Genomic DNA, 60268 nt, shown 5'->3' on the forward strand with positions numbered 1-60268 from the left:
TACCTTGTTCCCACAGCTGTCTACGCTGTTCTCTCAATGATGATCTTTGGGAAAATCCCTGAGGATTTGGCAGGCAGAAAGATGAAGCGTTCTCTATGGTTTTCATAATTGTAGGTGAGAAACACGGAGTGGACTGCAGCTGCCGTGAGGTGGACCACCAGGATTAAAAGTGTAAACAAAACTTAGTGAAGCAGCTGGTCGAGTTGAGTCACCTGGAAATAGTCAATGAGGGAGCAATTTGGCACTGGCTAATGGAAAAATACCAGAGAGATACTGAATTAAACCCCCAGAAGGAATAATGGGTAAACATCAAGCTGCGTTGGTTAACAATGCCTGCACATTGTACAGATCTGAATATTCTCAGTTGAATCAGCCTCATTCAAGTCTAGCCATACAGCCAATGTCAGGCTAAAATCCTAAACCATTCCCCTTTCCCTAAGTCCTTTTTTTAGTTCCATGGGCCCACCTGAAATCCCGAAAGCGTTACGTGCACCAACCACAAAATATCCTCAAAGTCTCTTAATAGCACAAAGCAAAATATCAGATCTGTTTAATAAAAAAAAGCTTGTTCTAAATCAACAAACTATGACCCCCCCTTCATTAAGCTTGAAATTTATCATTGGTCCTCAAACATTTGTTACATGAGAATAATTTAATAAATACTATCTTAATAGTATTATGAATATTAATAATGATAGTGCTATGAATAAAAATAATGATAAACCCCACTTGAATGTAGCATGAATTGATTACAAGGAGGCATTTGAATCCCTGCCACATGATAGGAGGGGATTAAGTGCCTAGAAATAACAGGAGTCAGTAGAAACATCAGAGGTTTTGTGCAAAGACGGATGGCACAATGGAAGACATGGTTAATAGTCAATGGTGATTGGGAGAGATTAATATCAAGAGAGGAATCTTCCAAGGAGATTCAATTTATAATAATAACAATAACAGAGTTGGAAGGGACCTTGGAGGTCATCTAGTCCAACCCCCAGCTCACGCAGGAGACCTATACTAGGGATTCGAACCGCCGAACTGCCGACCTTCACTGAATCCTTTTGTCAATGATACTAAATAACTCAGGCCATTGTTATAAAAAAAAAATAATTTAAAAAAATCTGCCAGACTATCTCACCTCCTTTATATGGATGATCTAAAACATGGGTGCTCAAACTACGCCCCCTGGGCTGGATACGGCCCACTGAAGCAATTTATCTGGCCCCTGCGCAGTGGTAGGATTCAGCCCTGCCCCTTGCCCCTCTCCTCCCAGCCACTCCTCACATGGCTGGCTTTTGCTTAGGTTTGTCTGGCTGACGGAGGCCTGGAGAGGAGGCGCCTCATCAACCACAAGGCTGCGCCACCCGCATTGCCCCTCCTCCAGCAGTCAGCCTTACCTTCCAGCCCGCGGAGCTTGCAAAGCTCTGTTCACTGCGGCTGCCCACAAAGGTAAGGCCGATGACGGGGGAGGGAGACATGCTCCAGGCCCACTGCGCTTGGCAGGTGGGCAGATGGGTGGGGGAAGACCACTTGGCAGAGGGGCGAGGCGAGGCCCAGCAGCTGTGGAGAATCCAGGTGGGAGGACAAAATGCCGGCACCTGCCACTCCCTTTGGATGCAAAAGGAGCGGCATCTGCCAAGGCAGCTGGAGCAGTGGGTGAGAAGATGCAGGGATACCGCCAGCAACGAGGATGCTCAGACTTACATCCATCCTGGCGAGCTTCGCTTGTGTCAGCCTTGGATCCATCTTTGGATGGATTTCACAGGGCTGCCACAATGGGGGATGGGCACACTGTGGGAACGGGAGAATAGAGAAGGGAGTATAGTCACAATAACATTCTTTCACATGAGCTCAAGTTCGAGCTGCTGGTGCCTGGAGGGGAGTGATTTTAGTTTGGCGGGAGAGAGGAAAGTGTGATTGGGCCATGTGATGTGAATGTTGCTAACTGGGGCAGGGTGTGAGTTTTAGTGTGGGAGGGGGAAAATGGGAAGTTTCAAATTCATGTTTTCCCCAAATGTGCCAACATGACTTCTCTAATAAATTCTTACTTTGATGGACTTTGTTTTCGAGTTCTGAATTGTACTGGGGATTTAATTGGAATGCTGACATTAACCTGAATCTCATAGAAAAGAAAACCCAGTGGCTTTTTGTGAAGCAGTACTGCTGTCTGGGGTCCTGACTTGGCCGCAACCCAGTCTACCAGGAAGCGCAAGACTCAGGGAAGATGGAGCAGAAAACAGCAACCACTGAGGAAGCCTTGGGATCTGTTTTGGAGGGGATTTGCGGGACCATCCCTCAACTGCAGTGGTTGCTGAAGCTGAAGTGGCACAGGCAGAGACCCGAAGGGGCGCCCGGCCTAAGGAGCCAGCGCTGTGGCAGCCTCAGCCAACTGGCCCAGCCCTGATGAGTGAGGGACCTGAACTGGTAGTGCAATTGGGACTGGAGGATGCAGCGATAGCCCCCCTACTGATGGGAATGCCAGAGCAGCCTGAGCATGGAGCAGCATTCGAATAGAAGATGACAAATCCCCTGGAGCTTAGCGAGTCCAGGGAATGGGAGTTCCCACCATCATTGCGAAGCCAATCGCTGGCTGGGCTGCCCGAGAGATTCGACCAGCTGAGCATGGAACCGACAGCCCCATACTCAAGCTAGCCAGGTTGGAGCCTGGCCCAGCCCACATTCAACTTTCCAGGCCAGGGGAGCATGGCAGTCCAAAGTGGGACCTTGGTTTTGTTCCACTCAGCCCTGAGCAGATCAAGACTTAGCTTCCCTCCTTGAATCCAATCCGTTAGGGTGATGGCCCAGCAGAGTGCAGCAGCTGAACAACCACTCGGACCCATGGGTCACTCAAGCCCAGATATCCATGGGAGGATGACAGATTGCCTAGACTTGCTCATCCTCTCCCCCCCAGCGAACCTTGGATTACAGCCGGACAAGCTGACCCCTCCCAGATGGGCTTTTTACCTGGGCCAGGGGTGGGTTCAGTACCAATGGATGCTGGCTCCAGTTTCTCAACCGGCCCCACAGGTTGCTGCAGTGCCACTCGCAGCTGCCCCCCCCCATGATTCTTAGCAACCTTTGACGGAACCCCAGGAAAGCTGGCGTATTTCCTAAACTGCTTCTGGGCCCATATTGATTGCTATGGGGCTCAGTATCAGTCACATCAGGAGATGATTTCGGTCATTGCAGACAATATGAGAGAGGGTGAAGCAGCAGAATGGATCGCTCAGCTCCACGACGAAGGAGCCCCCGAGCTGGAAGATGAAGATGAGTTTGTGCAGTCCCTAAGGGCCCAATTCAAGGGCACAGCTAACCGAGAGGAACCTGAAGCAGAGATAAAAGGCTTGAAGCAGTGTGGCTGACCCCCCAAAGAATATGTGTGGGAGTTCAGGAGAGTAGCAGGCAAGCTGTGAGACCAGTGGTGGGATTCAAGTAATTTAACAACCGGTTCTCTGCCCTAATGTTTTCTTCCAACAACCAGTTTGCCAGACTGCTCAGAAAGTTAACAACTGGTTCTCCCGAAGTGGTGCGAACTGGCTGAATCCCACCACTGTGTGAGACTGGCTGGAGCGTCTGTTCATTCACTATTTCAAAGAAGGCTTGAATTCGGACCTTAGGCAAGTGTGTGCCTTCTGGGATGTCCCAAACGACATACAAGAATGGTACTAGATGGTGGTGGCTATGAACTTAGAGTTTTACCCACCCCCAAGGTAATGCACCAGAGAGAGCCCCTAAACAGCTGTTGGGAACTCAAGTGTCAGGGAGGCAGTATCAGGTACTGGGGAGCTTCCACACCCTCCCCTTCCTTCTCCTCACAAGCGCCTGAGGCAGTTTGGCTGCAGCACTTCCTCCAAAGCCCCCCAGCCCCTGTATTGATCACGCCATAGCTTCTGGCTGCCAGCATTGGCAGTCAGCCGATTGGCTGGCGGCGAACTGTCCCATGTGCCCAAAAGCCCGGGACGAACTGTATTTCGCCAAATGGGCCGTGCCGAAGGGCGTGGGACGAAGAGGCCAAGGCTCATTGGCCAGGGTGAAAAAATGCATGCGGGCAGCGAAGGAGAAAATCTGGAGGTTAATGTGTAGAGGCGAAACCCTGGAGGAGAAGCAGGCGTGGCCAACGGTAGGAGCCTAAAAGTCCTAGACCCCCTGAGCTAGTAGGCCTTTTATAAGCCATTGGTAAAAGAAAGGACACCTTATTGTTGCATAACTAAAAATATTCTCTGGATCTTGATTATTAAATGGATCAATGAAAAAGTTGGTGGTTGTAAGAATTGCATCAGCAACTTCTCCTGCTGTGTCTTTTCCCTGTGATCAACCAAAGTTTTAGATATTGCAGAGGTGATGTTGCCTATTATAATTAATCACCTCTTGGATGTCTTCTTCCTGATTCTCCAGACCTTTTCCCCAATGACTGCCTTCAGTGTAAACAGCAGGTTTAGGAACAATATAACATGTTCCAGAAAGCCTGGTGATTTAATGCCTTCTTAGCCATATACTACTCAGTAGGTTGAGAATTGATTTTCATATTTAAATATAAATACAAAACAAAATTTGATTGATTATTCTTAGACATATTTGATAAGAACAAGTGACTCTACCCAACATACCAACTATGGTCTTGCAAATTATTTTTCTGCTCTTGCCGCACCTAATTTACGGGGTGCTGAACCTGAAATGTCCTTTGAATTTGAAACCAGATAAAATACAGCCACTGAATTTCTACAGACCAGGAGACATTCTCATCAGCGGGATTTCTTCTTCCCAGAATATTTATGACGGTTTGTTCCCGTTTGACTCGGCTCCCATTGCTAATGTTTTTTTGTACGTTCCTATGTCTTACAGAGGTACAGCCTCTCTATTTCTTGTGTGTGAGAGATTGTGCAGCAAGGTTGTCATGGAAGGAAGATCAGACACAAACAACCAAGTTATATGAGGGGAGTCCATTGGTAGCTCATCTCGTAAAGGTTAACTTAGCACACGTGGCAAAAAACCTGGGAAGAAACTACACAAAATGTTCCATGTGTCTCCACCTTAATTAATTCATGGTTATTAAAGGATGGTTGGAAATCCTTTTTGTACTTCCCAAGGTTCTGTATTCACCCTTCATGCAAGTATTAAAAACCTTTTACTGAATGTTTTCACAATGCAGTTATTGTGTTGCTTCCTTGATGTTGGGGAAGAATATCACATTCCTAAAATTAAAATGCTACCTATCTCCCTTAACTGGGGACTCAGTCCTCTTATCAGATTCCCTTTGTCTCTCCAGAAGTCCAGGCCAGAAAAGTAGATTTCAGCTAAATGAAAGGATTTACTGTACTTCCTCCCAGTCAAAAGAAAACTAGGCACCTTATCCTGAGTGCCTTCCACAGATTTATCATATTGCGTATGTAGATTCTGTACTGAAGGTGGGACTGCCCTAAATGATTGATTTATCATCATTTAGATAGAAGGGAGGAGGGACAGATAACTGCCTTCCATTCTTGTTGCCTCTAATCTGCTCTTCCACTAAAATGTTTCAGAGATTGGGTTACTCCAAAATGAACTAGAAGCAATTTTAATTTTACTTGTAAAATTCAACATGGTGTGGAATACTCCTAAGTTTGGACAGAAACACAAATACAAGTTAGGAGAGAAATGAAAGCAGGGGTAGATGTAAGTGTCTCTTCTGAGGGGCAAGACTGTTTTAATAGACTTCCTAGGTTTTTAGCAAATTTACTATTGGGCAAGGAAGGGATTATATGAGCCACTTTACTGCTGGGAAAAGGTGAGGAGAAGAATGACTTTGAGGATCCTTCTTCTTGGTGGCCAGACTCCAAAGTTCTTAGGACCAAGTTTCCTGAAACACTGACTGCTCCTAGGTAGGTCTTCCCTTTTGGTGAAAGTATGATGTTGCCTGGAAACAATTGGATATACTTGTAAGGAGAGAAAATGATATTTGTAAAGCAACACCTTGAAAACAAGACCCAGACATTTTTGATAAGTATTTATTATTATTCTTACAATCAAAGGAGCATCTTTTAAATATGTTGTTCTGCAGAATGAAACTGTGATGTAACTATATTTCCAGAATAGACAACCCAGAGCATTGGAAAGCCCTGTCCTTCCTTTTTGCCGTTGAGGAGATTAACCAGAACACCCAAATCTTACCCAATGTCACTCTGGGTTACACTATTCATGAAAGCTGTTCCAACAGAAAAGGGACTGCAAGGGCTTTGCTGGACCTGCTTTCAAAGGGAGAGGCAGATGTTCCAAATTACAACTGTGGAAAGAGGAGAAACATACTGGTGGTCCTTGAAGGAGCTGATGCACACACATCCATTGATATCTCAAATTTGTTAAATCTCTACAAGATCCCACAAGTAGGTATATAGGCAATGGACGTTTAACTAAATTTAAGCAAGAATATTTCCTATACGTACCTAATGTGATGCAGCAGGAATCTGTATATCACCATCGACAGTTTGATTTTTCAGGGGGCATAAACATTTACAGAAATGGCAAATTTGCAGATGTGTAAAATGAGAGAATTCAGAAACCCCACAGATTCTCAGTGTTTTGCCTGTTTTATTATTTTTTTTGCTCCTATTATAATTTCATTATTTACTATATCAAAATTGCTAACTCTGCTTTGTTTGTCTTTTATTAACAAGGACAAAACATATACATCCCCTTTTAATGTTCATATCTTGTACACTCACATACACAAATAGATATGCATATACTGTATATCACAAAACAACATGATAAAATTCATTCATTCATTCATTTCTTAATTCTTTTTTTAAAAAATATTTTTATTAAACATTTTTTTAAAAACCCAAGATATTAACACTTTCTTCTTTTCAACAGTTTCACGTTGGTAATCCATATTTATACATTTTCTCTCTCTTATCTTAGTATATCTTTTATACATATATTTCTAATATATCATATATATAACATTATAATGTATTAAATTATTCTGCTTGTTTTATTTACATTTAACATAAACGTGTACCCAATTTCCTTTCCACAATTTTTTATTTGTTCCCATTTGTTCCCATATTTCTCCTCCTAATTCAACCATTATTTAGTCCCCCCTTGTCCTTTTTTCCCTTTTCCTCTAACCATTTATACCATTACAGTAGCAAGTACTTTATCTGAAGACCGAAAGTATTATTGCAAAACAAATACCAATGTATGCTGTTCCTTCAGTTTTTAATTTTATGATGACTTCTTATCAAATGATGAAATGATCATAGTGCTTGTAACATTGACATTTAGAACAGTGATTAGATTGATAAAATATCTATTTTTTTTCTTCTCTCTTATTCCTCTCTTATTCATATTTAATACTGTAGGGTATTTGCATAGAATGTAGTCTTACTGCATAAATAGTATTGTATAGAGAATACAAATTATACTACCACTGAGAAGACAGAGCAATAAATGGGCTAGCTGGCTAGATTTAATCATATGTTAATGGTTGACCTAGTTTTACACCAACATTTATGGATATATTATGAACCCTAATATATTTTATTAGCACCACAATATTGTTAAGTGTATTTTTTCATATACTTTGATGGTTATACTTACACATACACACGTGTATATCCACATATATCCACACACATACTAGAAATATGGTCATAAACTAACAAACAAACAGACAAATAAATACTAAGTAGTTTTATCAAGAATCTTGACAACCAATATTTTGGTTCTTATCTGAGAGAAAATGTTAACATTTCCCTTCATTTCAGGTCCGTTACAATTTCCCTTCCCTGGTTTTGACAGACAGAAAACAATTCCCTTTTTTTTACTCAACGTTTCCCACAGAAACAAACGAGTATCTAGCGATCATCAAAATCCTCCAATATTTCAAGTGGACATTGATTGGACTCATTGCTGCAGATACCGAAAATGGAGAGAAATTTCTAAGGCTCTTCACACTTATACTTGACCAGAATGGTATTTGTGTTGTTTTCACAGAAACTGTTTCAGATAATTTCATGTTCTATCATAAGGATAAAGAAGTTGGTCTTTTCGACAAATGGAATCAAGTCAACATCTTAATTTATCATGCAGAGGTTACAAGTTTTGTGGAAGGATTTTCAGGTGTATTAAATTTCCTGATGAGCAAGGGGGGATATGTTGAAGATAAAGTTTGGATCATAACATCTATCTGGGACCTCACCTTCCGGATGTCACTGATTCCAAAGTTCAAGAACAAAAGCTATAGGATCTTTTCTTTACTTAGTCAGACAAATAAAAAAATAAATTGTGATCATCTTGAACAAGTTGAGTCTTTTACTGAGAGATTTGTAGAGCGAGTATATTCATGTTCCTATTCAAAGCATGCCCTGTCTGTGAAAGGCTGGACGAGGTGCACAGAGAAAGGAAAATGGAGGCCAATGTCTCAAGAGTTGAGGGAAAAAATTCTGTCCCTGAATGGCTACCACATTTACCACACCGTCTGGACTGTTGCACATGCTTTATATGCAGCCTATTCTCTCCGGTCCCAGAGAAGGGCCACAAAGAACGGAAACAGACCAGGAGTTCAAACAGTGCAACCATGGCAGGTACTTTCCTTTTCCATCACCAAGATTTCTGCTCTTATCCTGTCTCTTATGTCTTAATTATGGAGATTTCCCTTAAACAAATTGTTACATTTTTACCAGAGTTCATGAATAGGAGATTTCTATGTTCATAATCATGTTCACCTGGCAGAACTTCTATAGCTAGCAAATAAATAAATGCAAGAATTTGTGTGGTATCTGACTAATGTAAATACAAATATAATGATATAAATATAAATGAAATGAGGTAAAATCATATCCTTTAATGAACCCCATTTGGATAAATCTTCCTTTTTTGTGCCCTACCTTAGAAAAATGCAGCCTAGTGGTTCAAATAATCATTTTATCACCTAACCTGTTGCCAGGTATTTGAATAGATCATTTGGAAATTTTGACAGATTTTGATTTGACTATAGCTGTTTCTTTTAATTTCCCTTTTTAATACCTTGAATTATAATGATCTTTCTGTACATAAAATTAAAGCTACATCACTTTGAGCCGAGAGGGTGGGACTGGTTCAGTCATTTAGGGAGTTTCCATCACTGATAGTGGAACAAGTAGCCAGTCTCCCATTTCTTAGTCCAACAGTTCCTCCACTAGTTCTGAATTTGCAGCTTAGCTACCACAGGAATATGATTTAATAATGTTTTTTTTGGCCTGTTCCCATAATATTCTTTTCATTCAGTCCATGAGTGGGAAAGTTTTAAGCCATGTTCAGCTTATTGATGCTAAAATAGCCTTGCCACCTTCATTCATTTCTGGATCGGGACGCCCTGCGCACGGTCACTCATGCCCTTGTTACTTCCCGGTTGGACTATTGTAATGCTCTCTACATGGGGCTCCCCTTGAAGAGCACTCGGAAGCTCCAGCTGGTCCAGAATGCGGCCGCGCGGGTGGTTATGGGCGCAACCCGTTATGCCCATGTGACACCCCTCCTGCGCGAGCTGCACTGGCTCCCGGTGGTCTTCCGGGTGCGATTCAAGGTGTTGGTTACCACCTTTAAAGCGCTCCATGGCATAGGACCCGGGTACCTCCGAGACCGTCTTCTGCCACCAATAGCCTCCCACCGACCAGTTCGTTCCCACAGAGAGGGTCTCCTCAGGGTGCCGTCAGCCAAGTTATGTCGGCTGGCGACGCCCAGGGGGAGGGCCTTCTCTGTGGGAGCCCCAGCCCTGTGGAATGAACTGCCCCCGGAAATTCGTAAGATATCTGACCTCCGGGTGTTTCGCTGCGCATTGAAGACCCTGTTGTTCCGCCAGGCTGGACTATCAATACAATAGTTTTAAATTGGGGTATTTAAATTTATTGGGGTTTTAAATTTGAGCCATTTATTTAATTATTTTAAATTTTATATCATTGTTTTGTTTGTGTTTTTAAATAGGCTGTACACCGCCCTGAGTCCTTCGGGAGAAGGGCGGTATAGAAATAAAATTATTATTATTATTATTATTATTATTATTCTGAAACCATCTGTTGGCAGCTTCCACTTGTCTCAAATTTATTAGGCTGGGTCATCCATGACTTGCCTGAAGGGAAGTCAAGTTACTGAGAAATGACCGAGAGGAGAGATAAATGCCAAACTAGCATTGTTTTGTTCCAAATCAAGGATGGATAGGAAGATCTTCAGCTCAGCTCTGGAGAATTGTCCCTGTCCTTAGCCCCATGATTGAATTCCTGAATTACAGGAAGGTCATCTGTAGATTTGGGAGAATTTAGAATCTTGTTCCTGTTTTCTCCCATTAACTCATTTCAGTTTGCTGTTTTAGCTTCACCCTTTCTTGAATATCTCTCAATATTACAACAATTCCATAGAGGGAGTCTATTTGGACGAGAAAGGGAACCTGGGAGCTGACTTTGATGTCACGTACTGGGTGAGGTTTCCCAATTGGTCTATTTACAAAATGAACGTCGGGATTCTGGAAAGAGTGGGATGCTCAGAAGACAAATTCAAATTCAGAATGGATCAGGAGGCAATCAAAAGGGCCGTGCAGGTCGATGAGGTGGGGAAGATAATTTCTTTCAGTTCCCCATATTGATTGTCTTGTTTAAAATCTCTGGCACTTTCCCAACCGAACCTCCCAACTGTATGTCACAAGGACACCTTCAGGCATAGAATTCAGGGATCCATTTGGGCTTATATTTGTTGTAGGAAATGGCAGATCCAGAGACATTCACCATGGCTCTTTGCAGGCTCTTGAGACATTCCTACCCCCAAAGAGTTTATCATGTGCCATGGAGTTTCACTACATCCTTTGTCAGATGGCCACAAGACAGTCGCAGAAATTAAAAATGTTTTTGACTCTTTTCTTTTTTTTTAAAAAAAGTTTTTTTTATTAATAATACAATTAAAAACATTGGATATAGTTTGACATTTCTGTCACATTTTATCTTACAACTAATACAATTCCTTTATGTTATACAAATATATACCTTGTTTCACAATTCAAACACGAAAATTCTTAATGTCTATAGAACTTACATTCATAACAATTTCATTCCTATCTCTTTCAAGAAATTAACATATATATAGATTTCTAAACTTTCAACTCATCAGTAATCCTTTATTCCGGCAATCTTCCTCCTCTCCAACCAATAGCATAATTTATTCCAAATTTCTGTTTCACTCTTACCTTTGAGTTCCAATGTCAACCTGTCCATTTCAGCATAAGTTAGTATCTTAGGTACTACTACTTCTGAGGGGGTTTCTTTATTTTTCCAGTTTTGTGCATAGGCCAGTCTTGCTGCCATTAGAATATGTAACATTAAGTATATTGTTTCCTTATTGTATTTATCTATTGTAATACCTAGTAAGAAAACTTCTGGCTTTAATTCTATATTTTGCATTAGCATTTCCTCCGGCCATTGCTTTATCTGGTGCCAAAAGTCTCTGGCTTTCGGGCATTCCCACCAGATATGATAAAAGGTTCCTCGCACCGCCTCACATTTCCAACGATGAATAATTTTTGCTCCTTTTGGCTAGTCTTGTAGGTGGGAGATGCCACCTATAGAACATCTTGTATAGATTTTCTTTATACGTAGTAGCTAAAGTAGGTTTTCTGTTCCTTTCCCATAGCTCCTGCCAATTATTTAAGTCAATGCTATAGCCAAAATTATTGCTCCATTTTAACATGGTTTCCTTCACTTGTTCTTCAAACATAGCCTGCTCCAGTAGATATTGATATATTTTTCTAATTACCTTTTCCTCTGAACCTAATAAAATTCGGTCAAGTGCCGTTGATTCTATGTTTATGCCCCGTTCTTTTTTGTCTTTTTCTTGTGTCTCATTCAGTTCCGCAGGTTTAGATTCAGCAAATTTTATTTATTTATTTATTTATTTATTTATTTATTTATTTATTTATTTATTTATTAAATTTTTATACCGCCCCCTCTCCCGAAGGACTCGGGGCGGTGAACAGCCAAAATTAAAAACACACAATACAAATATTAAAATACATTAAAACAAAATTAAATTATCTTAGGCTTCTCCAATTTAAAACCCCGTTACCCATAAAATTCACCAATTAAAAATTTTTTTAACCCAGCCCGGCTTGCTGAAATAAAAAAGTCTTCAGGGCCCGGCGGAAGGTCCGGAGGTCCGGGATTAGTCGTATCCCTGGGGGCAGCTCATTCCAGAGGGCGGGTGCCCCCACAGAGAAGGCTCTTCCCCGGGGGGTCGCCAGCCGACATTGCCTGACAGACGGCACCCTGAGGAGACCCTCTCTGTGGGAGCGTGTTGGCCGGTGGGAGGTTATCGGAGGCAGAAGGTGGTCTCGTAAATAACTGGGTCCTAAGCCATGGAGCGCTTTGAAGATGAGAACCAACACCTTGAAGCGCACTCGGAAGACCACTGGAAGCCAATGCAGCTCGCGCAGGAGAGGTGTCACGTGGGAGCGCCATGCCGCCTCCATAAGTACCCGCGCGGCCGCATTCTGCACCAGTTGGAGCCTCCGAGTGCTCCTCAAGGGGAGCCCCATGTAGAGAGCATTACAGTAGTCAAGGCGGGAAGTAACGAGGGCATGAGTGACCGTGCATAGGGAGTCCCGATCCAGAAAGGGGCGCAAATTAGACTTGGGCCAGCAGTTTGCTTGCTTTTAGGACTCCTTTTCTAGGGACATCAGCTCCACCTATTTCACTGAATGCTCCTTTTCTTTATCTTCAGCCCCTGCCAAGTTCTCGGTGTGTGGATAGTTGCCAGCCTGGATTTGTCAGACTGCTGGACCCCTTGAAGCCAGTTTGTTGTTACAGTTGTGTTCCTTGTGCAGAAGGGACCATCTCCACTGAAGAAGGTAGGTGACTCCAGAGACAAATGTCCATGTCTTCTTATTTTTTAAATATCCATAATTATTTCTACCAGTTTAATTAGTTCTTAGATTATCTCACATTTTTATTTTTCCACAATTAGAAAGCAAGGGAGTACAATCCAAATTCATGTAAAAATAATCCATTTAATCGTGTTTTAAAAACTTTTACAGCCCCTTCTCTTTGCAATATTGCTTTAATTAATCTCCTTTGGAAAGTAGTAACCTTGTTTTTCAATATTAGTGTCAGCCCCTGGGTCACCAGCCGCGCCGGGGCTGTCATTTGGACGGGGAACAGGAGCCGCCAGCTGGGACGCGTGTCAACACCTGCCAAAACCCTCGCTGGAAGCCACGCCGACCAAAATGCTGCCAACAGCCTGCAAGCTGCACTGCTGTGCCGTGAAGTGGGCATACACGCTGCCAAGCCCCTGCCAAACTGTGGTGAGGGCAGGCACTAGCCCTGATGAGTTTGCCGCAGCTACGGAGCCTGCAGAAAGCCAGCTGGGCTGTGGGCTTTGTAAAGAGCTGTGGCTCAGATAGGCAGCAGAGCGCACGCAGGTGCAGGGAGCCTGACATGCCAGAAGCAAGCATGGCGTGTCAGATGAAACACCCTGCAGCTGCAAGGACGCTGACAAAATGGTGGCACGTGAGGGATGGGGATTATAGGGGGCGGGCCCCAGGGGGTGGAACCATGAGGGTGGGATAAAGGCTATTTAAGGGGTGGAGGGTTAAACCACAATAGCACTTACTTTGTTTTCCTTACTGTTTGGCTGTCAGGTTTCGGTGCTATCTTGAATAAACTTCATTCTCAAACGCAAACTCTAATGAATCACTTTTATTTTAAGAATAGCCGAGTCCGACATTCCTGATTTCATTTTGCAGCCAAACTGGCCCCTCCTTCCAACCCCCTCCTCTTCCGCTCTCCAACCCCAATGTCCCATTGGCCATCATGCAGATCCATCTCTACCTCCCGGCACGTTCTTTTCACAGGAATGTAGCCCCCATCCTCATCTCCCAGGAAACACTATCTGTACATACAAAACTAGGTAAAAGTTCATCTTGTTATGTCAGCGCTGGAAGAGAGCCTAATTTGGAACGCTGACATCCGGCCCCTCTCCCTTCACTTCTGCGACATCACCTATCCCATAGGGAAAACACAACAAGATTAGTCTCATCAGCCCCTCCCTGGCTGTGCACCCCCCCTCCCGGCTTTCCCGGGTGGTCTGCATGGAATTTTGCTATAAGGCGATCAGCTTGGATGTTTGCGCTCTTCACCCAGGAAGCCTCTGACAATGGGTAACCCTTGCATTTAATTAAGTACTGAAGGCGCCCCCTGTGCCATCTTGAATCAAGAATCCGCTGCACTTCATAGTGCGTTTGGCCCCCAACAACCAGGGGCCCAGGGGGTTCACATGGCGTTGGCCTTAAAGTAGACCCCACTACAGGTTTTAGAAGGCTACTGTGAAAAACAGGGTGAATTTTCCCCAAAAGCCGTGGCAACTGCAATTGCACTGTAACGGGGTTGATTATTTTTATTATAGGAAATGGTCCTATAAATTTTGGGCCCAATTTCCTGCTCGGGAGTCTAAGTCTCAAGTACTTGGTGGAGAGGTAAACTTTCTCTCCCAGCTGAAATGGTCTTTGGGGAGTTCGGTGCTTGTCTGCTTGGTCCTTATAAGATTGAGCCGCCTTTGCCAGCGCCCTCTTAACATTTTCCCAAGTTTGTCTCAACATTGCCATCCAGTCGGTCAAACTGACTGAGGAAGGGGGCTCCCTCGGGTATTCTGGCATGGGAACAAAATCCATGCCACTCACTATTTTGAACGGGGTTAGCCCCGTGCTGCTGTGGACAGCATTATTATATGCAACCTCCGCAAAAGATAGGAGGTCTGCCCAATTGGACTGCTGGTAGTCGACGTAGCATCTTAAATACTGTTCTATCATAGCGTTCAGTCTTTCTGCCCCCCCATTGGTGCTCGGGTGAAATGCTGAGCTGAGCCCTTGGGATGAACCTATGGATCGTAGAAACTCCCTCCAGAACTTTGCTGTGAACTGGACCCCTCTGTCGGAAATGATTCTCCTGGGGACTCCATGTAGGCGGTAAATGTGTTTCAGGAACAGTTTGGATAACTGACGGGCTGAAGGCAGTCCACTACAAGGAATGAAGTGTGCCTGTTTGGAGAATAAGTCTATTACAGTCCAGATCACTGTATTTCCACTGCTCCTCGGTAGGTCTACTATAAAGTCCATTGCAATCTCCTCCCATGGTCTTGTTGGCTCAGCTACTGGTTGCAACAATCCAGGCGGGCACCCTGGCCTTGTCTTCATCGTGGCACAAATGGTGCAGCTTTTTACATAACTGTCTACGTCCTTTCTCATATGTGGCCACCAGAACTGCCTTCGTACTAGGTGCAGAGTCTTTAGGAACCCGAAGTGTCCTGCTGGTTTAACATCGTGGCTCCTCTTGAGAATCAGGATGCGTAAACTCTGTGGGACATAGAGCTTTGTCCCCCTCCATGCTAGTTCATCTCTTTTTGTCAAGAGATGTTGATTGTCCCGATACCAGGGGTCTGTCAGCGTTTCATTTTTTAATTTCGCAGTTAAGTCACTTGCAAGTTGGCCTTGCTGGTCACGTCGTTGCGTCTGGTGACCACTTGGGCCGCAGCTTGGGTGGAGGGGATGATGGCGTTCACTACCTGCTCCCGCTCACTGTTGTATTGGGGCATCCGGGAGAGGGCATCAGCCAGGAAATTTCTCCCACCTGGGATGTGCTTAAGCTCGAAATTGAAACGATTGAAGTATTGTGCCTACCGCACTTGCCTGGGCGACAGTTTTCGTGGGGTTTTTAGGGCCTCTAGGTTTTTATGATCAGTCCAGACTTCAAATGGTTTCTGGCCTCCCTCTAGAAGGTGCCGCCAGGTCAACAAGGCCCACCTTACTGCAAACGCTTCCTTCTCCCACGCCGCCCATCGCCTCTCCGTATCGGTGAGTTTGCGGGAGGTGTAGGCGCAGGGTTGTAGATCACCTTGGTTGTTCTTTTGGAGTAACACGGCTCCTACTGCCACATCACTTGCGTCTGCTTGGATGACAAAAGGCTGTTCTGGATCCGGGTGTTTTAAGACAGGTTCTTTCGCGAACAGTCCTTTTAGCGTCTCAAATGCCTGTTGGCAGGTCAGGTCCCACTGTAGGGGTTGTCCCGGGTGAGGTTTCATCGCTGGGCTTCCTGTCTTTAGGAGGTCTGTCAAAGGTTTGGCAATCTTCGCGAACGAGGGGATGAATTGTCTGTAGAAATTCGCAAAGCCTAGAAAACTTTGCAGTTGTCTGCGGGTGCGAGGGGGCTGCCATTGTAGAACTGATTGGACCTTGGCTGGGTCCATCTCTATCCCCTCATTTGATACTCGGTAGCCCAGGTAGTCTAGCCGTGATTGGTGGAAATCGCATTTTGGCAGTTTGACATATAGGTTTGCCCGTAGCAGTTTTTTCAGTACTTGGCGGACGAGGGGTATATGTTCATCTATGGTCTCCGTGTAGATAAGAATATCGTCCAGGTAGACGAGGACCCCTTTGTAAAGGTGTTCATGTAAGACTTCGTTTATTAACTGCATGAACACTGCCGGGGCTCCTTGCAATCCAAAAGGCATTACTTTAAACTGGAAACTACCCAGGGGGCAGTTGAATGCTGTTTTCCATTCATCTCCTGCCCTTATGCGTACTCGGTAATAAGCTTCTCGAAGGTCTAGTTTGGTGAAAACCTTCCCTTTAGCTAGGTGGGCTAACATGTCTTTCATGAGGGGGAGGGGGTACAAGTTGTGTACGCAAACAGCGTTGATACTTCGAAAGTCGACCACCAGTCTCATGGAGCCGTCCTTTTTCTCTTTAAACATGACCGGCGCCGCTACCCTTGGTTTCACTGGCTCAATAAATCCCCTTTGTAAGTTTTTGTCTATGTAGTCCCGCATTTCCTGCATTTCTTGGGGCGTCATGGCATACATTTTAGGTTTGGGTAGTTTCGCTCCTGGGATAATCTCGATGGCACAATCGGTCTCGCGGTGGGGGGGCAGAATGTCACACTCGGCCTCGCTGAATACCCCTGCAAGGTCTTGGTACTCCCTTGGGATCTGGTTTGCGTTACAAGCGGTGGTGGGTGCGGCTGCCAATTGCTTTGCTGCACCTTCTGGGAGGGACCCTTGTGTTGGTGGTGTTTTCTTCTGTAGTGGAGGGCTGCTTTGGGGTTTCAGCGTGGGAGGGAATTCTTCTGGTCGGGGCGGCAGGGGTTGGGGCCCCTTTGCTATCCTCAGCCTGCGGGTTCCCTCTTGCCACCAAATGATTGGGCCCCATTTGTCGAGCCATGAGAGTCCCAATATGACTGGTTCTGTCATCTTGGGGGCTATTATGAAGCGGATTGTCTCCCAGTGATCTGCGAGTTCTAGTCTCACGGGTTCAGTCAAGTGTGTGGCGTACATTCCTCCCACTAGGGACCCATCAACTTGCTCGAAGCGAATTGGTTGTTTGAGCTGTTTAGCTCGGATTCCCAATTTTAGAACTGTGGGTAGGTTGATTAGGCACCGTGTGCTACCTGAGTCTATTAGGGCTTGGAAAGTCTCTTGGGCCCCTGTTTTGGGGGCTGTTAGGCGTATGGGGAAAAGAAAAGGATGGACGGGTCCACTCACCATCGGGTCATCCTCGCCTTCGTCTTCCGTGTCATAGGGTTCGGGGAACTGATCTCCCTCATCTGGGATTCCTCTGGTTTCGGTCAGATGAGCGAAAAACTCAGGGATTTGGGGAGCTTCCTGCGGTACGTGGGTGACGCGCTTGGGCCCTCGTTCCGGTCGTGCTTTGGGCGGTGGAGCTGGTCCCGGTCTAGGCGTTCCACATCTTGCTGCTATGTGGCCGCTTCCCCCACATCTGTAGCATTTCAGTGGGCTCCGTGGGGCAGTTGGTCTGTAGGAGGGCTGTGATGTTGGGGTTTCTCGTCTGTTGAGTGGCCCCTGGTCTGGTCGGCCTCTCTCCTTTCCCTTTGGTGGTTTTGACGTGTCACTCGCCCGCAGCCCTCTGTCGACTTTTATCGCTACCCGGAACCATTCAGCGAGTCGGTTTGGGATGTCACGATAGGCAGTCACTTGGGAAATTCTTTTATCTAGGCTTGTTCTAAAAAAATAAACCAGCAATCGCTCTGGTAGGGGAGGCAGTGTCCCAATGACTCTCCTGAATTCACGGATATGCTCTCTGATAGGCTTCCCCCTCTGCATTAGGTTTCTGAGCTCGTCTTCCACATAGGGGTCCTCCTCCTCCTCCTCATAACGGGCTCTCAATAGTTGCAAGAACCCATCTGCATTTTGTAGCTGGGGGCCCCTGTATTTGTAGAGTGATGCTGACCACCTCTTTGCTTCTCCCTCCAGCCCTTCCGAGATAGCATTCACTAGGGCTCTGGGGAAAGGGTAGAGGTGTCCGAACCGCTCTATGTATATCTCAGCTGAATCGAGGAATTGGGCGAGGTTGTCTGGGTCACCATCGAACTTCCCTCTGAACTGGGGTGGCTCCTCCCTCTCTGCCCTCTCCTCTCTGTGCTGAGCTCTGGAGGGCCAGCCCTGGTGTTGATAGTCCTCTGCCTCATCTCTCATCCTGGGGTGGGGAGGTGCTGCCTTGTCTGGGCTTCACTGCCATTCCCATCCCCAGCTCGCCCTTCCCAATTCACTTAGGGGTTTTTCTTTATCTTTTACCTTTGCAAAAGGGGATTCCGCCTCTAAGGCTTTTGGCACAGTCCCCGGGTACTTATATGCTTCACGTTTCTTTGCTTGAAGTTCTGCGGGGAGGGAAGGTGGAGAAAGTTGAACCTTTGTATTTTCCAAGTTGGCTGGAATCACGACCGCTTCTACTCCTCCCGTTTCTTGAAGCAGGCTTTCCTCCGATAGCTTGGCTTCAGCCATAGTCCGTCCGACCAGATGTCTGGGAGGGAACGGGATGATTTAAACTCAGCCAGCCTGGATTTGGAGGAGAGTTTGGCTGTCTGTCAGGTTTCGGTGCTATCTTGAATAAACTTCATTCTCAAACGCAAACTCTAATGAATCACTTTTATTTTAAGAATAGCCGAGTCCGACATTCCTGATTTCATTTTGCAGCCAAACTGGCCCCTCCTTCCAACCCCCTCCTCTTCCGCTCTCCAGCCCCAATGTCCCATTGGCCATCATGCAGATCCATCTCTACCTCCCGGCACGTTCTTTTCACAGGAATGTAGCCCCCATCCTCGTCTCCCAGGAAACACTATCTGTACATACAAAACTAGGTAAAAGTTCATCTTGTTATGTCAGCGCTGGAAGAGAGCCTAATTTGGAACGCTGACATTGGCACTCTGTGCCGGGTTTCCAGCTTGCTAGATAAAAAGTGCTCAGTTAACTTTCTTGTCTGAATTTCTTGTCTGCTGAACACCGGAACGTGACGATAAAGTTAATTGAATTATGATCTGAAATTTTTTTTTTGTCTAGAATGCCTCAGAGACATTTGCATATCAAATATTAAACAGGAGATGAATATTTCAATTTAAAGAGCAGAAATCTCAATAGACACAGAAACTAATCAAGGAGAGAAGCAACCTAAAAGCTTGAGCAGGGGGTTGGACTAGAAGTCCTCCAACTCTGTTATTCTGTTACTCTGATGTAGTATTTTGTGAAATCTGAGTCAATGGTAAATAGATTTCATCAGTTTTTACTGGGTGGGGAAAACTGCCTTTTCTCTATGAATGATACAGGTCATAGATCCAAGTATCTGAAATAAAAATAGCTTTCCAATATGTCCAAATAATTCTCTTAACTATTCCCCACAATATAACCTGAGTTTCTCAAAACAGTACAATTCCACATTTTATGAATGTAATTCAAGATAAAATTAACCTCTTTAACACTGAAAGATTTCCATACCAGTGAAGAAGATGGGTGTTGTGCTTGTTCTTTGCAGATGCCAAACACTGTGTCAGATGCCCTGAGGACCAGCACCCCAACAATGATCGTGACCAGTGTGTTCCTAAGATGATAGTCTTCCTATCCTTCACAGAAGATCTGGGGATCATCCTTACTTCTTTCACCCTACTTTTCTCTTTGATCACCTGCTTTGTTTTAAGCATCTTTGTTAAGTATCTGGAAACTCCAGTAGTCAAAGCCAACAACCGGGACCTGTCCTACCTGCTCCTTATTTCCCTCCTGCTTTCCTTCTTGTCTTCCTTCCTCTTCATTGGCCAGCCAAGGAAAGCCACCTGCCTCTTGAGACAATCAGCCTTCGGCATCATTTTCTCAGTGGCTGTCTCTTCTCTCTTGGCCAAAACCATCATGGTTGTGTTGGCTTTCCTAGCCACCAAGCCAGGAAATAGTGTGAGGAAATGGCTGGGGAAGCCTTTGGGCAATTCCATTGTTTTTTCTTGCTCTGTTGTTCAAATTACGATCTGTGCCATCTGGCTGAGCACCTCTCCTCCATTTCCTGATTTGGATATGCATTCCCAGGCAGGAGAGATTGTCCTGCAGTGCAATGAAGGCTTAGTTGCCATGTTTTATACTGTGCTTTGCTATATGGGTTTCCTGGCAGCTGTTTGTCTGGTGGTGGCATTCCTGGCCCGAAGTCTGCCTGGGGCCTTCAATGAAGCCAAGCTGATCACCTTCAGCATGCTGGTCTTCTGTAGCGTTTGGATCTCCTTTGTGCCCGCCTACCTCAGCACCAAGGGCAAGTACATGATAGCTGTGCAGGTCTTCTCCATCTTGGCCTCCAGTGCTGGACTGCTGGGTTGCATCTTTTTCCCCAAATGCTACATTATTCTTTTTCGATCTGATTTGAATAGAAAGGAGCAGCTCATTCTCAAAAGCTAAACAGAAATGTGGTTTTAAGTGTGTACAAATTAGAAGCACCAATGGACCCATTTTAGTTCCCCCAACCATTTGTAGACCGAATATGATAATTTTTTTTTGAGAAGCTCATTGTGTCTGTTTTCCACTTCGATTCTAAAGATCATCCAATTTCTTTAAAAAAAAAACCCTGTTCTTTTCAAGTTATTGTAGAATCAGAACTTTACATTTTTCCAAAAACAAAAAGATGTCAAAAGATGAAGGAAGAAGTAAAGAAATAACAGTAAAGACCACTGTAGAAACCAGTCTCTCAGTGTTTTGTAAGAAATTGACTGTTGTTATCTGACTGTGTGTAGATCTGTGAGATACCTGAATCTTTTTATGCTGTCACATCAGATCTTTAGGGTTCATTCTGCACATGATACCTTGAGCAGTCCCTCTCTTTCTCAGCCCTAGGAAGAAGAAGGCAATGGCAAACCAGTTCTGAAAAATCTTGCTAAGAAAACAGCACAAACTTGTTCAGTCAATCTCTGAGAATCAGCCATAAATGAAACGGTGAACCTCTCCCTCAACAGTTATTCATGGTTACATGGTAGGCTTGAGTTCTAAATCCAAAGTCTCCTTTTCCATGAATTATGTTGCTGAATTTGATGTATTCTTCCTTCAAGAAACCTGCTTGTTTATATGTGGATATAAGTCTTTCTCTCCAGAAAAAAAGTCTGCTAAATTTGGCTTAAATCTTAATGCTAAATTATTCCCCAATTGGGCCCTAGTCTCAAGTACTGAAATAAAGAAGTTTATAACCTTAAAGAGAATCTATAAAATGATGTATAAAGGTAAAGGTAAAGGTTCCCCTTGCAAATATGAACTAGTCCAGTGGTGGATTTCAACCGGTGTTACCACCGTTTCACTTCGCGCATGCGCTTTATTCGCACACATGCCAGCCTTCCATTTCAGAACAGCTGAGGTGCAGCAATCCCGCTCTGCCGCACCTATCAGCTGGGCTAAAAATGAGCAAATATAGGTAGGTATAGCACAGGGCGGGCAGGAGGGCCCAGCTGACAGTTGGAGCAAACTGGTTCGCTCTCACCTCATCATCACTGCTACCGGCTCGCCCGAACCGGGGAGAACTGGTATCAACCCACTACTGTGCTAGTCATTCCCGACTCTAGGGGGTGGTGCTCATCTCCGGTTCAAAGCCAAAGAGCCAGGGCTGTCTGAAGACATCTCCGTGGTCATGTGGCTGGCATGACTAAATGCCAAAGGTGCATGGAACGCTGTTACCTTCCCACCAAAGGTGGTCCCTATTTTTCTACTTGCATTTTTTACGTGCTTTCGAACTTCTAGGTTGGTAGAAGCTGGGAAAAGTAATGGGAGCTCACCCCGTTATGCAGCACTAAGGATTCAAACTGCTGAACTGCCGACTTTTTGATCGACAAGCTAAGTATCTTAGCCCCTAAGCCACCGCATCCCTAAAATGTATAAAGGGATAAATAAATATGCAGAAAATGTAAAAAATCAAAAGGAACATTTTATTATCTTTGATGGACTTGTGAAAAAGCTAAACAATACTAGACAGGAATACATATATTAATTAAAAAAAATTGAGACTACTGAATATAATTTAAATCAGAGACTTTCTTGTTAGGGTTGATGGAGAAAATGTTGGGAAAAATGCATGGTGTACGTTATTTTTAAACATGATAACAGCCAGCAAGTCTGCTATTTGTTCAATGTTGGAAAGACAATGTGGGAAGGACGATACTTAGTATGAAAGAATGATTAGTAAAAGTGATGAAACTTGCCAGGATGGAAAATTGATAGCTCTCATTAGAAAAAAGACACTCACAAAATTTAATATTATACAGAAGTTTTTTGTTTTTCTCTGTTTTTGCACAAAACAGAGAAAAACAAAAACAGAACACATGGATTGGATGATAAGTAGAATTTATTGATAGGTACTGATGGAAGCTCTAGTACAGTGATGGCTAACCTTTTCCAGACCCGAGTTTCCAATGTGCGTGCGTGAATGTGTGTGTCTGAACCCCCAAATGCAATGCGTGCACGGCCTCCGCACATGTGCATGCAGCCCCCCGCATGCCCCACCACCCCTGCACATGTGCGTGCCTCCCATGCGCCTTGCCTCCCGCACATGACCTGCCCCCGCACATGACCTGCCCCCGCGCATGCGCAGCAGAGACCCGAAGACCAGCTGGCTGATGGGAGGCACATGCGCATATGTGGCGGACCTGAACTGGTGTGACGGCTTGCGTGCCATCAGAGAGGGTGCTGTGTGCCACCTCTGGCACATGTGCCATAGTTTCATTATCACGGTTCTAGTGTAATATTAAAGTAAGGGGTGAACTAAAGTGTTAACTATGTCTTATATAGAAGGAGAAGAAGTCGAGAGCCACTTTTTTGTATATTTGTATATTTTTTTATATCTTTTACTATTTTTGCACTTCTGTCACCTATAGCTTTCCCCTCTCTTTTTTATGTATTTCTCTCTCTGATTGATGGCAAATGGAGGGGGGCTTTTAAATAATAGTTTCAGTAACTAGGGATGTGTTTTATTAATGTTTCTAGTTCTTTGAAGTTTCCATGAGAAATGTGGATTCTGATAAGAACCGGTTCAACCTGCTAAAGGCAAGGATTGTACAAAATCTCACCACAACTTCCACCGAGTCCTTACAATAAAATAAAATTACTGTATTTTTCGGAGTATAAAACACACCTTTTTACCCCCAAAAAGTGGGTGAAAATCTGGGTGCCTCTTATATGCTGAATGTAGCCCCACCCACCCGCTGGCCCCCATCCTTTGGACATTTTCAGACAGTTCCAGGCGGCGAGGATCTGGGTCAGAGCACAGCCTGAGGAACAACCCTCTTCGGGACGGTCTGGGGGGGGGAATCTGCCTGGCAGCTTTGGGGAACAAGGCGGGCCCCACAGTTTGTGGCTGGTCACCCCTCTGGCTGCCCAGCAGGCAGTTTAGGGCAGACAATGGTCGCAATGACTTCACTCCCCAGCAATGTGAGGAGCTGTAGCTGCTGCTGCTTAAGCCCTCTCCATGCCCAGGAGCCGAGCGAGCCAAACGGGAGTTCTTAAAGTGAAACGTCCCTCCTCTCCAGCCACCGCTGCCCGGATTCCCCAATGCAATTCTCAGAGCTGCGTTTCAGGCGGCCGGTGGCCAGTTCCCCTGCAATGTACAGCGGGGAAGTGGGAACCATTTTGGATTCGGGGAGGGGATTGCAGTGCTGCCGCCTGAAAGTGCTTTTCTTCCCATTGCACATTGCAGAGCCGCGCACCCTCGTCCTCCTTCTCAGCAGACTCACCTTCTCTTTCCTCCTGGCCAGATCCACCGCCTGAAATGTGATGCACTTTTTTTGCCTCTGCACACCCTCTGTTTGGAATCAGGAAGGGGATGGGGGTCTGCTGCCCGAAAACGCTTTCCTTTGGAATCCTGATGCCAAAGGAAAGTGTTTTCGGGCGGCAGACCCACAATCCCCTTCCCGATTCCAAACATGGGGTGTGCAGAGGCAAAAAAAGTGCATTGCGCTTCAGGCGGCGGATCTGGCCAGGAGGAAAGAGAAGGTGAGTCTGCTGAAAAGGAGGACAAGGGCGCATGGCTCTGCAATATGCAATGGGAAGAAAAGCACTTTCAGGCGGCAGCGCTGCAATCCCCTCCCCAAATCCAAAATGGTTCCCACTTCCCTGCTGCACATTGCAGTGGAACTGGCCACCTGCCGCCTGAAACACGGCTCTGAGAATTGCATTGGGGAATCCGGGCAGCGGTGGCTGGAAAGGAGGGACATTTCACTTTAGGAGCTCTCGCTCGGCTCCTGGATGCTGAGAGGGCTTAGGCAGCAGCGGCGGCGGCTTCTCACATTGCTGGGGAGTGAAGTCATTGCGACCATTGTCTGCCCTGAGCTTCTCGCTGGGCGGCCAGAGGGGTGACCAGCTGCAAATCATGGTGCCCACCTTGTTCCCTGAAGCTGCCAGGCAGATTCCCCCCCCCAAGACTGTCCCAAAGAGGCTTGTTCCTCAGGCTGTGCTCTGTCCCTCCCCCCAGAGCATGCAAGGGGTCTCTTTGAGGGAAAGTGAGTAGTCCCTGCAGATCGCAGGAGCACCCTGATAAGTTTTCTGGAAAAGAACTTATCAGTAATCGACGCCCTCTTTCCCAGCCGAGTCTCTGAGGCTCCTCTTGCTTGCAGGAGGAGGAGGAGGGCGGCGGCATAAAGCAGAGCCACCTTAATGCTGGTAGGCAGAGGTAGAATTCTTGTTTTCTTATTTTCCTCCCCCAAAATTGAGGTGCGTCTTATACTCCGGTGCATCTTATACTCCGAAAAATACGGTACCTTCCCAAGTCTTGTTTCCTCTCTAGTTTATCTGGGATGGCTTGACAATGACATTCTGGGGAAAAAAACACAGCTGTTTATGCTTGCACAGTATGTGAAGTCTTAAAACGTCGTTACAGATTTCTGAGTTCAAAGAACACTTGAGCGCTCAATAGAGAAGGAAACTATAACATGACCTCACAAGTCATTGGAATCCAATTATAATATTTCACAGTGATGCTTGGATGGTGTTTGTGTTTGTTTGATTATTTATTAAATTGCTATGCCATCCCTACAAAGTGACAAGTAATATTTATTGATAGCCTCATTTGATTTTAACGGGCAATCTCTCAAAAGGTGATGTGAGATGTTTTATACAAATCCAGGAAATAAAGGAGAGATCTCCCATGTATTTGAGAAAAGGCAGAGGATGTGGTGGTCTTTGGTGTTTATGGTCAAGTTTATGGTTAATGGGTGGTGGATGAAATGCACCATCTTTAAGTCCTTCCTTTGTCCCTTTGGAAGGCCTCCAGCAACTCACTGGAGAAAGAAAGATCACCCTAGCATTGCATCTCATAAAAAATGATCTGGAGTTTGATTTTTATTATGATATATCACCAAAAATGGCAACAGCCATAAGAATTGCATCAGCAACTTCACCTGTGCCCATGAGATCACCCAGAAGTTTCAGAGATGACGTTTTCCAGTACAATTAGTCATGTCTAGGTTGTCTTCTCATTAATTCTCCAGATATTTCCCCCAATGATTGCCTTCAGGGTAAACAACAGACTGAGAGCAACATGATTTGATAAGTTGTGCCAGAATCTGTGACTGTTTTAGTACCTTCTTTGCCACTTATTGTTGAGGAGGATATATGGGGCGAGAAGTTACTTTTATCCCCTTCAAATATAAAATCTTGGCTGAGCTGCTGAATAAAAGAAGCCACAGAAAATTTAGTCCTTTATTCTGAGGTGTATTTGATAAGTGCAAGTGACTAAACCCAACATACCAACTATGATCCTGCTTATTCTTCCTCTGCTCTTGGTGCAACTGATTTGTGGGTTGCTGAAGATGGAATGCCCCTTGAATTTGAAACGAGAGGAAATATTACAAATGAATTTCTACAGACCAGGAGACCATCTCATCAGCGGAATTGCTTCTTCCACGGTTACTCTATCTGTGGAATACCGGTTTAACATGGCTCCCCCTGCTAAATTTTATCTGTAAGTCCCTGTGTCTGATGCCTTTCTATTTTGTGAGAGAGATTGTGCTGTGAGATTGTGCTGGAAAGAAGGTGAGACATGAAGGTATATGAGGAGCGTCCATTAGTAGCTCGTTTTATAAACAGCTTATGGTGGCAAGGTAGCTCAAATGGCTTAGCTCCGGTGGCAAGGAATCTGAGAAAAAATGATTCAAAATGTTCCATGTGTTCAATGAATTCATAGTTAAACTATGGTTGGATATGCCTCTTGCACAAGTCCAAAATTCAGAGATTACGTAATTGGAGAATCTGTCCCCTTATGAGATTCCCTTTTGTCTGTCCCTCCTGAAGATGAGATTAGAAAAGTAGATTTCAGGTAAATGTAGGTAAATGTGACTTCCTCATAGTCAGGAAAAAACCCAAACAGCTTTTAGCCTAAGTGCCATCCACAGATTTATCATATTATGTGTAGATTCAGCACTAAGGGTGGGAATTGCATTAAATGAATGACTTATTCTGCTAATCCAACCAAATGTTTGTGAGCTGAGACTACCTCAAAATGAACTAGAACCAATTCGACTGTAAAATTGAACACTGAATGAAATATTCCTCGGTCTGGAAAGAAAACACAAGTACAGGACAGGAGAGAAAATATAGGGTGAATATAAGTGTCTGTTCCGAGTAGGAGGGATGTTTTAAGTGACTGTTCCCAGATGTTTAGAAAATTTATTGATGGGAAATGGGGTGGGGTTGGGGTGTTTCTGAGATTTTTTGTTCTTAGTTTACCAGTCTCCAAGATGCTTAGGACCAGATTCCGTGAAACAAACTGTTTCCATGTGGGTCTTCTTCTGTGGAGAAGGTGTCCTGCTGTTGAATATATTTGCAGGGAGAGAAAATGACATTCTGGTGTCTGCAATTCATCTCATTTGGGCCCTAAATCAGCCCAAATAGTAGTTTGGATATTACACTCAGATATTTTAATAAGTATTTATTAGTACTAATATAGTCAAAGGAGCCTTCATTACATACGTATTTTTGACTGAATGCAAGATGAAAATGTGATGTACCTATATTTGCAGCGGAGATCGCACAGTTTACTGGAAAATCCTGTCCTTCCTTTTTGCCCTTGAAGAAATTAACCAAAATCCCCAAATCTTACCCAATGTCACGCTGGGCTACAATATTCATGACAGCTATTCTACTGAAAAGGTGACTTCAGAGGCGTTGCTGGATCTGCTTTCAAAGGGAGAGGCAGATGTTCCAAATTATAGCTGTGGAAAGGAAAGAAACACACTGGTGGTCCTTGAAGAAGCTGATGCAGACATGTCCATCTATATTTTGGGTTTGCTGAACCTCTACAAGATCCCACAGGTAGATCACTCCAGGCATGCTTGCATGGCCATTTGAAAGGGGTTAAGTTCAGGGGTGGGCTTCAAAAATCTCATCAATGGGTTCTCTGCCCAGTTGCTGGGTAGGTGTGGCCATGGTGGGCGTGGCCTAGTCAGCCTCCTGCACCACGGCATGGGGGGCATTTTTCACTCTCCCCAGGCTCCGGAGGCTTTACTGGAGCCTCCAGGAGGGCAAAAATGGCTTTCCCCGGCCCTCCGGAGGCCGAAAACAGCCCATTTCTGGCCTTCTGGAAATATTGGGAGGCCCATTTTTCACCCTCCTAGAGCCTCCGTGCGAGCCCTTACCTGGCATCCAAAATGGGCCGTGTGGAGATCCTGGGAGGGGCAGGGTGGGGTGGGCGGGGCCAGACAGGCATGGGATTTGCGGGTTCGCCGAACTGGGCAGAATCCTAGCTAGAGGTTCACTTAAATCTGTGCGAACCCACAGCAGCTCACCCCTGGTTAAGTTCCCCATGACCACAATGGGAACCAAGAATCTGAATTAGATGTGAATCCAATTGAATTCTTTGGTTAGGGCTCTTATTTATATTGGAGGATCCTATGGACTATTTGTCCATAGTATGGAAGTTTGGTGGAAACTTTAGTGCCTGAATAGGAAAGTCTGCCCACTTTGGATAATCTCTCAAAATGGCTAAAAATACTGAAGTGGGAATAAATGTGAATATTTCATTTCTTTTCAGGTCAGTTATACTTTTCCTTCCAAGGTTTTGAGAGACAGAAAGCGATTCCCTTTTTTTTACTCAACTTTTCCTACAGAAACAAACGAATATCTGGGAATCATCAAAATCCTTCAGTATTTCAAATGGACCTTGGTGGGCCTGATTGGTACAGAGAGTGAAAATGGAGATAAATTTATGAGTCTCTTCACACTTCTACTCAACCAGAATGACATTTGTGTTGTTTTCTCAATATCGGTTTCATCATATGTCATTTTAAAGAAAAAGGATGTTGGTCTTTTTGACAAATGGAATCAAGTCAAAATCTTGCTTTACTATGCTGAGGTTTCAACCTTCTCACACGGATTGTCATCCACACACTTTTTACTGGCCAACTTGGGAACATCTGTTGTAGGGAAACTTTGGATTACAACAGCTTTCTGGGATCTCACTTTGGAGTTGTCAAGTCATGTAGCTTTCACTTGGCACAGCCATCGTATTTTTTCTTTACTTAGTCACACAAATAAAAAAATAAATTATGATCGTCTCTCCCAACTTCAGTCTTTTACTGAGAGATTTATAAATCAATTATTTTCATGTTCCTATTCAAAGCATGCCCTGTCCGTGAAAGGCTGGACAAGGTGCACAGAGAGAGGAAAACCAAACCTTATGTCTCAAGAGTTGAGGGAAAGAATTCTATCCCAGAATGGCTACCATATTTACCACACCATCTGGACGGTTGCACATGCTTTACATGCGGCCTACTCTCTCAGTTTCCAGAGAAGGGACACAAAAAATAGAAAAGGGTCAGGAGTTTTAAGAGTGCAGCCTTGGCAGGTACTTAGTTTTTGACCTTTTATTGAGTTTTTCATGAATAAATTGTTATCTTTAATTTTGTTTTCATCTGATGAGCACTTTTACAATGCTCAGAATGATGCTTGATTGTAGCGGCTTCTATATCTTGCAACTAACTAAAGAACATACAATATTTAGTCTCTGATTGGACTGCAAATGGAATGAGGAGGTACAATCATATCCTTTAATCAGTAGTGGGTTCCTCCCAGTTCGGTCCGGTTCGGCCGAGCCGGTAGTGGTGACGATATGACGTCACCGAACCGGTTCTCCCCCCCCCGCCCTCCCACCCCCCCGCCCACGTTATTCTTACCTTTTATTTGGCCCCACCCCCAATCTATTGCTGCCTCCTGAGTCCCAGCTGATGACTAGAGGGAAAAAACCTGTTTAAACTCTTGCCGCGGGGCTTCAAAGGGCTGTCCTACAGCTGATCAGTGTTAAAAGCAAACAAATGAGTTGGGTCGTAAGTGCGAGGACTGGTCGTAAGTGCGAGGACCTTCCAGAAATGACTCTGACCAGCTAGCCACGCCCACCTAGTCACATGACCTCCAAGCCACACCCACAAAATAAGCCACGCCCACAGAACCAGTAGTAAAAAAATTTAGAACCCACCCCTGCCTTTAATGAACCCCATCTGGATAAATCTTCCTTTTTGTACCCTACCTCAGATGATGCAGCCTAGAGGGGTTCAAATAATAGTTTTGTCGTTGAACCTGTTGCCAGGTATCTGGGTGGATCATTTGAAAATTAGAGCATTTGTTCTCTTGAATATTGCTGTTTCTTTTAATTTTCTTTCCGACTTCTTTGAATCATAATGATCTTTCTGCACATTACATTAAAACTCTTGGCGTGAGAGGGAGGGACTGGCCCAGTCATGCTCCATGGCTGAGCGGGGAACAAGTAACTAGCTTTCCCAATTCCTAGTCCAACACCTTCTTCATTAGTTCCTAATTTGCAGCTACGTTACCACAGAAATGTTTTTTATTTTTATTTTTTTATTTGTCAAACATGTACGAGATAACAGGTATAAGTATAAACATGAATATGAACACAGGAAATGGATACAAATAAATGGGGACAGTAGGACAGGGATGGTAGGCATGTTGGTGCGCTTATGCACGCCATTTACAGACCTCTTAGGAATGGTGTGAGGTCAACAGTAAACAGTTTAAGGTTAAAGTTTTGAGGGTTTGAGGATGTAACAACAGAGTCAGGTAGTGCATTCCAGGCATTGGCCACTCTGTTGTTGAAGTCGTATTTTCTGCAATCGGGTTTGGAGTGGTTTACCTCGAGTCTGTATCTATTGTGTGCTCGTGTATATTGCGGTTGAAGCTGAAGTAGTCATTGACACGTAGGATGTTGTAGCAGATAATTTTGTATACTATGCTTAAATCAGACCATAGGCGGCGTAGTTCTAAGTTGTCCAAGCCCAAAATTTCAAGCCTGGTGGCATAAGGGATTCTGTTGTGAGCAGAGGAGTGGAGGACTCCTCTCGTGAAATACCTCTGGACTTGCTCCATTGTATTAATGTCCGATATACAGTGCGGATTCCAGGCAGACACCATTCCATAAGATTCTCTTCACTGAATCCTCAGTTCCTGAGTGAGACAGTCTTATGTTCAGCTGTATTTGTGCTAAAGTAGATGTCCCTCCTTCATTCTGAAACTATCCAAGGGTACCTTCCAGGTTTCTCAGATCTATTAGATTGTCTCCCTCATGATCCCGAAAGGAAGTCAGATAGTTGGGAAGTGGCTGAGAAGAGAGACAAGTATCAGACCATCATTGTTTGGTTCCAAACCAAGGTTGAATGGAAAGCTTCCTAGCCAGGGGTGAAATTCAAAATTTTTCCCTACTGGTTCTGTGGGCGTGGCTTGGTGGGAGTGGCTTGGTGGTGAGGTCATGTGACTGGGTGGGCGTGACCAATTTGACATCACTCACGTCAAGGGGCATCTCACCCGGCCTCTCCCCTCCTAGCCACTTTTTGTTGCGAATGGCAGGAAAACGGGGAGGGGGATTTTCCTGCCTACCATCCTTTCCTCAGTCTGTGCTGAGCTTCAGGAATGGATAAGAGGCAGGAAAATGGAGAGGGAGTTTTTCCTGAAAACGTTTCCTTTCATGAAAACGGCTCCATTCCGAGCCTTTAGTGTTGCAATCCTGGGATATGCTGAAGGCTCGGAATGGCTCTGCTTCAGCACAGAATGACTTTTGCCTGTCTCTTTCTGGGTATGGTACTTCTGCCTGTTGGGCTACTTCCCAAAGCTGGCAGCTCTGCAGCCAGCTGCTTTGCTTTTTCCCTTTTTTCTCATGGGAGGCTTGCGTGGTGGTACCAGCAGAAGGTGGAGGCAGAGGCATGGGTGAGGCAGAGGCGATCCCAATGCACCAGCCCCTTTACCCCACTGTCTCTTGGCTTGCCAGCAGCTGCACCGAACACTTCCTGAGCATGGGGTGTCTGGATTGCCTGCCTCCCCCATGCTGGTGCCAGTGCCGCTGCACAAGCCTCCCGCGAACCTCCCAAAAAGAGGGAAAAAGCAAAGCAGCTGGTTGCGGAGCTGCTGGCTTCGGGGAAGCAGCCCAACAAGCAGAAGCGCTGCACACAGAAAGAGAAGGGCAAAAGTGGTATTTGCGCTGCCCCAAGGGGCCAGCGGGTTGCAGAGGCAAAGGCGAGCTCCAGGGCGGCAGTGGCGCTCTGGGAGGGAGAGCAGATGTCTTGGGGATGCACATGCGGTGCTGCTGCCACTGCCACTCTCAGCCCCAGTGCAGCGGCTGCGTCTCCCCCAAGGGCCGGCTGCCCACCCGCTGGCCGGCCCAACCTAGAAGCAGTATGTCTCCCATCAAGAGCTGGATGTGGGACCCAACCTTGGAAGGCAAGCGGGCATGGGGGACCGCTGGGAAGGCTGCGTGGAAGGCAGGCAGCATGGCAGGGCCGCAGGGAATGGAGTAGGCTGCTAGCTCCCTTCCCTGCGGCCAGGCGACCCCGACATGCTTGCTTGCCTGCCTTCCACGTAGCCTTCCTGGCGGTCCCCAAGGCCATCTTGCGAAGGCAGGCAAGCACCCGAGTGGGCGGGCGGGGGGCCAACCAGGAGTGGGTTTTACCGGTTCAGTGAACCATTTAAAATTGCCGCCACCGGTACATACAATCACATCCGATCTGATTGAATTCCACCCCTGTTCCTAGCTCAGTTCTGAGGAATGACTCTTAGCCTCCCTAACCAAGTCCTGAATTAAAGGACAGTCAGCTATGGAATCAGGAGAATTCGGACATCAGTCTTGCTTTCCTAATTTCATCAAATGATTCATTTCTCTTTGCTATTGTAGCTTCACCCTTTCCTGTACATCTCCCAATATTGCAATAATTCCATGGAGGGAGTCTATTTGGATGAGAAAGGGGACCTGGCAGTTGACTTTGACATCGTGTTCTGGGAGACGTTTCCCAATTGGACTTGTAACAAAGTGAAGGTTGGGAGCTTGGAAAGAACGGGACTCTCAGAAGACAAATTCAAGCTCACAGTGGACCAGACTGCAATTAGAAGAGCCGTGCAGGTCAATGAGATGGGGAAGATAATTTCTTTCAGTTCCACATTTTGTATGTCTTGTTTAAAATCTGTGGCTTTTTCCCAACCGAACCTCCCAGTTGTGTGTCACAAGGGCACCTTCAGCCATAGAATTCAGAATTCCTTTTTGGCTTATGTTTATTATAGCAACGGCAGAACCAGAAATGTTCTATATGGCTCATTGGAGATTATTGGGACATCTCTACCCCAAAGGATTTATTGTGTGCCATGGAGCAAAATAGGGACGACTCAGTGAAAAGGCATAAAGCCCTTGACCTTCATTTGGGTTTGTTATCAGAACCAAGATCCCACTCAAAAAAAAAGAAAACAAAACGCTTTGTGGAGGATAGAAACCATCTCCAATGGAAATTATAGCCATCTGTCTTAGAATCGTAGAATCATATATCTGGAAGAGATTTCATAGGTCTTCTAGTATGCAACCCCTGCTCTAGGCAGAAGACATATCTGTCTAATCTGTCTGTCAAGGTTCCGAATAATGAACCCAACCAATTCAGCATTCCGAGACTTTCAGCTTTCTCAAAGAACTGTTTTATTGAGTACATCATGTCGGCACGAATGAAAACAAAACCAGCTCTAAATATTACCCGCGGTTTCTGTATAATTAAAGACTAGATAATGCTCCCCCCTCATTGTCACAGGTCACATTGTCCAATTAGGTGTTCTCGCGCCTCTCTGGCAACTTTGGCAACTCCCCTCAGTCTCTGGCCAACACCTGTTGCGATGACCTTTGTTCCCACGGAATAATCTGTTGTTGATGTCTGGTCTGACATTCCAGAGCTCCCTCCTCCCACCAAAGTGTGGCAGAAAACATTTCTCAGAAAGCTGAGAAATGGAAAGATGGCTATGGCAGGCCTGATCTATTTTGAAGTTGACACTATAAAGCCAACACAATTATAGGCTGCATAAACAGGGATAGAATCAAGATCATGTGAAGTGTTAATATCACTTTATAATGCCTTGGTAAGGCCACACTTGGAAACTGTATCCAGTTTTGGTCTCCATGGTGTAAAAATGATGTTGAAACTCTAGAAAGAGTTCAGAGAAGCGTAACAAAGATGATTAGGGGACTGGAAGCTAAAACACATGAAGAACGGTTGCAGGAACTAGGTATGTCTAGATTAATGAAAAGAAGGACTGGGGGGACATAAGAGCATTGTTCCAATATCTCAGGGGCTGCCACAAAGAAGAGGGAGTCAAGCTATTCTCCAAAGCAACTATGGGCAGGACAAGAAGCAATGGGTGGAAACTAATTAAGGAGAGAAGCAACTTAGAACTAAGGAGAAATTTCCTGACAGTTAGAACAATTAATCAATGGAACAATTTGCCTCCAGAAGTTGTGAATGCTCCAACACTGGAAGTTTTAAAGAAAATGTTGGATAACCATTTGTCTGAAGTGGTGTAGGATTTCCTGCCTAAGCACGGGGTTGGACTAGAAGAGCTCCAAGGTCCCTTCCAACTCTTCTCTTCTCTTCTCTTCTCTTCTCTTCTCTTCTCTTCTCTTCTCTTCTCTTCTCTTCTCTTCTCTTCTCTTCTCTTCTCTTCTCTTCTCTTCCCTTCCCTTCCCTTCCCTTCCCTTCCCTTCCCTTCCCTTCCCTTCCCTTCCATTCCATTCCATTCCATTCCATTCCATTCCATTCCATTCCATTCCATTCCATTCTATTCTATTCTATTCTATCCTATTCTATTCTATTCTATTCTATTCTCTGTTGGGACCATGCAGCTGGCAAGATCAAAGTAACAAGGACTGTGTAGGTTTCAGGAGGCTCTCTTTAATCCAGTCTGAGGTCAACGCATAATCTTGGAAACCACAAGAGGAATTTCTCAGCCTCATTTCTACTATGTTCACTGTGGTGAAGATATCTGAAATGCTCCCTCTGCACCTGGGCTCAATGCTGTGTTGGAGACAAGCTTCCAAGATGCTCCCCCGTTTTCTTTGGTTTGTGTATCTCTGCTCTCCCTTCCATTCCTTTCCCAGCCTGCCCTTGACCTCTCTCCCTGTCTCTCCTCTGAGATGAACCCCCTGGAAGTTAGAGAGCGTATAAAGCTGCCAACAGAAAAGCAACCTTGTCCTTGGCGGGAAAGGATGGGAGCAACATGAGAGCAGAGGTCTATTTTCTAGATGTGGGGGGAGAATGATCAAAAATCCATTTGAGACACCATGTGGCTGCATCACTGCACTCTCTGCCAGATGCCCACAAGATACTCACAGAGGTTAAACACATTTTTTGCCATCTTTACTTGTGGCTCTTTCGATTTTTTCAGGTTTAGATCCAGCAATTAAAGCTTAGGCCAGTGGTTTGGTTTATATATTGACTGATTTAATTTTTATGCTTCCCACCTCCCCTACAAGGTGACTCTGGGTGGCATTGGTTGAGTTTTGGCAAGGATATCAGCTTCACCTATTCCATTGAAGGCTTCTTTTCTTTACCTTTAGCCCCTGCCAACATCTCGGTGTGTGGATAGTTGCCTGCCTGGATTTGTCAGGCTGCTGGACCCCATGAAGCCAATTTGCTGTTACAATTGTGTTCCTTGCGCAGAAGGGACCATCTCTACCCAGGAAGGTGGGTGACTCCATAGAGAAAAGCTGTACGTGTCTTGTTAGTTTTAATACCCACAAGTATTTCTACCAATTTAATTAGTTTATCTCACACTTTTATTTTTTTTCACAATTTTTTCACAATCATCACAAGGAGATGATTTTCTCCCATTGAAAGAGAGCTGGTGCAAAGAAACCACCCAACTACAAACAAACAAACAAACAAACAAACAAACAAACAAACAAACAAACAACACAAACCCCACATAAAATATAAAAGAGAATAATAAAGTATAAGAAGGAAAACAGAAAAAAAGCTGAGGAAATATAAAATACTAGTAGCTGGATACCCGTGCTTCGCTACAAAATTATGTGATCGGACTTGATAAATTGACAGTTAAAGCTTGAAAATTTATGTAGAATGTGTAACTCCTTAGCATCAGAGCATGTCAAGAGCCCTGGTGGCGCAGCAGACTAAAGCACTGTTATTAACATCAGCTGCCTGCAATTACTGCAAGTTCAAATCTAACCAGGCTCAAGGTTGACTCAGCCTTCCATCCTTTCTAAGGTAGGTAAAATGAGGACCCGGATTGTGGGGGCAATAAGCTGACTTTGTATAAATATACAAAAGTATAAAGGCTATTGCTTAACACATTGTAAGCCGCCCTGAGTCTCCGGAGAAGGGTGGCATATAAATCAAATAAAAATAAATAAATAAATAAATAAATAAATAAATAAATAAATAAATAAATTAAAATAAATATAAGGCAACTGGCAGTTGGAACAGAGTTCTTTTCAGGTGGGGAGGGGGAGTAGAACATCTAACTCAGTGGTGAAATGTAAAATTTGTTACTACCGGTTCTGTGGATGTGGCTTGGTGGTGGTGGGTAATATGACTGAGTGGGCCAACTTTTTTTTTTCTTTTAAAACCATTTTTTCTACAACCTCTTTGGCTGAAGAGGTTGTAAAAAAAATGCTTTTAAAGCCTCTGATGATCCCAGCTGACTTGCCTGATCGGCAGAGGCTTTCTTTTTTTTTTTTAAAAGCCTCTGATGATCCCAGCTGACTTGCCTGATAGGCAGAGGCTTTTTTTCCTTTTAAAAACATTTTTTCTATAGCCTCTTTGGCTATAGAAGCCAAAGAGGTTGTAGAAAAAATGCTTTTAAAAATAAAAAAAAACCTCTGATGACTGCGCAGCTCAGCTGGGCATGGGGGGGGGGGCATGGATTTTTGCTACCAGTTCTCTGAACCACCCGTCTCCATCGCGGTTGCTCCCGGTTCGGACTGGGTGATCCAGTCCAAACCGGGAGCATTTCACCCCTGGTCTAACTCCTTAGCATCAGAGAGTGTTAATATAATATTGTATAAGAAATACTAATGATTTGGAAAAATCCTTTCTTAGCGAGCACATAGAAGCCAAGAGGAACATACGTGCCAAGTTTCAAGTTTGTAGGCTTTACAGTTCTGGAGATTTTGCGATGAGTGAGTGGTATTTGGCTTATATGTATATAGATATAGGTATATCATCTCTACAGTAGCTATTTTGTTTTTTGTTTTGCTTGAAAGGATCTGACACATGTCATGAATCCAATCTTTAATATCTGGAATAAAGATTCTTTTCCAATGTCTCAAAGTCATTCTTTTAGAATGACCCACCCTCGGTGTAAGGAAGTTCCTCAAAAATGGTACAATTCCACATTTTTGGAATGTAATTCAAATAAAGCTAACCTCTTTAAAATTGAAAGATTTCCATACCAGTGAAGAAGATGGGTGTTGTGCTTGTTCTTTGCAGATGCCAAACACTGTGTGAGATGCCCAAAAGATCAGCACCCCAACAATAACCGAGATCTGTGTATTCCTAAGGTGATAACTTTCCTATCCTACTCAGATGATCTGGGCATCATCCTTACTTCCTTCACTCTACTTTTCTCTTTGAGCACCAGCTTTGTTTTAAGCATCTTTCTTAAGCATCTGGAAACTCCAGTAGTTAAAGCCAACAACCGGGACCTGTCTTACCTGCTCCTCATTTCCCTCCTGCTTTCCTTCTTGTCTTCCTTCCTCTTCATTGGCCAGCCAAGGAGAGCCACCTGCCTCTTGAGACAATCAGCCTTCAGCATCATTTTCACAGTGGCTGTCTCTTCTCTCTTGGCCAAAACCATCATGGTGGTGCTGGCCTTCCTAGCCACCAAGCCAGGAAACAGTGTGAGGAAGTGGCTGGGGAAGGTTTTGGGAAATTCCATTGTTTCTTCTTGCTCTGTTGTCCAAGTTACGATCTGTGCCATCTGGCTGAGCATCTCTCCTCCATTTCCTGATTCGGATATGCATTCCCAGGCAGGAGAGATTGTCCTGCAGTGCAATGAAGGCTCAGTTGCCATGTTTTACACAGCTCTCTGCTACATGGGTTTCCTGGCAGCTGTCTGCTTGGTGGTGGCATTCCTGGCCCGGAGGTTGCCTGGGGCCTTCAATGAAGCCAAGCTGATCACTTTCAGCATGCTGGTCTTCTGTAGTGTTTGGATCTCCTTTGTGCCCACCTACCTGAGTACCAAGGGCGAGTACATGATAGCCGTGCAGGTTTTCTCCATCTTGACCTCCAGTGCTGGACTGCTGAGCTGCATCTTTTTCCCCAAGTGCTACATTATCCTTTTTCGATCTGATTTGAATAAAAAGGAGCAGCTCACCCTGAAAAACAAAACAGAAATGTGATTTTAAATGTGATTGCATAATTTAGCAAGCAAAGGGACCCAATTTGATTATCTCGGTTCCCCAAAACAAATGTTTAGTTTAAACACGGTAATTTCTTAGTGAAGCTCATTCTATCTGCTTTAGAAATAAAATGAAGACATACAATCATATCTTTTAGTAAACTCTATTTGGTTACATTTTCCTTTCTGCACCCTACCTCAGAAGATGCAGCCTAGAGCCGTGATGGCGAACCTATGGCACGCGTGCCACAGGTGGCACGCGGAGCCATATTAGTGGGCACGCCAGCTCAGCTCTGGGGCCCATGCGTGCGCCGGCCAGCTGATTTTCGGGCCTTCTGGGCCCACCAGAAGTAGAGAAACAGGCTGTTTCCTGCCTCTGGAGGGCCTGGGGGCGGGGTGGGGAAGGCCCGTTTTTCTTTCTTACCTGGCTCCAGATCCTCTCTGTGTATCTGGGAAGGGCGAAAACAGCCTTTCCCACTCCCTTGGAGGCCCTACGGAGGCTGAAAGGGCCCATTTCCCGACTCCCGGTGGGACAGGAAGTGACTTTTTTCCTGTCCCCAGCCTCCAGAGACTCCTAGAGAGGTTCTGGAGGCTGGGGACAGCAAAAAATGTCACTTCCTGTCCCACTGAGAGTTGGGAAGTGGGCCCTTTCAGCCTTCGTAGGGCCTCCAAGGGAGTGGGAAAGGCTGTTTTCGCCCTTCCCAGATACACAGAGAGGATCTGGAACCAGGTAAGAAAGAAAAACGGGCCTACTAGGCCATCATGTGCCAGGAGCGGGGGGGAGGGGGGAGGGGGTTGCGCACGCATGCGTGTGGGCACGTGCGCGCGTGACCCTCCCCCGCCCCCCTCTCCTGGCACGCGATGGCAAAAAGTTTAGCCATCGCTGGCCTAGAGGTTCAAATAACACTTTGTCACTGACCCTGTTGCCAGATATTTGGGTGATTCATTCAACCCTCCATTTTGGGGATACACCTCCCCTGGGAAGGCATCCCTCACAGGGAGGAGCAGCCCACTTTCCCTGGTGGCTGAAGGCACTGCCTGCCCCACCTAGCACCTTCTCTGCTCAGGGACATGCAGCTCTCCCTGACCTGGCGGTGCAGTAGTAGACAGGTGGCAGGAATGGCAAGGTGGGGTGGAGCCCATGCCCTCCCATTTGGGGGGTGGCAGGGCACCACATCTCTCCTGGGAAGGCACACCTGGTAGGGAGAAGTGGCCTGGTTGCACTGGAACCTGAGCCTGCTGCCTGTCCCACCAGGCACTGTGCCTGCATGTCGCATCCAATGAGAAGACTAAGAGAGTCCCATCCCTTGTTGTGTAGATTGACTATCAGGATTTGTGGCTAATTGTGTCACGCATCAAGTTGGATGGGGTGATTTGTCCCACGACTAGTTGCCTGGGTGAGTGTGAAAGGGAGAAACATCAGGAGTGGAGGTAAAAATAGAGCGACAGTGATGGGGGAAGGATGGGTGTGGTGGGTTGGCTGGAGCAGAGGGGTGGGGTGAAGCAGGCTGGGTCAGGTGGTTGCAGCCAATTGTCCCATTCTGGGCTCAAAAAGAGTGTTCCAACACTTAGAAGACAACTAAACTGCTTTTGCTCCCCACCAGTGGATTATGTTCTAGTGATATCTTGAATATCAAGATGATTTTAGTATCAAGGAAGCTGATTGTTTACCTTCCCATTGGCCTTACCACTATGCCATTGATCTGATACCAGGAGTGCCCATCATCAGAGGCCATTTTTACCCTCTGTATGAGCCAGAAACTGAAGCACTCCATAAATTCATCAATACAAATCTGAAACAAGTTTTTGTATTAGAAAAGACAAAGGATGTAATGGCCTTTGGTGTTCTTGGCACGCAGAGACACACATACACAAATAGATATGCATATACAGCACGAAGCAAAATGATGGAATTTATTTATTTACCCTATTTTTTAACCGCCTATTAACAAGAGCAAGAAATTTATCTAAAGACTGAAACTGTTGTTGTAAAAAACAAATACAAATGTATGCTGTTCCTTCAGTTTTTAATTTTATTGTATATTCATTATATTTGATTTTTATGAAAAAACAAATGGTTATAGTGCTTGTAACATGAGAATTTGAATGGTAATTAGTATTGATACAATACCCATTTTTCTTTTCTCCTCATTTACATTTACTGTAATAGGGCATTTGCGTAGTAGAATATTAAGAATGTAGGTTTTTTGCATTAACAACATTGTATATAAAGAACAAATTGTACTACAACTGAAAAGATGGAGCAATAAATTGCTATCTGGTTAGATTAATCATGTATTAAAGCTTGACCCAATTTTACACTAATATTGATGAATATACTTTTGATTTCTATAAATGTCACTGGCTTGTTATGCTATATTTTATTACCACCATAATATTTTTGGTTACGTTTATTAGCCATAAATAAATAAACAAGGATTAATAATTTTATCCAAAATCTTGGCAACTGGTATTTTAGTTTTGATCTCAGAGAAAATGTTAATATTTTCCCTTGCTTTCAGGTCCGTTACACTTTTCCTCCCCCAGTTTTGAGGGACAGAAAACAATTCCCATTTTTTTACTCAACTTTTCCCACAGAAACAAATAATAGATGAATATGTTGAGAAACAGTCAAAATAATAGATGGAGATGTTTATTCTGGGTGTGATAGTAAAATAAAGATGAATATGCTGGGAATCAGCCAAAACAATAGACGACTATGCTGGGAAACAGCCAAATAATAAATGAATATGCTGGAAAACAGCCAAAAGAAGATGATCAAGAGACAAATAGTTAAAATAAATATGATTTAAGCTGGAATTGATAGTATTAATAAAATGATTATGTTGGGATTAGTATTAAAAATAAAGGTGACTATGTTGATATGAATAGTAAAATGAAGATGATAAGATTGTAATAATGAAATGCTTCTGTGTAAAATGAAGAGTGTAATGTATGTTAAGTGGGGTAAATTAAAAGAGATTAGGATTTAAAGATTTAAGGTAATGGGTCCTAGGATATGGGTATATAGATAGATTTTAGGGTAATAATTGTAATTAAATATTGAGTTGTGTTATTTGGAAATTAAGATTTGTTGTAATATAATAGAAAGGTAAATGTTTAGATTAAGATATTACAATTGTGGAAAAAAATTCTGTTTTGGTTTTTACTTTAAAAGATGTAATGGTGGAGATTTGGGAAAGAGCTTGACAAAGAGGGGTAAGTGATTGTACCTATTCATGACCGGATCAGTGCCCCGTTCTTAAAAGATGTATTTTATGTTTATGTTTTAAAAAAATAATAATTTTTTTTTCAAAAAAACCCACAAAATCTTGGCAACTGGTATTTTGGTTTTGATCTCAGAGAAAATGTTAATATTTTCCCTTGCTTTCAGGTCTATTACACTTTTCCTCCCCCAGTTTTGAGGGACAGAAAACAATTCCCATTTTTTTACTCAACTTTTTCCACAGAAACAAACGAGTATCTAGCGATTATCAAACTCCTCCAGTACTTCAAGTGGACATTGATTGGACTCATTGCTGAAGATACCAAAAATGGAGAAAAATTTATGAGACTCTTCAGACCTATACTTGACCAGAATGGTATTTGTGTTGTTTTCACAGAAACTTTTTCAGAAGATAAAGTGGAGGATAAAGAGAAGGATCTTGGTCTTTTCAACAAATGGAACCAAATGAACATCTTAATTTACAACGTTGAAGTTCCAACCTTCACATACAGATTTCCAACTACACTGTATTTCCTGATGAAGAAGTGGGGATATGTTGAGGGGAAAGTTTGGATCATAACAATTATTTGGGACTCCAGAAAGACCCTAGATTCTAGAAAGAGTGCAGAGAAGAGCAATAAAGATTATTAGGGGACTGGAGGCTAAAACATACGAAGAACTCTTACAGGAACTGGGTATGTCTAGTTTAATAAAAAGAAGGACTAGGGGAGACATGAGAGCAGTGTTCCAATATCTCAGGGGCTGCCACAAAGAAGAGGGAGTCAAACTATTCTCCAAAGCACCTGAGGAAGCAATGGGTGGAAACTAATCAAGGAGAGAAGCAACTTAGAACTAAGGAGAAATTTCCTGACAATTAGAACAATTAATCAGTGGAACAACTTGCCTGCAGAAGTTATGAATACTCCAACACTGGAAATTTTTAAGAAAATGTTGAATAACCATTTGTCTGAAGTGGTGTAGGTTTCCTGTCTGGGCAGGGGGTTGGACTAGAAGACCTCCAAGGTTCCTTCCAACTCTGTTATTATATTTTCTTTCAAGTCCACACAACCAGAAATTCACTTCTTCTACCTCTTTGTCCCTTGGTGATGGAACTTATGTTGCAATGCTTTCATTTAGTGACATCTATAACTGAATGTTTTTAGTTTAGTGCTTCTAGAAGAACCTGTATTTTCCAGTTGTGGTTAGAGAGAGAATGTCATACTTGCCAAAGTTTGTAAATAGAGGAATAATTATGGTAACGAGGAACCCTGGTTCTTGAATTGACAAGTACAATAGTTATATAGCAGAATAAAATTTGTAGACAGCTTGCTATTTCCCACACAAATAGGCACAGTCATTTTTTGATTTGTCCATCCCCATCCATCACGGTAGAAGAACTCCTCATTTACTGACCACAATAGAGACTGGCAACTTCATCACTAACTGGCACAGTTGTTGCACTTGATGTCAGACTGTGCTGACTTACAGTGTCAGTTTTGACTGCGGTTGTGAAATGAATTTCACCTGGTTATTAGATGCCAGATCATGTGATCATCATTTATCAGATTCCCTATTGACTTTGCTTGTCAGAAGCCAGGTACGAAGGTTGGAAATTGAGATCCTGTGGCCATGGGATGCTGTGGCTGTCATAAATACATGCTACTGGCCAAGCATCTAACTTACAGCTACAAGAACCAGTCATAAGTCTCCTCTTCAGTGTTGTCATAACTTTCAACAGTTGCTGAATTAGGAGTCCATTTAGTGTGAATTACCTATAGGTAAAAATCAAGGTGATTAAATCTCCCTTTGTACGCAGAAATCCCTTTAAAAGAGCATAGATTTCTGTCTTCATAGCCTATTTCAGATGAGTCTCCATATGAGTCCCCCCCGGAGATACGGAGGATCCTGGATCTGCGCACCTTCCGTCGCGCGCTTAAGACTTTCCTATTCCATCAAGCTGGCCTGGCCTAAATCTTCTCCCCTTTTTAAATGTAAATTTTTAAACTGTAAATTTTAATTTGTTTTAAATTATGGGGTATTTTAAATTCAGCCAAATTATTTAATTCGTTTTTAATTCATTTTAAATTTTTTGTATTTATGTGTTTTATCTCGTGGCTGTTCACCGCCCTGAGTCCTTCAGGAGAAGGGCGGTATAGAAATTTAATAAAATAAATAAAATAAAATAAATAAATAAAATATCCCATTTTCCATACACATCAGTGATGAAATGCTACATGTCACTATATCATGGCCTGGTAAAAAAACTGACATGTGCGAAGGAAAATATACTCGCACGAATATGCTGATTATTTCATAGGTTTGTGGTTCCAAGAATAAGTGAGTTAGTGCTCTACCAGTCAATGGGGAAGAATCACAGGGCAGGATCAAAGATTGAGATATATAAGAACCCTAAGGTATTTATTCTATAGGAGGAAAGCCTGGATCAGATGAATGGTATCCTAAGCCCGTGTTGGCAAACCTATAACACGCATGCCAGAAGTGGCACGCAGAGCCATCTCTCTGGGCACGTGAACCATCGGTCATTGCTCTTCCAGGTTCTGGCGCACCGGCCTGCTGGTCTTCACACACATGGGAGCACTGAAAACTGGAAGAGCATCTGTCCGGTGCAGATGTGCATGCCGGGAAGATGATCTTCCGGTTTCTGGCACGTGCATGCGCACAGGCCAACTGGTCTTTGTGCATTCATGCGCACCAGAAACCAGAAGACCAGGTGGCCGGTGTGCATGTACACGCCAGAACCTGGAAGATCATTCTCCCAGCACGCACATGCATGATGGGAGGCTGCTTTTCCAGCTTCCGGAACGCATGCATGCGTATGCCTCCGCTTTGCCACTTGATGCCGAAAAGGTTCGCCAGCACTTTCCTAGGCCATTAAAGGAGTTTGCTTGTGCTCTAGTCAAAAAATGATTTATTCAGTTTATGAAATTCTGGTGATGTGATCAAAAGTACTGGTGAGGAGCAAATATTTCCTTATTATAATCTTATCTCATTATTTAATCAGGTAGCTTTCTTAGGAGATTGTGGGACTTTTGTAAATGCTTATTTATTGTCCACATTTTTACCGCATCACAATCCAGATATTCTCAGCACATGGCTGATTAGATAAGTGTTCATGGGCTGCCTCATGTCCTGTGTGTTGTAGAGATTGTTCCTGATAAGCAAAGATCCCTGGGAGCGGATGCCAAGAGTCCATATTCCCAGTAGAGTCACCCAAGGCATGAAGCTCATCCCAGTGGTACCTGTGCATTATGTTTTTTCTTGCCTAAATAGAGAACCTTACTTGGAATGTCTTTGAAAAGGCAAAGGCCATGTAATGGCCATTGGTGTTCATGGGGAAGTCTCTGGTTGATGGGTGGGAAATGAAATCCACCATATTTTAGTCCTTCCTTTGGGGCCTCTGGAAGGTTTCCTGCAACCCACTAGTGAAAGAAAAAAAGAAAGAAAGAAATTACTCTATTATTGCATAACTTAGAGAATTCTCTGGATTCTGATCCTTTTTAAGATGGATCACTGAGAAAGTTGATAGTTGTAAAAATTGCACCAGCATGTTTTCCAGCTGTGTTTTAGTCCATGGATCACCCAGAGTTTTGGACATTGCAGAGGGAATGATTCCTCTTACAATTAGTCACATTTTCGTGTCTTCTTTCTGATTCTCCAGTGATTTCTCTAATGATTGCCTTCAGTGTAAACAACAAATTTATGAACAACATAATCTGATAACTTGTTCCAGACAGTCTTGGTGTATCTGGTGAGACTTTATCTGCATCTCCTTCAAATATAAAATGTTGGCTGAGCTCTTGAACAAGGCAAATTACAGAAAATTTAGTCCTTGGTTATTCTTAAACATATTTGGTGAGAACAAGTGACTCAACCCAACATGCCAACTATGCGGATTATCCTTCTGCTTTTGCCCCATATAATTTGTGGGGTGCTAAGATTGAAATGTCCCTTGAATTTGAAACAAGACAGAGAAAAGCTACTGAATGTCTACAGACCAGGAGAGCATGTCATCAGTGGGATCACTCATTTCACATTTACTTATGACGGGTTAAACTTTAGGTTTAACAATGCTCCCATTGATGATTGGACTTCGTAAGTCCCTATGTCTGACAGAAATACAGCCTCTGCATCTGTTGTGTGTGAGAGATTGTTCTGTGTGATTGTTACTGTAGGGAGGTAAGATGTGAACAACCAAGATATATGAGGGGAGTCCATTGGTAGCTCATCTCATAAAGAGAAGCTGAGCCCAGGTGGGAAGAAACCTGGGAAGTAATTACTCAAAATGTTCCATGTTTCTCTGCGTTAATTAATTCATGTTTAAAGGATTCTTTATTTATCCTTCATGCAAATATCAAAACCTCTTACTGAATATTTGTGCAACACATTTTCTGTGTTGCAAAAATTTCCTTGATGTTGTGGAAGAACATCATATTCCTAAACTTAAAACATTACAGGCATCCCTTAACTGGGTGGTCTGTCCTTTATCAGTTTTCTTTTTCTCTTCTCTCCAGATTTCCAGACCAGAAAAATAGATTTCAGCCAAATGAAGGAATTTATTCCCTCCCAGTCAGAACAGCCTTAGCCTGAGAGCCATCTGCAGATTTATTATATTGCATGTAGATTGTGCACCAAGGGTAGAACTGCAGCAAATTAATGATTTATTCTTCTTGTGCCCAAATCTACTATTCTAGCCAAAATTTTGCAGCTACTCCTTAATGAACTAGAACTGACTTTACTGTAAAATTAAACCCTGAATGAAATACTCCTGAGTCTGGATAGGAAAAAATTGAGGGCAGGGGAGTAAAGAGAGTGGGGTATATATAAGAGTCTCTTCTGAGTAGCAGGGCTTAATGTTTAAGTTAGCAAAGCAGCTGCTGGCCAAGAGGTTGGTGGTGGAGGATGATACTAAGATTACTTGATCTTGGTTACTTAGAGCCCTAGGAATTTAGGACTAGCTTCACTAAAACACTGACTGCTCTCATGTAGGTCTACTTGGCTCTTCATTATTTGGCCTGGAAAAAGTTACATATATTTGCAGAGAGAGAGAAAATGAGTGTAAATCATCTCATTTGGGATTTAAGTCAGCTAAAGAAATATTCTCAGACATTAGACACAGAGGTTTTTGATACGTATTTAATATTCTTTTTTCAATCCAAAGAGACTCTTTTAAATATGTTGTTGTGATGGAATGTAAGGTGAAAATGTAATGTATTCATATTTCCAGAACAAGGTACACAGAGTTCTGGAAAGCCCTGTCCTTCCTTTTTGCCTTTGAGGAGATTAACCAAAATCCCCAAATCTTACCCAACGTCACCTTGGGCTACAATATTTATGATAACGGTGTCAACACAAAACGAACTTCGGAGGCTTTGCTGGATCTGCTATCAAAGGGAGAGGCGGATGTTCCAAATTATAGCTGTGGAAAGAGAAGAAACACTCTGGTGGTGCTTGAAGGAGTCGGCGCAGACATGTCCATCCATATCTCAAGTTTGCTGAACCTCTACAAGATCCCCCAGGTAGATCACAGGTCTGACTGCTTCAAAGGAGACAGATTCCCTGTGGCCCTGATGTGCACCATGGGTTATTTGGGGAAGAAAAATTTTAGGGGTTACGATGGTGATGGTGATGGTGATGGTGGGAAAACTGCAGTGTTTGAGCAGGGAAGCTCTATCCTCCTTGTGTTCTTTGGAACAGCATACCAGTAAAAGTGAGAAGAAATACAGCAGCAAGAATACATTCTGCTCAACTGGGAGAAAAAATGACTGTATGCTGTTTGGGAACTCAGTCTTGGAGAATATGCAGCAATTTAACAACATATATATATTGTGTATGTTCGTGTATAAAGTAAAAAAAACATGATGGAAATTACAATAGCAAGTAATTCATCTTAAGACAAACCTATTATTGTAAAATAAATACTGTGATGTATGCTGTTCCTTCAATTTTTAATTTTATTTTACATTCATTATATTTAATTGTGATGAAAGTCAAATGATTAAAGTGCTTGTAACATTGACATTTGGAACAGTGATTAATATTGACAAACTATCCATATTTTATTTTCTTGTCTGCATTTAATACTGTAGGGCACTTGCATAGGAGAATATTAAGGATCTGGATTTATTGTATGAATAGCATTTTATGGAAAAAACAAATTGCACTATAATTGATGACCTCCCTGGCTAGATTTAAAGATATCTTAAAAGTTGACCTAGTATCACAGTAACATTTATGAAAATATGTTTCGTTCCTATAAACGTCACTCATTTATTCTTCTTTTCAGGTCCGTTTCACTTTTCCTCCTCTGGTTTTGAGGGACAGAAAGCATTTCCCTTTTTTTTACTCCACTTTCCCCACAGAAACAAATCAGTATCTAGGGATCATCAAAATCCTCCAGTATTTCAAGTGGACATTGACTGGACTCATTGCTCCAGATACAGAAAATGGAGAGAAATTTATGAGACTCTTCACATCCATTCTGGACCAGAATGGTATTTGTGTTGTTTTTACAGTGATCATTTCAGGATATGGGTGCGATTATAAGGAGAAGGATGGTGGTCTTTTATATGGAAAAGTTGAGATCTTTATTTACCATGCTGAGGTTCAAACCTTCATGGATGGATTTTCAAGTATACTATATTTCCTCATTAAAAAGAAGGGATACGTTGTGGGTAAAGTTTGGATCATAACAGTTATTTCGGACTTCACTTTCTGGATGTCAATGACTCCAAAGTTCAATGAAAAGAGCTACTGTATCTTTTCTTTTCTAAGTCACACAAATAAAAAAAATAATTTTGATGAACAACTTGAGTCTTTTACTGAGAGAATTGTGGATGAAATCTATTCGTGTTCCTATTCAAAGCATGCTCCATCCGTGAAAGGTTGGACATGGTGCAGAGAGAAAGAAAAACGGAGGCCAATGTCTCAAGAGTTGAGGGAAAAGATTCTGTCCCTGGACGGTTATCACATTTACCACACAGTCTGGACAGTTGCACATGCTTTACATGCAGCTCATGCTCTCCAGTCCCAGCGAAGGGCCACAAAGAATGGAAACAGATCAGGAGTTCAACGACTGCAGCCTTTGCAGGTACAACTTTTTATGGAGATTTTGCATAAACCAATTATTACATTTAATTTCCTTTTTATCAGATTGTATGAAGACGGGGAATTATATGATGTCCAGTTTCATCTTCAACTGGCAGAGCTTCTGTAACTTGCCAATAAATTAATATAAGCACTTATTTAATATCTGACTGAGGAGGTGCAATCATTTCCTTTATAACCTCCATTTGGGTAAATCTCCCTTTGTGTAAGCTGTTTTAGAAGACACAGTCCAGTGTTTCAGTTTGGAAATTTGAAGAGCAATTGATGTGTTGAATATAACTGTTTTTTTTTAAATTTTCTGTTGTTACTACTTTGAATTATAATGATCTTTCTCTGCATAACTTTAAAACTATGTCACTTTAGGGTGAGACGGAGGGACCGGCTCAGTCACCAAGGAAGCTTCTAAGGCTGAGGGGGAAGAATTAGCTGGCTTTTCCATCTCCTGGATCTTCATCTTCTCTACTAGTTCCTATTGTGCAACTAAGCTATATGAGAAATATGCCCTTCTCTTTTCTCAAGTGCTTCTTTCTGCCTTTTCCCATAATGTCCTCTTCATCCTCAGTCCATGAGTGAGACGGTCGTAAGTTATGTTCGGCTGCATTGGTGCTAGAGTAGCCTTGCATTCTTTATTCTGAAACCATCTGGGGGCAGCTTCCAGGTGTCTCAAACCTATTCATGACCCAGAAGGGAAGTCAAACCACTGGGAAATGACTGAGAGGAGAGACAAATACCAGACCAGCATTGGTTGGCTTCAGATCTGAGATGGATGGGAAGCTCTTTAGGCCATCTCTGAGGAATTGTCCTTCACCCCTGGACCAAACCTTGATTTACAGGAAGGCCAGCTATGGAATCAGGAGAGTTTAGAACTTAATCCCACTTTCCTATTTTCTTCAAATGATTCTTTTCTCTTTGCTGTTTTAGCTTCACCCTTTCCTGCACATCTCTCAGTTTTACAATAATTCCATAGAAGGAATCTATTTGGATGAGAAAGGGGACCTGGCTGCTGACTTTGACATCATGTACTGGGTGAGGTTTCCCAATTGGTCTCTTTACAAAACAAAGGTTGGGAGTCTGGAAAGAAAGGGATGTTCAGAAGACAAATTCAGGTTCAGAATGGACCAGGATGCAACCAGAAGGGCCATCCAGGTCAATGAGGTATGGGACATAACTTCTTTTATTTCCACATATTCAATATTTTGTTTAAAATCTGTTCCTTTTTCAGAACCTAGCCTCACAATAGTGTGTCAAAAGGACTCCTTCAGCCATAGAATTCAGGGTTCCTTTAATGGGTTATTTGTTAAAGCTGCGGCAGAACCAGAGATGTTCTGCATGGTTCTTTGGAGATTACTGAGACACTCCTGCCCTTCAACGACGCTGTAAAAGGATGCAAATGACCAGCTGTATGCAAGGAATATCAATCCTTCCATTCCCCACTGTCCTGTCAGAGCTGAAGAAGCATCTAGGATGAGAAGCAAAATGTCTTCAAAGAAAAAACAAGGAAGTCCATTTGCCTCCTGAAAAAGCACCTTTGGGACATCCATCACCTGGTTGACTGAGGATCTCTACAGATTGTCCCCAAAGACCTTATCATGTTGCTACAGGACAGGACATGGTGGCTTCAGCGAAAATATTTGGATCTTAAGACCTTCGCCAATTTCACTGATGTTCATTATCAGAGCCAACATCCCACTCATGAAAACAAAACAAAACAAAACTCTTCTTGACTATAGATGACTTCACAGAGAGATTCATGAAGAGTACAGAGGTATTTTTACTTTCTTCCATTGAGATCCTGATGAGAGTTAATCCTATCCAGCTTCTTCAGATCAGCAAACTTGTATAGATTCCGCTACTTAAGTGGCCATATCGAAATATATTGAGACGTCTTGCTGAATGTCAGCTACTTTCCCCTCAACGTTAAAGAATCAAGAAATTATTTCTGTAAAAGAATTCTCCTCAATGATTATTCCCATTTATATTTTACAAAACCCAAATAAATGAATTCTAATTTGAAACAGTGGGTATGTACAGAGGCATAGAATCGACATCATGTGAAGTATTAGTACCTCTTTCTCAAACCTTAGTAAGACCAGACCTGCAATACGGCATGCAGTTTTGGTCACCACACTGCAAAAAAGAAGTTGAGACCAGTGGTGACATGATAGCAGTATTCCAGTGTTTGTGGGGCTGCCTTAAAGAAGGGGGGGGGGCTGACTTATTTTCCAAAGCACCAGCAGGCAGGACAACAAACCAATCAAGGAGAGAAGCAACCTGGAAGTAAGGAGAAATTTCCTGCCAGTGAGAACAATTAACCAGTGGAACAGCTTTGCCTTCAGAAGTCGAGACAACTGTTGGAATTAACTTTGTTTTCCTGATATTAAGACTGAATCCTAATTTGTCACTTTTGTCCTTGATTTTCCAGATTATTTTCTCCAGGGTTCCTTATTTTCAGCCAATAGTATTGTGTCATGTCCATGTTTAGATTCCCCAAATGAAAACTTGGGGTACTAGTTTCCTTCAGTCCTTCTCTTCTACCTCACATTTCCTAGGGACATCAGCTCCACCTTTTCCACTGAATTCTCCTTTTCTTTATCTTCAGCCCCTGCCGAGTTCTCGATGTGTGGATAGCTGCCTGCCTGGATTTGTCAGGATGCTGGACCCCATGAAGCCAGTTTGCTGTTACCGTTGTGTTCCTTGTGCAGAAGGGACCATCTCCACTCAGGAAGGTGGGTGACTCCAGAGAGAAAAGCTGCCCACATATTTTTTGTTTTTAATATTCACAATGATTTCTACCAGTTTTATTGGTTCTTAACTTATCTCACTTCGTTTTCACACTTAGAAAAGAAGGATATACATTTTTTCCCAAAGACCAAAACTCACTAAACAGCTGCCTTGCTTAGCCATGGACATTTTAGACTCAATTGTGGTCATACATCAAGGACTATCTGTATATTGTTTAAATTCCACATTTTTGGGATATAATTCAACATAAAGTTAACTTCTTTATTATTGAAAGATTCCACACAAGTAAAGAAGGTGGGTGCTGTATTGGTTATTTGTAGATGCTGAACAGTGTGTAAGATGCCCTGAGGACCAGTATCCCAACAAGGACCGAGATCAGTGTGTTCCTAAGGTGATAATCTTCCTATCCTACACAGAAGATTTAGGGATCATCCTTACGTCCTTTGCTTTACTTTTCTCTTTGAGCACCAGTTTTGTTTTAAGCATCTTTGTTAAGCACATGGAAACTCCAGTTGTCAAAGCCAACAACCGGGACCTGTCCTACCTGCTCCTCATTTCCCTCCTGCTTTCCTTCTTGTCTTCCTTCCTCTTCATTGGCCAGCCAAGGAGAGCCACCTGTCTTCTGCGCCAAGGAGCCTTTGGCATCATTTTCTCCGTGGCTGTCTCTTCTCTCTTGGCCAAAACCATCACGGTTGTGTTGGCCTTCCTAGCCACCAAGCCAGGGAACAGTGTGAGGAAATGGCTGGGGAAGCCTTTGGGCAAGTTCATTGTCCTTTCTTGCTCTATTGCCCAAGTTGTGATCTGCACTATCTGGTTGGGTACTGCTCCCCCGTTTCCAGATTCAGATTTGCATTCCCAGGCGGGAGAGATTGTCCTGCAGTGCAATGAAGGCTCAGTTGCCATGTTTTACATTGCTCTCTGCTACATGGGTTTCCTGGCAGCTGTCTGCTTGGTGGTGGCTTTCCTGGCTCGGAGGTTGCCTGGGGCCTTCAATGAAGCCAAGCTGATCACCTTCAGCATGCTGGTCTTCTGCAGCGTTTGGATTTCCTTTGTGCCCACCTACCTGAGTACCAAAGGCAAATACATGGTGGCTGTGCAGGTTTTCTCCATCTTGGCCTCCAGTGCTGGACTGCTGGGCTGCATCTTTTTCCCCAAGTGCTACATTATTCTTTTTCGACCTGATTTGAATAGAAAGGAGCAGCTGATTCTCAAAAGCTAAACAGAAATTTGATTTTAAAAATGTGCACAACTTAGCTAACAGCATGAGACTCATTTGCTTATCTCTGTTTCCAAATAAAAAAGTTTTGCTCAAAGATGGTAATTTATTAGAGAGGCTTATTCTATCTGTTTTATATTTACATTTGAAGTAACACCCAGTTTGTTAAAAATAAAATCTTCTTTAAAGTATGGTAGAATCGGAACTTCACATTTTTACACACACACACACGGTCCAGTAAACAAATTAGCCAAAGAAAGGAAAGAAATAATAAATCGGACTTCTGCAGACATCAAACTCAATATTTTGTGAGGATTTGCCTATTGTCCTCTGACTGCATGTAGTTCTGTGATGTATTTGAATCGTTCTGTATTATGACATCAGATTTATTGGGTTCATTATGCACTTGATACTTTCCCTGATAAAAAGGAAGAGCTTGGGTTTAACTAGTCTCTATGAGAAACGGTAGATTTGTATTGTCTTCTCTACTGCTATGGTGAATTGATCCAATAAATGGAGTTCCTATGGTGAATGATGGCAACTTGTTACACTTGTGATCTTTATCCACCGTTCCATTTTCCAGCTGTCTGTGGCAGTGGTGGGTTGCCCCCGGTTCACACCGGTTCTATAGAACCGGTAGTAAAACCCGCGGGAGGTTCCGCCAACCAACCCCAACATCATCAAAACGCTTCTGCGCACCGGTAGTAAAAGTAAGTAGAACCCACCCCTGCCTCACTTACAGACCCCATAGAGATCGGCAACTCCACCACTAACTGGAACAGTTGTTACGCTTGATGTCACCAGACTGTGCTGACTTACAATATCAGTTTTGACTGAAGTTGTGAATTCCATCTGATGATTAGATGCAACATGATGTGATCACCATTTGCCAGATTCCCTATTGACTTTGCTTGTCTGAAGCCAGGTAGGAAGGTTGCAGATTGCGATCCTGTGGCCATGGGATCCTGTGGCTGTCATCAATACATGCTATTTGCCAAGAACCTGAATTACAGCTGCAGGTTCAAGGACCGGTCATAAGTCTCCTTTTCAGTGCTGTCATAACTTTCAACCGTCGCTGAACTAAGAGTATATTTAACGAGAATTACCTATATGTAGAAATGAAGGTGGTAAAATCTCCTTTTGTATGCAGAAATTCCTCTAAAAGAGCAAAGGTTTTTGTCTTCATAGCCTATTTCAGATGAGTCTCCGTATCCCATTTTCCATACACATCAGTGATGAAATGCTACATGTCACTATCTCATGGGCTGGTAGAAAATTTGACACGTGCAAATGAAAATATACTAGGACGATAATGCTGATTGTGTTCATCGGTTTGTGGTCGCAAGAATAAGAGGGTTAGTGTTCTACCAGTCAGTGGGGAAGATTGACAGGGCAGGATCAAATGTTGAGATATATAAAAACCTGGACCAGATTCCTGGGCCATTAAAGGAGCTTGCTTGTGCTCTAGCCAAAAAATGATTTATTCAGTTTACAAAATTCTGGAGATGTGGTTAAAAGTACTGGTGAGGAGAAATATTTCCTAATCTTATCTCGTTATCTAACCAGGTAGCTTTGTTAGCAGATTGTGGGACTTTTGTAGATATTTATTTATTGTCCATATATTTACCCCATCGCAATCCAGAGAGTCTCAGCACATAGCTGATCAGAGAAGTGTTCATGCGCTGGATCAAGTCTTGCATGCTGCCTCGGTGGTAGAGATTGTTCCTGGGAGGGATAAGCAAAGAACCCTGGGAGCGGATGCCAAGATATTCCCAGTAGAGTCACCCAAGGCATGAAGTTCACCCCAGCTGCCCAAACGAGCAGGCACCTACCGTATTTTTCAGTGTAGAAGATGCACTCCTCCCCACAAAGTGGGTGGAAATGTCTGTGCATCTTATAGAGTGAATTTTGCTGAAGCCATGCCCACCCACCACCTCCCAACCTTCGGCCTCTGCCTCCCAGCAATTTGCCTCCTTGCAGCAAATAGCAAACAGCCTGGTCAGCTTCAGCACAGCCTGATTTAGCATGAACAGCTGTTTGGTGGTTGGATCGGCCTCCTGGAATACCACCTATCAGCTGTTCCAGGATGCAGGAATCGCCACCACCTATCGCTGCCTCTGTGTGCCCCAATTTTGGCCTCTGTGCACCCTGTTTTCGGCCTCTGTGTATCCCGTGTTTGGCCTACACGCACCCTATTTTCAGCCTCCGCATGCCCAATTTTTAGCCTGTTCCAGAAGGTGGGGAAAGGAGACAGTGGCAGCGGCAATCCCCACTGCCTGGAATGGGCCAACCGCCAATCAGCTGCTTGTGCTAAAGCTGTGCTGAAGCCGACCAGACTGTTTGCTGTTTGCTATAAGGAGGCAAATTGCTGGGAGGCAGAGGCAGGGAAAGAATTTTTTCCCCTTATTTTCCTCTCCAAAAGCTAAGTGCATCTTATAGTCCAAAAGATACGGTATATTGGATGGCAGCGATACAGGAAGCGAAATATTTTCAAGGGAAAAATCCATGAAACTCCAGTTGCCTTTTGGAAAAGCACCTTTGGGACAATCATGTCCTGGATGGTTGAGAATCTCCATAAATATGTGAAAGCTTGCTTCTATCCCTCCCCCTTTTTACATTGTAACTGAACAGTGTCAGAAAGAAATTTAATTGTATAAGAAGAATTTTGATTTTCTAAATTAGAGAACTGATTATGAGAAATGGATTTGTGTATTAACGGTGAACATATAATCAGCATGTCACGTTGCACATTCTCAAATTATCTGCTTGTCAAAATCAATCAATCAAACAGAACAGAGCTGGAAGGGTCCTTGGAGTCCAATCCTCTGCTCAAGCAGGAGAGACTATACCACTTCAGATAAGTGGCTGCCCACTCTTTTATTAGAAACCTTTAGTGATGAAGCACCTACAACTTCTGAAGGCAAGCTGTTCCACTAGGTCAGGGGTCGGCAACCACTAATGCTCCGGCCATCACCTTGCCGTTTCATCCCCCACCCCCAGCAGCTCTTCAGCCGAGTGCGGAGGCTGTGAACTCCAGCCGAAGCAGCAGGAAGCGAAGGCTGCCTTATGTGCAAATGTTGCACGGAGGCAGGTACAGGGAAGGTTCAGTCATGCACTCTCCTCATCCTCCCACTCTCGTGACGCCCTGACCCGCTGTGGCTGAGCCAGGAGCATACGCACAAGTGGGGAGAAGAACCTTAAGCGAGCCGCTGCCTACCCCGTGTGCACCTTTCCTGAGCTTCGGCGCTTGCTTGAGGAGTGTCTCCCCATGTGTGCGCATGCTCCCAGCTCAGCCACAGCCAGGGCATCATGAGAGTGGGAGGAGGAGATTCGGCGATGGCCGGATCATTAGTGCAGGAGAGAAGCCGCGTCCTGCTAAGACCCTCCTAAGCGAGCGGCCGCTCACCCCGCATGCACCTTTGCTGCAGTTTGGTGCTTGCTTGAGGAGAGTCTCCCTGGATGTGCGCAGGCTCCCGGCTCAGGGGTGGGGGGGAAGAGCGTGCAGGAGCAAAGCTGCCCTGTATCTTCCTTCATGCGACATTTGCGCGTAAGGCAGCCTTCGCTTCCCGCTGCTTCGGGCTAGAGTCCAAAAAAGAAATAGGAGGGGTGAGGGGCGGGGCCAACCAGTGATGGGACAGGGAGCTGCGGCAGAGAGCCCAAAGAGCCGCATGTAGCTCTGGAGCCGTAGGTTGCTGACTCCTGTATTGTCCTCACTGTTTGTCCTCACTGCTAGGAACTTTCTCTTTAATTCCAGGTTGCTTCTCTCCTTGATTAGTTTCCATCCATTGCTTCTTGTGCTGCCTTCAGTTGCTTTGGAGTGAAGGGAAACAATAATAAGGATATAATAAATAATACTAGAATATGATATACTGGTATACTAGATTCTGTAACCATTAGGTTCCTGTAATACATATATGCCTTTGTATTTGTATCACATATATTATGCCTTTATATTTGTATCTCCTGTAACAAACATATTCTGCTCTTAGGCCTCTGTAATGTATCTGGTATTTGTCAAACGTATGTTCCTGCCATTTGATCTGAACCCATATCAATCTTCTTCCTGTTTTTCTTGTGCCATCTGAGAGCATGGTACGTATCTCAGTTGGAACTGCAGACATTATCCGAGGGATAATATACACTTCAGCTCTAATTTACACCTTTGATCTGTATAAGCTCCTTCCTTGCAGAACCAGGGGGCCAAGTGAGCAATTGGGAGAACAAAGGAATGCTCAAGGAAAAGATAAAGCTAAGTGGGAAGCTTCTATTCCTTTGCAGGGCAACAACAAATACACAAACCTAAACTAGGAGGCCAGAATTGGGTACTAAGCTGATGTCTCTGAGGGTAGAAAAGGATGCCATACCTTCCCCAAGGTGTGGCTATCTCCTCGCATGCATTGTATCTGTATGTTCTGGATATAGTTCAACCCAGTATTTTGTTTTTGGCCATAAATAAAATCTGCTTTTTTTTTTTTTGCAAGCCTCATCTTGAGTCTCTCTCTTTGGCATTCTGGTGACTCAAGTATATTTTGGGACCTTACCGGAGAATAACTTGACTTCCTTTTCTTTGTGGCAACCACTTTGATTTTCGAACACTGCTATCATGTCACCCTTAGTCCTTCTTTTATTAATCTAGACATACCCAATTCCAGCAACTAATCTTTCAGGCCCTTAATCATCTTTGTTGCTCTTCTATGCACTCTTTCTAGCGTGTCAACATTGTTTTTACATTGTGGTGACCAAAATTGGATGCAGTATTCCAGGTGTGGTCTTACCAAAGCATTATAAAGTGGTATTAACACTTCATGTGATCTTGATTCTATCCCTCTGTTAATGCAGCCTAGTACTGCATTGCCTTTTTTGGCAGCTGCAGCATATTGCTGGCTCATATTTAAGTGATTGTCCACTAGGACTGCAAAAACACAGTTACTACCACTGAGGCAGATACAACCTATATTGTACCTGTGCATTATATTTTTTCTTGCCTAAATAGAGAACCTTACTTGGAATGTCTTTGAAAAGGCAAAGGCCATGTAATGGCCATTGCTGTTCATGGGGAAGTCTCTGGTTGATGGGTGGGAAATGAAATCCACCATATTTTAGTCCTTCCTTTGGGGCCTCTGGAAGGCTTCCGGCAACCCACTAGTGAAAGAAAGAAAGAAAGAAATTACTCTATTATTGCATAACTTAGAGAATTCTCTGGATTCTGATCCTTTTTAAGATGGATCACTGAGAAAGTTGATAGTTGTAAGAATTGCACCAGCATGTTTTCCAGCTGAGTTTTAGTCCATGCGATCCCCCAGAGTTTTGGACATTGCAGAGGGAATGATTCCTCTTACAATTCGTCACATTTTCTTGTCTTCTTTCTGATTCTCCAGTGATTTCTCTAATGATTGCCTTCAGTGTAAACAACAAACCTATGAACAACATAGTCTGATAACCTGTTCCAGACAGTCTTGGTGTGTCTGGTGAGACTTTATCTGCATCTCCTTCAAATATAAAATGTTGGCTGAGTACTTGAACAAGGCAAATTACAGAAAATTTAGTTTTCTTGGTTATTCTTAAACATATCTGGTGTGAACAGATAGACTCTACCCAACATGCCAACTATGCGGATTATCCTTCTGCTTTTGCCCCATATAATTTGTGGGGTGCTAAGATTGAAATGTCCCTTGAATTTGAAACAAGACAGAGAAAAGCTACTGAATGTCTACAGACCAGGAGAGCATGTCATCAGTGGGATCATTCCTTTCACATTTACTTATGGCGGGATAAACTTTAGGTTTAACAAACCTCCCATTTTTGATTGGACTTTGTAAGTCCCTATTTCTGACAGAAGTACAGCCTCTGCATCTGTTGTGTGTGAGAGATTGTTCTGTGTGATTGTTACTGTAAGCAGGTAAGACGTGAACAACCAAGATATAGGAGGGGAGTCCATCGGTAGCTCATCTCATAAAGGGAAGCTGAGCCCAGGTGGGAAGTAATTACTAAAAATGTTCCATGTTTCTCTGCCTTAATTAATTCACCTTTAAAGGATTCTTTATTTACCCTTCATGCAAATATTCAAAACCTCTTACTGAACATTTTTGCAACACATTTTCTGTGATACTTCCTTGATGTTGGGGAAGAACATCCTATTCCTTAGCTTAAAATGCTACAGAGATCCCTTAACTGGGCGGTCTGTCCTTTATCAGATTTCTTTTCCTTGTCTCTCCAGATTTCCAGACTAGAAAAGTTAGCAAAGCAGCTGCTGGCCAAGAGGTTGGTGGTGGAGGATGATCCTAAGATTACTTGATCTTGGTTACTTAGAGCCCTAGGAATTTAGGACTAGCTTCACTGAAACACTGACTGCTCCCATGTAGGTCTACTTGGCTCTTTGTTACTTGGCCTGGAAAAAGTTACATATATTTGCAGAGAGAGAGAAAATGAGGGTAAATCGTCTCATTTGGGATTTAAGTCAGCTAAAGAAATATTCTCAGACATTACACACAAAGGTTTTTGATATGTATTTAATATTCTTTTTTCAATCCAAAGAGACTCTTTTAAATATGTTGTTGTGATGGAATGTAAGGTGAAAATGTAATGTACTCATATTTCCAGAACAAGGTACACAGAGTTATGGAAAGCCCTGTCCTTCCTTTTTGCCTTTGAGGAGATTAACCAAAATCCCCAAATCTTACCCAACGTCACCTTGGGCTACAATATTTATGATAACAGTGTCACCACAAAAAGAACTTTGGAGGCTTTGCTGGATCTGCTATCAAAGGGAGAGTCAGATGTTCCAAATTATAGCTGTGGAAAGAGAAGAAACACTCTGGTGGTGCTTGAAGGAGTCGGTGCAGACATGTCCATCCATATCTCAAGTTTGCTGAACCTCTACAAGATCCCTCAGGTAGATCGCTGGTCTGACTGCTTCAAAGGGGACAGATTCCCTGTGGCCCTGATGTGCACCAAAAGTTGGGGAAGAAATTTCAAGAATCTGAATTAGATGTGAATTACATGGGCTTTCTGTACCAGGGCTCTTGTGTCAGATTGGAGGATCCCATGGGTTCTTTGGGGAAGAAAAATTTTAGGGGTTATGATGGTGATGGTGACGGTGGAGAAACTGCAGTGTTTGAGCAGGGAAGCTCTATCCTCCTTGTGTTCTTTGGAACAGCCTACCAGTAAAAATGGGAAGAAATACAGCAGCAAGAATACAGTGTGCTCCACCGGGAGAAAAAATGCACTGGGAAAAAAAATGACTGTACGTTGTTTGGGAACTCAGTCTTGGAGAATATGCAGCAATTTAACAACATATATATATTGTGTATGTTTGTGTATAGAGTAAAAAAAACATGATGGAAATTACAATAGCAAGTAATTCATCTCAAGACAAACCTATTATTGTAAAATAAATACTGTGATGTATGCTGTTCCTTCAATTTTTAATTTTATTTTATTTTACATTCATTATATTTAATTGTGATGAAAGTCAAATGATTAAAGTGCTTGTAACATTGACATTTGGAACAGTGATTAATATTGACAAACTATCCATATTTTATTTTCTTGTCTGCATTTAATACTGTAGGGCACTTGCATAGGAGAATATTAAGATCTGGATTTATTACATGAATAGCATTTTATTGAAAAAAACAAATTGCACTATAATTGATGACCTCCCTGGCTAGATTTAAAGATATCTTAAAAGTTGACCTAGTATCACAGTAACATTTATGAAAATATGTTTAGTTCCTATAAATGTCACTCACTCATTTATTCTTCTTTTCAGGTCCGTTCCACTTTTTCTCCTCTGGTTTTGAGGGACAGACAGCATTTCCCATTTTTTTACTCCACTTTCCCCACAGAAACAAATCAGTATCTAGGGATCATCAAAATCCTCCAGTATTTCAAGTGGACATTGACTGGACTCATTGCTCCAGATACAGAAAATGGAGAGAAATTTATGAGACTCTTCACATCCATTCTGGACCAGAATGGTATTTGTGTTGTTTTTACAGTGATCATTTCAG

At 43.4% G+C, this 60268-nt stretch overlaps 3 protein-coding genes across 3 annotated transcripts; all 3 read left to right on the forward strand.

The window, feature by feature from the left end:
• Nucleotides 1–3659: 3659 nt before the first annotated feature.
• LOC139310071 (vomeronasal type-2 receptor 26-like) lies at nucleotides 3660–20709 on the forward strand. Its single transcript, XM_070934233.1, has 4 exons — nucleotides 3660–3710; nucleotides 10328–10432; nucleotides 12721–12847; nucleotides 19811–20709. Exons 1-4 carry the CDS (start codon nucleotides 3660–3662, stop codon nucleotides 20707–20709), a joined length of 1182 nt encoding a protein of 393 aa, XP_070790334.1.
• Nucleotides 20710–31487: 10778 nt separating this feature from the next.
• Nucleotides 31488–37948, forward strand: LOC139310072 (vomeronasal type-2 receptor 26-like). Its single transcript, XM_070934234.1, has 4 exons — nucleotides 31488–32042; nucleotides 32453–32677; nucleotides 35144–35270; nucleotides 37038–37948. The coding sequence occupies exons 1-4, from the start codon at nucleotides 31488–31490 to the stop codon at nucleotides 37946–37948; spliced, it is 1818 nt and encodes a 605-aa protein (XP_070790335.1).
• An 8096-nt stretch (nucleotides 37949–46044) lies between these two features.
• On the forward strand, nucleotides 46045–52259 carry LOC139310073 (vomeronasal type-2 receptor 26-like). Its single transcript, XM_070934235.1, has 5 exons — nucleotides 46045–46079; nucleotides 46419–46710; nucleotides 49220–49324; nucleotides 50898–51024; nucleotides 51361–52259. Exons 1-5 carry the CDS (start codon nucleotides 46045–46047, stop codon nucleotides 52257–52259), a joined length of 1458 nt encoding a protein of 485 aa, XP_070790336.1.
• Nucleotides 52260–60268: the final 8009 nt, after the last annotated feature.

The sequence above is a fragment of the Pituophis catenifer genome, unplaced genomic scaffold, assembly GCF_029215685.1.
Source record: "Pituophis catenifer annectens isolate HBS135680 unplaced genomic scaffold, rPitCat1.0.hap2 SCAF_2, whole genome shotgun sequence".
NCBI lineage: Eukaryota > Metazoa > Chordata > Lepidosauria > Squamata > Colubridae > Pituophis > Pituophis catenifer.

Excerpts from the sequence above, each read along its gene's own strand:
- LOC139310071 (XM_070934233.1), top strand. The coding sequence starts at position 3,660 with ATGGTACTAGATGGTGGTGGCTATGAACTTAGAGTTTTACCCACCCCC. Across the intron at positions 10,433-12,720 it reads ACTTTGATGTCACGTACTGG|CCCCTGCCAAGTTCTCGGTG; the intron begins GTGAGGTTTCCC and ends CTTTATCTTCAG. Across the intron at positions 12,848-19,810 it reads GACCATCTCCACTGAAGAAG|ATGCCAAACACTGTGTCAGA; the intron begins GTAGGTGACTCC and ends TGTTCTTTGCAG.
- LOC139310072 (XM_070934234.1), top strand. The coding sequence starts at position 31,488 with ATGGGTGAGGCAGAGGCGATCCCAATGCACCAGCCCCTTTACCCCACT. Across the intron at positions 32,043-32,452 it reads CTGGGAAGGCTGCGTGGAAG|CTTCACCCTTTCCTGTACAT; the intron begins GCAGGCAGCATG and ends TTGCTATTGTAG. Across the intron at positions 35,271-37,037 it reads GACCATCTCTACCCAGGAAG|ATGCCAAACACTGTGTGAGA; the intron begins GTGGGTGACTCC and ends TGTTCTTTGCAG.
- LOC139310073 (XM_070934235.1), top strand. The coding sequence starts at position 46,045 with ATGTTTAAGTTAGCAAAGCAGCTGCTGGCCAAGAG. Across the intron at positions 46,080-46,418 it reads AAGCAGCTGCTGGCCAAGAG|AACAAGGTACACAGAGTTCT; the intron begins GTTGGTGGTGGA and ends TCATATTTCCAG. Across the intron at positions 49,325-50,897 it reads ACTTTGACATCATGTACTGG|CCCCTGCCGAGTTCTCGATG; the intron begins GTGAGGTTTCCC and ends CTTTATCTTCAG.